General features: G+C 45.0%; 2 protein-coding genes across 2 annotated transcripts; both read left to right on the top strand.

The window, feature by feature from the left end:
- The first annotated feature begins 33,922 nt into the window (after positions 1-33,922).
- On the top strand, positions 33,923-38,904 carry LOC124651371 (calcium-transporting ATPase 10, plasma membrane-type-like). The gene is made up of 7 exons (XM_047190468.1): positions 33,923-34,245; positions 34,853-34,907; positions 35,039-36,990; positions 37,077-37,235; positions 37,415-37,586; positions 37,664-37,965; positions 38,319-38,904. The coding sequence occupies exons 1-7, from the start codon at positions 34,072-34,074 to the stop codon at positions 38,565-38,567; spliced, it is 3,063 nt and encodes a 1,020-aa protein (XP_047046424.1). The 5' UTR covers positions 33,923-34,071; the 3' UTR covers positions 38,568-38,904.
- A 30,891-nt stretch (positions 38,905-69,795) lies between these two features.
- Positions 69,796-71,184, top strand: LOC124651243 (myb-related protein Hv33-like). The gene is made up of 3 exons (XM_047190360.1): positions 69,796-69,949; positions 70,073-70,202; positions 70,434-71,184. Exons 1-3 carry the CDS (start codon positions 69,811-69,813, stop codon positions 71,077-71,079), a joined length of 915 nt encoding a protein of 304 aa, XP_047046316.1. The 5' UTR covers positions 69,796-69,810; the 3' UTR covers positions 71,080-71,184.
- The last annotated feature ends 905 nt before the right edge of the window (positions 71,185-72,089 follow it).

Below are 72,089 nucleotides of genomic sequence, written 5' to 3' on the forward strand. Positions count from 1 at the left end.
CGAGGGGCCCACACCATAGGGCCGCGCGGCCAGGGCAGGGGCCGCGCCGCCCTAGGGTTTGGCCGCCTCGTGGCCCCACTTCATCTCCTCTTCGGTCTTCTGGAAGCTTCGTGGCAAAATAGGACCCTGGGCGTTGATTTCGTCCAATTCCGAGAATATTTCGTTACTAGGATTTCGAAACCAAAAACAGCAGAAAACAGCAATCGGCACTTCGGCATCTTGTTAATAGGTTAGTTCCGTAAAATGCACGAATATGACATAAAGTGTGCATAAAACATGTAGATATCATCAATAATGTGGCATGGAACACAAGAAATTATCGATACGTCGGAGACGTATCAGCATCCCCAAGCTTAGTTCTGCTCATCCCGAGCAGGTCAAACGATAACAAAGATAATTTCTGGAGTGACATGCCATCATAACCTTGATCATACTATTTGTAAAGCATATGTAGTGAATGCAGCGATCAAAACAATGTATATGACATGAGTAAACAAGTGAATCATATAGCAAAGACTTTTCATGAATAGTACTTCAAGACAAGCATCAATAAGTCTTGCATAAGAGTTAACTCATAAGGCAATAATTCAAAGTAAAAGCATTGAAGCAACACAAAGGAAGATTAAGTTTCAGCGGTTGCTTTCAACTTATAACATGTATATCTCATGGATATTGTCAACATAGAGTAATATAATAAGTGCAATATGCAAGTATGTAGGAATCAATGCACAGTTCACACAAGTGTTTGCTTCTTGAGGTGGAGAGAAATAGGTAAACTGACTCAGCAATAAAAGTAAAAGAATGGTCCTCCATAGAGGAAAAGCATCGATTGCTATATTTGTGCTAGAGCTTTGATTTTGAAAACATGAAACAATTTTGTCAACGGTAGTAATAAAGCATATGTATCATGTAAATTATATCTTACAAGTTGCAAGCCTCATGCATAGTATACTAATAGTGCCCGCACCTTGTCCTAATTAGCTTGGACTACCTGGATCATCGCAATGCACATGTTTTAACCAAGTGTCACAAAGGGGTACCTCTATGCCGCTCGTACAAAGGTCTAAGGAGAAAGCTCGCATTGGATTTCTCGCTATTGATTATTCTCAACTTAGACATCCATACCGGGACAACATAGACAACGGATAATGGACTCCTCTTTTATGCATAAGCATGTAACAACAATTAATAATTTTCTCATATGAGATTGAGGATATTGTCCAAAACTGAAACTTCCACCATGAATCATGGCTTTAGTTAGCGGCCCAATGTTCTTCTCTAACAATATGCATGCTTAACCATAAGGTGGTAGATCTCTCTTACTTCGTACAAGACGAACATGCATAGCAACTCACATGAAATTCAACAAAGAGTAGTTGATGGCGTCCCCAAGTGAACATGGTTATCGCACAACAAGCAACTTAATAAGAGATAAAGTGCATAAGTACATATTCAATACCACAATAGTTTTTAAGCTATTTGTCCCATGAGCTATATATTGCAAAGGTGAATGATGGAATTTTAAAGGTAGCACTCAAGCAATTTACTTTGGAATGGCGGAGAAATACCATGTAGTAGGTAGGTATGGTGGACACAAATGGCATAGTGGTTGGCTCAAGGATTTTGGATGCATGAGAAGTATTCCCTCTCGATACAAGGTTTAGGCTAGCAAGGCTATTTGAAACAAACACAAGGATGAACTGGTGCAGCAAAACTCACATAAAAGACATATTGAAAACATTATAAGACTCTACACCGTCTTCCTTGTTGTTCAAACTCAATACTAGAAATTATCTAGACCTTAGAGAGACCAAATATGCAAACCAAATTTTAGCATGCTCTATGTATTTCTTCATTAATGGGTGCAAAGTATATGATGCAAGAGCTTAAACATGAGCACAAAAATTGCCAAGTATCACATTATCCAAGACATTATAGCAATTTACTACATGTATCATTTTCCAATTCCAACCATATAACAATTTAACGAAGAAGAAACTTCGCCATGAATACTATGAGTAGAGCCTAAGGACATACTTGTCCATATGCTACAGCGGAGCGTGTCTCTCTCCCATAAAGTGAATGCTAGGATCCATTTTATTCAAAAAAAACAAAAAAAAAACAAAACGACGCTCCAAGAAAAGCACATAAGATGTGATGGAATAAAAATATAGTTTCAGGGGAGGAACCTGATAATGTTGTCGATGAAGAAGGGGATGCCTTGGGCATCCCCAAGCTTAGACGCTTGAGTCTTCTCAGAATATGCAGGGGTGAACCACCGGGGCATCCCCAAGCTTAGAGCTTTCAATCTCCTTGATCATATTGTATCATCTCCCCCTCTTGATCCTTGAAAACTTCCTCCACACCAAACTTAGAACAACTCATTAGAGGGTTAGTGCACAATCAAAATATACATGTTCAGAGGTGACATAATCATTCTTAACACTTCTGGACATTGCACAAAGCTACTGAAAGTCAATGGAATCGAAATATCCATTGAACATAACAAAACTGGCAATGCGAAATAAAAGGCGGAATCTGTCAAAAACAGAACAGTTCGTATTGACGAATTTTATCGAGGCACCAGACTTGCTCAAATGAAAATGCTCAAATTGAATGAAAGTTGCGTACATATCTGAGGATCACTCACGTAAATTTGCATAATTTTCTTAGTTACCTACAGAGAAAACAGCCCAGATTCGTGACAGCAAAGAAATCTGTTTCTGCGCAGTAATCCAAATCTAGTATGAACTTTACTATCAACGACTTTACTTGGCACAACAAAACACTAAACTAAGATAAGGAGAGGTTGCTACAGTAGTAAACAACTTCCAAGACACAAAATAAAAACAAAGTACTGTAGTAAAAACCATGGGTTGTCTCCCATAAGCGCTTTTCTTAACGCCTTTCAGCCTAGGCGCGAAAGTGTGTATCAAGTATTATCAAGAGACGAAGTGTCAACATCATAATTTGTTCTAATAATAGAATCAAAAGGTAACTTCATTCTCTTTCTAGGGAAGTGTTCCATACCTTTCTTGAGAGGAAATTGATATTTTATATTACCTTCCTTCATATCAATGATAGCACCAACAGTTCGTAGAAAAGGTCTTCCCAATATAATGGGACAAGATGCATTGCATTCAATATCCAAGACAACAAAATCAATGGGGACAAGGTTATTGTTAACGGTAATGCGAACATTATCAACTTTCCCCAAAGGTTTCTTTGTAGAATGACCAGCAAGATTAACATCCAAATAACAATTTTTCAGCGGTGCCAAGTCAAGCATATTATAAATTTTCTTAGGCATAACAGAAATACTTGCACCAAGATCACATAAGGCATTACAATCAAAATCATTAACCTTCATCTTAATGATGGGCTCCCAACCATCCTCTAGCTTTCTAGGAATAGAGGCTTCGCGTTCTAGTTTCTCTTCTCTAGCTTTTATGAGAGCATTTGTAATATGTTTTGTGAAAGCCAAATTTATAGCACTAGCATTAGGACTTTTAGCAAGTTTTTGCAAGAACTTTATAACTTCAGAGATGTGGCAATCATCAAAATTCAAACCATTATAATCTAAAGCAATGGGATCATCATCCCCAATGTTGGAAAAAATTTCAGCAGTTTTATCACAGGCAGTTTCAGCAGTTTTAGCAGTTTCAGGCAATTTCTCGCGCTTTGCATTAGAAATGGAAACATTGCTAACACCAATTCTTTTATTATTAATAGTAGGAGGTGCAGCAACATGTGAAGAATCAACATTACTTGTGGTGGTAATAGTCCAAACTTTAGCTACATTCTTCTCTTTAGCTAGTTTTTCATTTTCTTCTCTATCCCACCTAGCACGCAGTTCAGCCATTAATCTTATATTCTCATTAATTCTAACTTGGATGGCATTTGCTGTAGTAACAATTTTATTTTCAATATCCCTATTAGGCATAACTTTCGATATCAAAAGATCAACATCAGAGGCAAGACTATCAACTTTAGAAGCAAGTATATCAATTTTCCCAAGCTTTTCTTCAACAGATTTGTTAAAGGCAGTTTGTGTACTAATAAATTCTTTAAGCATGGCTTCAAGTCCAGGGGGTGTGTTCCTATTATTGTTGTAAGAATTCCCATAAGAATTACCATAGCCGTTGCCATTATTATAAGGATATGGCCTATAGTTGTTACTAGAATTGTTCCGGTAAGCATTGTTGTTGAAATTATTATTTTTAATGAAGTTTACATCAACATGTTCTTCTTGGGCAACCAATGAAGCTAACGGAACATTATTAGGATCAACATTAGTCCTATCATTCACAAGCATAGACATAATAGCATCAATCTTATCACTCAAGGAAGAGGTTTCTTCGACAGAATTTACCTTCTTACCTTGTGGAGCTCTTTCCGTGTGCCATTCGGAGTAATTGATCATCATATTATCAAGAAGCTTTGTTGCTTCACCAAGAGTGATGGACATAAAGGTACCTCCAGCAGCTGAATCCAATAAATTCCGCGAAGAAAAATTTAGTCCTGCATAGAAGGTTTGGATGATCATCCAAGTAGTCGATCCATGGGTTGGGCAATTTTTAACCGAGAGATTTCATTCTTTCCCATGCTTGTGCAACATGCTCAGTATCTAATTGTTTAAAATTCATTATGCTACTCCTCAAAGATATAATTTTAGCAGGGGGATAATATCTACCAATAAAAGCATCCTTGCATTTAGTCCATGAATCAATACTATTCTTAGGCAGAGATAGCAACCAATCTTTAGCTCTTCCTCTTAATGAGAAAGGGAACAATTTTAATTTTATAATGTCACCATCTACATCTTTATACTTTTGCATTTCACATAGTTCAACAAAATTATTAAGATGGGCAGCAAGCATCATCAGAACTAACACCAGAAAATTGCTCTCGATAACAAGATTTAGTAAAGCGAGGTTTAATTTCAAAGAATTCTCGTTGTAGTAGCAGGTGGAGCAATAGGTGTGCATAAGAAATCATTATTATTTGTGGTTGTGAAGTCACACAACTTAGTATTTTCAGGGGTGGCCATTTTAGCAGTAGTAAATAAAGCAAACTAGATAAAGTAAATGCAAGTAACTAATTTTTTTTGTGTTTTTGATATAGCAAACAAGATAGCAATTAAAGTAAAACTAGCAACTAATTTTTTTGTGTTTTGATTTAGTGCAGCAAACAAAGTAGTAAATAAAACTAAGCAAGACAAAAACAAAGTAAAGAGATTGGGATGTGGAGACTCCCCTTGCAGCGTGTCTTGATCTCCCCGGCAACGGCGCCGTAAAAAGAGCTTGATACGCGTACAAGCACGCGTCCGTTGGGAACCCCAAGAGGAAGGTGTGATGCGTACAGCGGCAAGTTTTCCCTCAGTATGAAACCAAGGTTTATCGAACCAGTAGGAGCCAAGAAGCACGTTGAAGGTTGATGGCGGCGGGATGTAGTGCGGCGCAACACCGGAGATTCCGGCGCCAACGTGGAACCCGCACAACACAACCAAAGTACTTTGCCCCAACGAAACAGTGAGGTTGTCAATCTCACCGGCTTGCTGTAACAAAGGATTAGATGTATAGTGTGGATGATGATTGTTTGTAGAAAACAGTAGAACAAGTATTGCAAGTAGATTGTATTTCGAGTATAGAGAATTGGACCGGGGTCCACAGTTCACTAGAGGTGTCTCTCCCATAAGATAAACAGCATGTTGGGTGAACAAATTACAGTTGGGCAATTGACAAATAAAGAGGGCATGACCATGCACATACATATTATGATGAGTATTGTGAGATTTAATTGGGCATTACGACAAAGTACATAGACTGCTATCCAGCATGCATCTATGCCTAAAAAGTCCACCTTCAGGTTATCATCCGAACCCCTCCAGTATTAAGTTGCTAACAACAGACAATTGCATTAAGTATTGCGCGTAATGTAATCAGTAACTACGTCCTCGAACATAGCACCAATGTTTTATCCCTAGTGGAAACAGCACATCCATAATCTTAGAGATTTCTGTCACTTCCCGCATTCACGGAGACATGAACCCACTATCGAGCATAAATACTCCCTCTTGGAGTTACAAGCATCTACTTGGCCAGAGCATCTACTAGTAACGGAGAGCATGCAAGATCATAAACAACACATAGACATAACTTTGATAATCAACATAACAAGTATTCTCTATTCATCGGATCCCAACAAACGCAACATATAGAATTACAGATAGATGATCTTGATCATGTTAGGCAGCTCACAAGACCCGACAATTAAGCACAATGGGGAGAATACAACCATCTAGCTACTGCTATGGACCCATAGTCCAGGGGTAGACTACTCACACATCACTCCGGAGGCGACCATGGCGGCGTAGAGTCCTCCGGGAGATGATTCCCCTCTCCGGCAGGGTGCCGGAGGCGATCTCCTGAATCCCCCGAGATGGGATTGGCGGCGGTGTTGTCTCAGTAAGGTTTTCCGTATCGTGGCTCTCGGTACTGGGGGTTTCGCGACGGAGGCTTTAAGTAGGCGGAAGGGCAGGTCAGGGGGCCACACGAGGGGCCCACACCATAGGGCCGCGCGGCCGAGGCGGGGCCGCGCCGCCCTAGGGTTTGGCCGCCTCGTGGCCCCACTTCGTCTCCTCTTCGGTCTTCCGGAAGCTTCGTGGCAAAATAGGACCCCGGGCGTTGATTTCGTCCAATTCCGAGAATATTTCATTACTAGGATTTCGAAACCAAAAACAGTAGAAAACAGACAATCGGCACTTCGGCATCTTGTTAATAGGTTAGTTCCAGAAAATGCACGAATATGACATAAAGTGTGCATAAAACATGTAGATATCATCAATAATGTGGCATGGAACACAAGAAATTATCGATACGTCGGAGACGTATCATATGTCATTTAAGAAAGTCTAGCAGTTCATGATCTCTCATGATTAGCTCCAATTTATTAATATGAGTAGCATGTCATAAATATTTGCTTGCATTGCTTTATTCATAGATAGATATGACATTGTGGTATCCTCCTCTGAATAATTCATTTGAATCAACTTGGCACATGCTCACGCATGCATATGACTGAACAAAAGTCAATTAAGCCTCGATGATTTACTTTGCCTCAGAGTTCTTGTATCACTTTTATGCCTCCATTAATTTATTTTGCCGCAAGCATGATTATGACGGTTACTGCTCTCTTGATTGTCGCCTCCCAGTCTATTGCTAGCCTTCACTTGTACTGAGCAGGAACGCTGCTCGTGCTTCCAAACCCCTGAAAACCAAGTTATTCCAGAGTGTACACCATAAATACCTATGCATGGCATTTCAAACCATTCCAAGTAAATTCTCATGTGCTACCTTTAAAACCTTCAAAATGCTTCTCAATTTGTGTTTATGTTTTATAGCTCATGAGGAAGTATGTGGTGTTTATCTTTCAATCTTGTCATTTACTCCGGACGGACTTTCACAATGGACTAGTGGCACATCCGCTTATCCAATAATTTTGCAAGAAGAGCTGGCAACGGGGTTCCCAGCCCCAATTAATTAACTTTCATAAATTTACAAATAGACACTCCTCCATGGTATGTGATTGTTGGTCGGCACCCGAGGATTCGGTTAGCCATGGCTTGAGAAAGCAAAGGTGGGGAGGAGTGTCATCTAAATAAAACTAAAATAAAAAGGCACTCCTTCATGGTATGAGATTGTTGGCAGGCACCCGAGGATTCGGTTAGCCATGGTTTGTGAAAGCAAGGTTGGAAGGAGTGCCACCCAAAAATAAAATTTCATGGGAGCCGCTCTTGGAAGTCCGGTTGATGAGGTAGTTAGAGTACCCACTACCATTCGTTGACAACAACAAACACCTCTCAAAACCATTTTACTTCTGTCTTTAGAAAAATGAAAAGCTCTAGCACATGTTAATCCCTGCTTCCCTCTGCGAAGGGTCAATCTTTTACTTTTACATTGAGTCTCCATCCTTTCTTTGAGTACTTTCTTGAGAGCACAACTGTCATTCTTAGTATAATATGCTTGTCCCAAAATATGATTAATTTGTGGTATAACTTTGATGCTTTTATCTTTGATAATCTCTACTTCTAGTCTTTCCATGAACTTCGAAGGTGCCCGGGCATTTATGTTTTGCTGTACAAATACGGGCAAGCGAGATACCACTTTATCATATCCTTTTATGAACATTGCAATCCTGCTGATAGACATGATTCATGATGCTTTTTATTAATTTGGTGGTACCTTTTCCATGATTGATATAGCTATTAGATGATTTTATTTGCATGTATCTTATTATGAATTGCTTAAGTACTTGCCATATCATGAGAATATTTACACCATATGAGCAAATGTGTTCGTGAAAGTTCTTTTATCGCACTCAGTTGTTAAATGAATTGCTTGAGGACAAGCAATAAGCTAAGCTTGGGGGGAGTTGATACGTCCAAAACGTATCTACTTTCCCGAACACTTTTGCTATTGTTTTGCCTCTAATTTGTGTATTTTGGATACAACTAACACAGACTAACGTTGTTTTCAGCAGAATTGCTCTGGTGTCTCGTTTTTGTGCAGAATCCAACTTTCAGGAAAATCCTCAGAATTTATGCGAAAAGTCCTATTTTCCCAGAATATTGACGGAGCCAGAAGGGCAAGCCAGGTGGGGGCTCGAGGCCCCCACACACTAGGCCGGCGCGGCCCAGGAGGGGGCGCGCCGCCCTATTGTGTGGCCGCCTCGGCTGGCCCCCGACGCCCTCCTTTGGACTACTTAACGCCTTCGACCTAAAAACGCACGGGGGATAGTCGAAGTCGCCAGAAACCATCCAGTACGCCGCCACCATCGCGAAACTCCGTCTCGGGGCCAGAAACTCCGTTCTGGCACCTCGCCGGGACGGGGAATTGGAGGAGATCATCGCCATCATCACCACCGACGCCTCTCCATCGACCAGCCATGTTTCCCCCATCCATGTGTGAGTAATTCCCCCGCTGTAGGCTGAAGGGGATGGTAGGGATTGGATGAGATTGGTCATGTAATAGCATAAGATTGTTAGGGCATAGTGCCTAGTATCCGTTGTTGGTACTTTTATGATATTGTTGCAACTTGTTATGCTTAATGCTTGTCACTAGGGCCCGAGTGCCATGATCTCAGATCTGAACATGTTATTGATTCATGAAGATATTTGTTGTTTATGATCTTACCTGCAAGTTGTATACACATGTTGCTGTCCGGAACCCGAGCCCCAAAGTGACAGAAATTGGGACAACCGGAGGGGAGGGCGGTGATATGAGGATCACATGTGTTCACGGAGTGTTAATGCTTTGCTCCGGTACTCTATTAAAAGGAGTACCTTAATATCCAGTAGATTCCCTAGAGGCCCGGCTGCCACCGGCTGGTAGGACAAAAGATGTTGTGCAAGTTTCTCATTGCGAGCACGTACGACTATATATGGAACACATGCCTATTGATTGATTAGTACTTGGATACCGTTTTATTATTATCCGCAAATGCCCCGCTTTGATTGTTACATGAGTTTCTCTCATCCATGCAACGCTCGTTCATCCATCCCTGTGCCTACGGTATTTTAATCCTCGCTGTTTACTATAATCACTACTGCTGTCTTTGTTACTCTGCTCGCTGTTATTTCACTACTCGCTACTGCTATAAAACTGTTACTACTGATAAACTCTTGCGAGCAAGTCTATTTCCAGGTGCAGCTGAATTGACAACTCCGCTGTTAAGGCTTTCAAGTATTCTTTGTCTCCCCTTGTGTCGAATCAATAAATTGGGTTTTACTTCCCGCGAAGACTGTTGCGATCCCCTATACTTGTGGGTCATCACACTTCTTTGCCTTGAGCTTGTCTACCGAATGGTCTTGATCTCCTCGCATGTTTGTTCTAGACTTCTTGGTGGAGGAGATCTTGATGACGTCGTTGTTGGAGGAAAGCTTGGAGAGCCCTTTGGAGAGAGGTCTAAACTCGCTCTTGCAAACGAGCTTTCCATCATGTTCATCTCTTCTCTCATAGATACATTCCGCAACAAGATGCCTTTTGTCACCACAATTGTAGCAAGATGATCTTGAGCTTCGTCTCTTGATTCCATCCCAATAACTATGTTCGAGGAAGAGCATGTCAAGTTTGTCCCAAGCTTCCTTGGCGGTCTTGAGCGAGCAGATATGAGCGCGATCCTTGGGAGTAATGGCCAAGTGGATCATGTTGATGGCGATAGCGTTGAGTTGGTTGTCCACCACTTCCCTTCTTGTCAAGTTCATTCGGTCTCGTGGTGAATAGCCTTCCTCAATGATACGCCAAAGCTCGGTAGAAGCACTGCGCACATAAGAACGCATTAAGAATTTCCAATCACCAAACCGATTATAATCAAGTAGTAGTGGTGGAGAACCATGAGGCAAAATGCATGGCATGGGTATTGGGACATTTAAGGCATGATCACTTGGTGAGAACACGGCATGAATATCTATTAATTGTCCCGCAGCCGGAGATACATCCTTCCCTTTTGATGGGGTGTCAACATTCTCAAGACCCTTTTTCCGATGTGAATTTGTTGATTGCTCAACAACCTCAACACAAGGAAAAGTGTTAACTTGTGGTGGGGGAGCATTGACACCACTCTTAAAATCTATGATGGGGTTTGGTTTTGGAGTAATCAACTCCATCATCATAGCCTTCAAGTGGGATACAATGGATGACTCCAATTTCTTGAGGTCATCCAAAGTAGCGGGAGTATTATCGGCACTTGATGATGGAGATGATTGCTCACGGGGAAGGACTCCATTCACAACCACCTCTTGTTCGGCCATTACTTAGGCGGTTAAGCCCGAGCAAGAAACCTTGCTCTGATACCAATTGAATGGATCGTAGCGAACAAGAGGGGGGGGGGGGGTGAATGGGCGCTACGTCAAGTTTTAATCTTTTTCAATTTTTAGTGCAACGGAAGATAAATATGATAGCTTTAGCGATGGTGGTGTTCCTACAATGATCCTAGACAAGCACAACAAGCAAAGGAACAATCACAAGATAGTAAGAGTAAGGAGCGGGACAACCGGAGGGCGCGGAGACGAGGCGAGGTTTGTTTCCCGCAGCTTCCTCCCACAAAAGGGAGTACGTCTGCGTTGAGGAGGTGCTAGCCTCACACAAGAGACTAGACGGCCACACCACGAAGGAAGGCCTCACCTTCTTCCTCGAGAGAGCTCCACAAAGGTGCTCCCCTTCTCCACTAAGGCACCGGTCGAGGCGGTGATTCCTTCACAAGGTTGGGGCGAGCTCCACACCACAAGGAGGCTCCCAACAACCCATGGAGCTAGTACAACACCAAGCTAGCCTCCATGGATGCACTTCTTCCAAGATTCCACAATAGGAACTCTACCACCAAGATCCACTAAGGACTACCACGAATTGGTGAAATTTCTCTCGGTAGAACGATAGATCGGGGTCTCCTCCACCACTCCTCAAAGTATGGGCAGGATTGATTGGGTAGGGAGAGAGATCCACTAAGTTTGAGCTCAGCAACAATGGAGGAGAGGGAGAGAGAAGAGCTAAGGCTGGCTGGAGAAGAAGGGGCCTTTATATAGGTCCCTCCAAATCCAACCGTTACCTGTTGTTTTTGCCTAAGCGGTACTACCGCTTCTGGAAGCGGTACTACCGCTCTGAGTTCGAATCCCCACTGAACTTGTCCACGTGGACACATTGCGGTACTACCGCTTGCGGTACCGCTCGAGGTACCGCAACGTGGTCCGGAGCTTATCGGACTCGAAGCGGTACCGAAGCGGTACCACATCGGTACGACCGTAACGCGTTACGGTACTTGAGCGGTACCGTGGGCGGTACTACCGCTCTCAAGCGGTACTACCGCTCATGGTACCGTAAAGGTACCGTAACGGGTTCTGTGGGACATTTCCATATGCAATCCTCAGAGCGGTATCTCGGGCGGTACCAGTAGGGTAGCGGTACTACCGCTGCTGGTACCGGTAGTACCGCTATGGCTAAAACAGCTTTTTCCTCTTTTCCTCTCCTACCATGTTACCTCACGACACACACACAAAACCAGAAAACCTAAGATCTACGCTTCAGTCTTCCGATCATAGTGTGTTCAGCGAGGGCACCGTACACCTACAAATCCATCAAAGATAATCTTTGTGCACGGTTAGAATTGTTCGAGTGTTGTTATCAAACACACAAAACAAGGGTCATAGATCTTGCTCTTACAAAAGAGATGCATATGACATTTATTTATATTTTATTTAATGAAGGTATGTCAAGAGAGTACATTAAACAAGGCGAAGTCACCACGCAGCACCTACAAATCCAACAGTTGGGAAGATCATATCACCAATGCCTTATGTCCTAAAAACATAAACAACGCCACACCAGTTAGGTATCGGGGGTATCACCGAGTCACCCCTATAGCGAACCGAGAGAACACATCTGGTCCAAAAGACCATCGGTGAGAACCTCATGCACACGCTTTAGAAGCCGTCACCACCGTCGAACGGATGAGCCATCTTCAAGGCGAAGATCCACATAGTCCTGTAGAGGCATGCCGCCACGGCGACGCCAGACAGCGCACCCGCCCATGCGCGCGTCCATCACGCCATGTCCGTCCACGAGACCACGCTGCCGAGACCACTATTGTCAACACGGTAGATGCAACACCGCTCCACCTCTTTCGTCCGTCATCCACACTTGCTATAAAAACGATGCCCCTAGGAGGGAAAGCAACACCAAAAGTGTCGCCATCGTCCGATCCAAGAGACCCAGATCTAGGGTTTCCCTGGAGCAGCCCAAGCGAGTAAACGTTGGCTGCAAAGACAATTTCTTTGAGACATAAAAACGCAAAAACACCGCCATGATCGGAGTCCTAGCACTATTTTCACTGGCAGCCACGCTTCACATCTAGCACCCGGAACTAGATGTGGGATCTCGAGATCTGCCACAACTAGCCGTGAACCGGATGACGTGGGCATTACCCTTCGGGTACCGACACTGCCCTATCCTGTACGGCCCAACTGGAGGCCCATGAAGATACCCAATGGCAAGGTGGGCCACTAGGACGGTGCTGGAGAAGATTCCTTGAAGAACAAGACGGAGAGGAGCTGAATAAGGAAGGTTTAGAGCTAGGTCTTTTGTAAACCTAATCGTACCCGGATAGATCTCTTGAGACCTGGCCTCCTATATAAGGGCCAGGAGAGAGGCTGCCGAGGGACACAGAATCAATCTTAGCAACTATAGACACCATAAGTCTAGAGCTAGGTCGCCGTAACACTTAGCCTCTCGACGAGATCACAGCCGAAATCTTCGGCACCCCATTGTAACCCAATATTTTCATAATCAAGATCAGACAGATAGGGCGTAAGGGTTTTACCTCATCGAGGGCCCCGAACCTGGGTAAATTGCTCTCCCCACTTGTCTGTTAACCGATGTCTCGTGTCAGCCTACAGGATTCCATCAACCCTAAGCCCCAATCGCAGGGCATTGCTGAGGAGTACCCTCGACAATTGGCGCCGTCTGTGGGAAACCTGTCGGCACAAGATCCGTCATCGGCAGATCCAGTCATGTCGTCGGCAGCTTCGTCGACGCCATCATCGTCATCATCGCCAATCTTAGGAAGCCCAATTCGATTCGGCTCCTATGAGTTCACCCCGCACAGCGACTCTTCTCGCTCGACTTTCTCAGATCTACAAGGAAACATGGAGATGACGTTCGGCAGCGTCCACTACAACGTCAATGCGGAAGGAGTCCTTCGACTGCTAGAACCGTATGCCCCCAGATCAGCAAGGAAATCACCATTACCGGCCGCGGGGCCAAGCATGTCGTCATCAGTCGACCTTTCGGCTGGCCTAACGGACTCGACAAACTCATCCTCGCCAACGACCCCTCGGTCGACGTCTTCGATGTCAGTTGGATCCGATAACCCCGTATCTTCAGAGATGACCTCGTACTACTGCTTGAACTGCGACACCAGGGACGGGCTGGGATCGAGCGACACACCGTTCATCTGCAGCGCCCAGTATTCATCAGGAGAGGACAGTGTCGACAGCGTTGTCAGGGAAGTCACCTGGAGAACGGCGCGCCACCAAGTTTATGCTGCCAACAACACAGGAAACACAAGGAACGGGGGATGCGGGGATCACACCCCTCGCTCTAGCAGGCGACGTAGCTTCGAAAACAGTGCTAGCAACAATAATAGTGATTACACCATCGCGGAGGAAGAATGGGTAGCTGATGTCTATGCACGCTTCTATTCCTGTAGACAGTGTTGGGCCTCCAAGAGCAGAGGTTTGTAGAACAGCAGCAAGTTTCCCTTAAGTGAATCACCCAAGGTTTATCGAACTCAGGGAGGTAGAGGTCAAAGATATTCCTCTCAAGCAATCCTGCAATTAAGATACAAGAAGTCTCTTGTGTCCCCAACACACCTAATACACTTGTCAGATGTATAGGTGCACTAGTTCGGCGAAGAGATATTAAAACGCAGGTGGTATAGATGGTGGTAAACAGTAATTGCGATCTGAAGTAAATATTGCAGGAAGTAAAGATGCAGTAAAACAAGTAAATAAGCGATGTTTGCAGTATTTGGAAACAAGGCCTAGGGATCCTACTTTCACTAGTGGCCACTCTCAACATTGCAATCATAATTGAATATAAATATAAGCACTTCATCATACTACTCTCCTGTTGGATAAAGAACTCAAATTCATTGGGCAAGTGTGCAAAAGCACACCTCAAAGGCGTATTCCCAAGTACTAATAAACACCCCACACCGTCACCGTGAGCATTCATAGGAGGTACTAACACACCACAATTCATAAGGGAGTTACACACGGCGCACACACTGTCACCATTACACCGAGGTCACAGTAACTCCAAAGTTCACATAATAACACACTTGAATAGCATATGACATCTAGATTGCAAAGCCTATGATCACATAGATGAACAAATAAGTGCTACTCTCAAACACTCTCTTGTTGGATAACAAACACCATTCATTGTGTAGGGCTACAAGAGCTCCCTCAAACCGGAGTAAACAAGCTCCACAACATCCGGAGTTCATATTAAAGTAACCTCTAGAGTGCATAATAGACCGTTGCAATTTAGACCGAGTACTAACATAGCGTACACACTGTCACCAATAGCTATGAAAGGGGGAATAGATCACATCAATACTATCATAGTAATAGTTAACTTCATAATCTACAAGAGATTACAATCATAACCTACGCCAAGTACTACATGATGCACACACTCGTCAACTTTACATCATGGAGGAGGAATAGACTACTTTAATAACATCACTAGAGTAGCACATAGATTAATAGTGATACAAAGCTCATGATCACATAAAGATCACACCATGGGAGAGAGAGATGAACCACATAGCTACCGGTAGAGCCCTCAGCCTCGGGGAGAACTACTCCCTCCTCATCATGGGAGACAACGAACGACGATGAAGATGGCGGTGGTGTCGATGGAGATGACTCCGGGGGCAATTCCCCGTCCCGGCGGCGTGCCGGAACAGAGATTCTGTCCCCCGAAACTTGTCTTCGCGATGGCGGCGGCTACGGAACTCTTCGTGGAATATGACTTGTTGATGTAGGGTTTTCGCGACGGGGAGAATATATAGGCGGAAGGGCGGCCTCGGAAGGGTCCCGAGGGGCCCACCCCATATCTGGGCGCGGCCAGGGGTCCACCCGCGCCCCCCTATGGTGTGGGAGCCCCTTGGCCCCCCTCTGGCCCCTCTCTGGCTCTCCGGGTCCGTCTAGTCAAAGTATTGACTTCTGTCTTCGTTGGGTCCAATTCCGAGAATATTTCCTGTGTAGGATTTCTGAAACCAAAAACAGCAGCAAACAGGAACTGGCACTTCGGCATCTTGTTAATAGGTTAGTTCCAAAAAATGCATAAAAACATTATAAAGTATGACTAAAACATGTTGGTATTGTCCTAAAACTAGCATGGAACATAAGAAATTATAGATACGTTGGAGACGTATCAGTAGCCGCCAGGGCAGCCGTACTTAACAACACACCGCTTCCCGCCGGAACTTCGGTTGGAACCCTCAATGCCTATCGCTCAATATTGGAAAAGAATCGGGAACGACTATTGATGCGTGTAGTTGACACGTCCGTTGGGAACCCCAAGAGGAAGGTGTGATGCGCACAGTAGCAAGTTTCCCACAGTAAGAAACCAAGGTTTAATCGAACCAGTAGGAGTCAAGAAGCACGTTGAAGGTTGATGGTGGCGGAATGTAGTGCGGCGCAACACCAGGGATTCCGGCGCCAACGTGGAACCTGCACAACACAACCAAAGTACTTTGCCCCAACGTAACAGCGAGGTTGTCAATCTCACCGGCTTGCTCGTGAACAAAGGATTAACCGTATTGTGTGGAAGATGATTGTTTGCGAAGAACAAGTAAAGAACAAGTATTGCGATAGATTGTATTTCAGATGTAAAGAATAGACCGGGGTCCACAGTTCACTAGCGGTGTCTCTCCCATAAGATAAACAGCATGTTGGGTGAACGAATTACAGTTGGGCAATTGACAAATAAAGAAGGCATAATAATGCACATACATATATCATGATGAGTACTATGAGATTTAATCAGGGCATTACGACAAAGTACATAGACCGCCATCCAGCATGCATCTATGCCTAAAAAGTCCACTTTCAGGTTATCATCCAAACCCCTTCCGGTATTAAGTTGCAAGCAACAGACAATTGCATTAAGTATGGTGCGTAATGTAATCAACACAAATATCCTTAGACAAAGCATCGATGTTTTATCCCTAGTGGCAACAGCACATCCACAACCTTAGAACTTTCTGGCACTGTCCCAGATTTAATGGAGGCATGAACCCACTATCGAGCATAAATACTCCCTCTTGGTGTCATAAGTATCAACTTGGCCAGAGCCTCTACTAGCAACGGAGAGCATGCAAGAACATAAAAAACTCATATATGATAGATTGATAATCAACTTGACATAGTATTCAATATCCATCGGATCCCAACAAACACAACATGTAGGATTACAAAGAAACGATCTTGATCATGATAGGAAGCTCACAAGATCGAGCACGATAGCACAATTAGGAGAAGACGACCATCTAGCTACTGCTATGGACCCATGGTCCAGGGGTGAACTACTCACACATCAATCCGGAGGCGATCATGGCGATGAAGAGTCCTCCGGGAGATGATTCCCCTCTCCGGCAGGGTGCCGGAGGCGATCTCCTGAATCCCCCGAGATGGGATTGGCGGTGGCGGCGTCTCTGGAAGGTTTTCCGTATCGTGGCTCTCGGTACTGGGGGTTTCGCGACGGAGGCTTTAAGTAGGCGGAAGGGCAGGTCAGGGGGCGTCACGAGGGACCCACACAACAGGCCGGCGCGGCCAAGGCCCAGGCCGCGCCGCCCTAGCGTGTGGCCGCCTCGTGGCCCCACTTCTTATCATCTTCGGTCTTCTGGAAGCTTCGTGTGAAAATAGGACCCTGGGCGTTGATTTCGTCCAATTCCGAGAATATTTCCTTACTAGGATTTCTGAAACCAAAAACAGCAGAAAACAGCAACTGGCTCTTCGGCATCTCGTCAATAGGTTAGTGCCGGAAAATGCGTAATAACGACATATAATGTATATAAAACATGTGAGTATCATCATAAAAGTAGCATGGAACATAAGAAATTATAGATACGTTTGGGACGTATCAAGCATCCCCAAGCTTAGTTCCTACTCGCCCTCGAGTAGGTAAACGATAACAAAGATAATTTCTGAAGTGACATGCTATCATAATCTTGATCAATACTATTGTAAAGCACATGAGATGAATGCAGCGATTCGAAGCAATGATGAAGATAATGAGTAAAAAAATGAATCATATAGCAAAGACTTTTCATGAATAATACTTTCAAGACAAGCATCGATAAGACTTGCATAACAGTTAACTCATAAGCAATAAATTCTTAGTAGAAAGCTTTGAAACAACACAAAGGAAGATATAAGTTTCAGCGGTTGCTTTCAACTTCAACATGTATATCTCATGGATAATTGTCAACACAAAGTAATATAACAAGTGCAATAGGTAAACATGTAAGAATCAATGCACACAGTTTACACAAGTGTTTGCTTCTAAGATAGAGAGAATAGGCAAACTGACTCAACAATAAAGTAGAAGAAAGGCCCTTCGCAGAGGGAAGCATGGATTACTATATTTGTGCTAGAGCTTTCATTTTGAAAACAAGAAACAATTTTGTCAACGGTAGTAATAAATCATATGAGTTATGTATAAGATATCTTATAAGTTGCAAGCCTCATGCATAGTATACTAATAGTGCCCGCACCTTGTCCTAATTAGCTTGGATTAACACGGATTATCATTGCATAACATATGTTTCAACCAAGTGTCACAAAGGGGTACCTCTATGCCGCTTGTACAAGGGTCTAAGGAGAAGGTTCGCATTGGATTTCTCGCTTTTGATCATTCTCAACTTAGACACCCATACCGGGACAACATAGACAACAGATAATGGACTCCTCTTTTAATGCTTAAGCATTCAACAACAGTTAATATTTCTCATAAGAGATTGAGGTTTTATGTCCAAACTGAAACTTCCACCATGATTCATGGCTTTAGTTAGCGGCCCAATGTTCTTCTCTAACAATATGCATACTCAAACCATTTGATCATGAAAATCTCCCTTACTTCAGACAAGACGAACATGCATAGCAACTCACATGATATTCAACAAAGGTAAAAGTTGATGGCGTCCCCAGAAAACATGGTTACCGCTCAACAAGCAACTTACTAAGAAATAAGACACATAAGTACATATTCTTCACCACGATAGTTTTTAAGCTATTTTGTCCCATGAGCTATATATTGTAAAGGCAAAGAATAGAAATTTTAAAGGTAGCACTCAAGTAATGTACTTTGGAATGGCGGGGAAATACCATGTGTTAGGTAGGTATGGTGGACACAAATGGCATGGTTATTGGCTCAAGGATTTGGATGCACGAGAAGAATCCCTCTCAATACAAGGCTAGGCTAGCAAGGTTGTTTGAAGCAAACTCAAGTATAAATGGTGCAGCAAGACTCACATATAAACATATTGTAAGCATTATAAGACTTTACATCGTCTCCTTGTTGTTCAAACACCTTAACCAGAAAATATCTAGACTTAGAGAGAACAATCATGCAAACCAAATTTTAACATGCTCTATGTAGTTATTCATTAATGGGTACAAGGTACATGATGCAAGAGCTTAAACAAGATCTATATGAGCACAACAATTGCCAAGTATCACATTATTCAAGACATTATACCATTTACCACATGCGGCATTTTCCGTTTCCAACCATATATCAATGAATGAGGTAGTTCAACTTTCGCAATGAACATTAAAGATAAAGCTAAGAACACATGTGTTCATACGAAACAGCGGAGCATAATATCTCCAATATAAAGAATGCTAGGATCCGACTTTATTCAAACAAAACAAAAACTAAAGCAAACAGACGCTCCAAGCAAAGCACATAAGATGTGACTGAATAAAAATATAGTTTCATTAGAGGAACCTGATAATGTTGTCGATGAAGAAGGGGATGCCTTGGGCATCCCCAAGCTTAGACGTTGGGTCTTCTTGAAATATGCAGGGATGAATCACGGGGGCATCCCCAAGCTTTGACTTTTCACTCTTCTTGATCATATTGTATCATCCTCCTCTCTTGATCCTTGAAAACTTCCTCCACACCAAACTCGAAACAAACTCATTAGAGGGTCAGTGCATAATTCATATATTCAGAGGTGAAATAATCATTCTTAATACTTCTGAACATTGCACAAAGCTACTGAAAGTTAATGGAACAAAGAAATCCATCAAACATAGCAAAACAGGCAATGCGAAATAAAAGGCAGAATCTATCAAAACGAACGATCCGTAAAGACGAATTTTAAAATGGCACCAGACTTGCTCAGATGAAAATGCCCAAATTGAATGAAAGTTGCGTACATATCTGAGGATCACGCACGTAAATTGGAAGATTTTTATGAGTTACCCACAGAGAATTCTGCCCAGATTCGATATAGCAAGAAATCTATTCCTGCGCAGTAATCCAAATCTAGTATTGGCTTTACTATCAAAGACTTTACTTGGCACAACAATGCAATAAAATAAAGATAAGGAGAGGTTGCTACAGTAGTAACAACTTCCAAGACTCAAATATAAAACAAAAGTACTTTAGTAAAATAAACACATGGGTTATCTCCCAAGAAGTGCTTTCTTTATAGCCATTAAGATGGGCTCAGCAATTTTAATGATGCTCACATAAGAAATAAGAATTGAAGCAAAAGAGAGCATCAAGAAGCAAATTCAAAACACATTTAAGCCTAACCCACTTCCTATGAAAAGGAATCTTGTACACAAATAAATTCATGAAGCATAATGCAACAAGCATAGAAAGATAAAACAAGTGTAACTTCAAGATTTTCAGCAAAAAGAGAGGTGCTTTAGTAACATGAAAATTTCTACAACCATATTTTTCTCTCTCATAAAGATTTTTAGTAGCATCATGAACAAACTCAACAATATAACTATCAAATGAAACATTCTTATCATGAGCTATATGCATAAAATTATTACTCTCCACATAAGCATAATCAATTTTATTAGTTGTAGTGGGAGCAAATTCAACAAAGTAGCTATCATTATTATTCTCATCAAGTGTAGGAGGCATAGTATAATCATAATAAAATTTACTCTCCATAGTAGGCGGCACCAAAATACCACTATCATTATAATCATCATAAATAGGAGGCGAAGTATCATCAAAGAAAATTTTCTCCTCAATGCTTGGGGGACTAAAAATATCATGCTCCTCAAAACCAGCTTCCCCAAGCTTAGAATTTTCTATAGCATTAGCAACAATGGTGTTCAAAGTATTCATACTAATAACATTGCCATTAGCGCGCATATAAAGTTCCATAGGTTTTTTAATTTTCTCTTCGAACACCTCATGTCCTAACTCAAGATAAATACTATAAAGATCTCTAATATTTTTGTTGTTTTCCATTAAGTCTAACTAGTGAAATCACTCAACTTAGTGTTCTCAGGAGTATTCATTTTAGCAGTAGTAAATAAAGCAAACTAAATAAAGTAAACGCAAGTAACTAATTTTTTGTGTTTTTAATATAGAGAACGCAAACAAGATAGTAAATAAAGTAAAGCTAGCAACTAATTTTTTTGTGTTATGTTTTAGTGCAGCAAACAAAGTAGTAAATAAAATAAAGCAAGACAAAAACAAAGTAAAGAGATTGGAAGTGGAGACTCCCTTTGCAGCGTGTCTTGATCTCCCCGGCAACGGCGCCAAAAATTTGCTGCTGGCGTGCAGTTGACGTGGGAGATAGAAATATTTGTGGTGTAACTTTTCTTCAGGTCCCCGGCAACGGCGCCAGAAATTTGCTTGATGCGTGTAGTTGACACGTCCGTTGGGAACCCCAAGAGGAAGGTGTGATGCGCACAGTAGCAAGTTTCCCTCAGTAAGAAACCAAGGTTTAATCGAACCAGTAGGAGTCAAGAAGCACGTTGAAGGTTGATGGTGGCGGAATGTAGTGCGGCGCAACACCAGGGATTCCGGCGCCAACGTGGAACCTGCACAACACAACCAAAGTACTTTGCCCCAACGTAACAGCGAGGTTGTCAATCTCACCGACTTGCTTGTGAACAAAGGATTAACCGTATTGTGTGGAAGATGATTGTTTGCGAAGAACAGTAAAGAACAAGTATTGCGATGGATTGTATTTCAGATGTAAAGAATAGACCGGGGTCCACAGGTCACTAGCGGTGTCTCTCCCATAAGATAAATAGCATGTTGGGTGAACGAATTACAGTTGGGCAATTGACAAATAAAGAAGGCATAACAATGCACATACATATATCATGATGAGTACTATGAGATTTAATCGGGGCATTACGACAAAGTACATAGACCGCCATCCGGCATGCATCTATGCCTAAAAAGTCCACTTTCGGGTTATCATCCGAACCCCTTCCGGTATTAAGTTGCAAGCAACAGGACAATTGCATTAAGTATGGTGCGTAATGTAATCAACACAAATATCCTTAGACAAAGCATCGATGTTTTATCCCTAGTGGCAACGAGCACATCCACAACCTTAGAACTTTACTGTCACTGTCCCAGATTTAATGGAGGCATGAACCCACTATCGAGCATAAATACTCCCTCTTGGAGTCACAAGTATCAACTTGGCCAGAGCCTCTACTAGCAACGGAGAGCATGCAAGAACATAAACAACTCATATATGATAGATTGATAATCAACTTGACATAGTATTCAATATCCATCGGATCCCAACAAACACAACATGTAGGATTACAAAGAAACGATCTTGATCATGATAGGCAGCTCACAAGATCGAGCATGATAGCACAATTAGGAGAAGACGACCATCTAGCTACTGCTATGGACCCATGGTCCAGGGGTGAACTACTCACACATCAATCCGGAGGCAATCATGGCGATGAAGAGTCCTCCGGGAGATGATTCCCTCTTCGGCGAGGGTGCCGGAGGTGATCTCCTGAATCCCCGAGATGGGATTGGCGGCGGCGGCGTCTGCGGAAGGTTTTCCGTATCGTGGCTCTCGGTACTGGGGGTTTCGCGACGGAGGCTTTAAGTAGGCGGAAGGGCAGGTCAGGGGGCGTCACGAGGGACCCACACAACAGGCCGGCGCGGCCAAGGCCCAGGCCACGCCGCCATAGCGTGTGGCCGCCTCGTGGCCCCACTTCTTATCCTCTTCGGTCTTCTGGAAGCTTCGTGTGAAAATAGGACCCTGGGCGTTGATTTCGTCCAATTCCGAGAATATTTCCTTACTAGGATTTCTGAAACCAAAAACAGCAGAAAACAACAACTGGCTCTTCGGCATCTCGTCAATAGGTTAGTGCCGGAAAATGCGTAATAACGACATATAATGTATATAAAACATGTGAGTATCATCATAAAAGTAGCATGGAACATAAGAAATTATAGATACGTTTGGGACATATCAACTATCGAATGAGCAAGCCACCCTCGAGAGACGTCTACTCGCGGCAGAACAATCCAGCGAACGGCGAAGGGGCTCGCGAGGAAGCGCTTCCCGAAGCAGCCAAGGCGCGGGGAAGCACCGATCAAGGCTATCCAGACTCTCAGAAAACGATGCTAGGGAAATAACATCAAACCTATCCAAGTCCTTCATGATCACGGACACTGCAGGGATGCTAAGGCCAAAAACCATCGAAGGAGCAATCGCCAACCTCACGGCGTACCTCATCAACCAATGACCCGAAGGCTCTATGGCTCAAGCCCATCGGGGCGCCCTGGAAAGCCTCGCAATCCTGGGAGACAACCTGGTCCCACGAAAGGAAAAAACCACGCTCCAAGCTAGCGGCTCAAAACATCGCTCAAGGGATGCCCGAGACGAGATTACCCAGAGCAGAATCGACAGAGCCAGGCGACGGCGAGCCGCGAGGGGGGAAGACGCCAGCGACGCCTCGGAAGAAAGCCATGGATACGACGACGAGTTAAGGGGGGCTGACTGCTTGAGCTACAAGATCCGTGAAACAATGCCACCCAAGAAGTTCAAACCTAACCCTACTGACGCCGCTAAGTATGACAGGCAGCAGGAGCCAAGGTCATGGATAGACGATTACCTGCAAACTGTGATCCTACACAAAGGAAATCAGATAGCAGCGATGCAGTGCCTGCAGCTTTACCTGAAAGATTCGGCACGGGCTTGGCTGAGAGGCCTGCCGAAGGGATCCATCAAATCATGGGACGACCTGGTGGACGCTTTTGTCGCTAACTTCCAAGCGACGCACAAGAGGCCTGTTGGGATCAAGGAGTTACGGCATTGCCAGCAGAAGCAGAAGGAGTCGATGCGTGCATACATCGGAAGATTCACCAAACTCCTGAACGCTGCCGAAGATGTTTCCGACGACAGAGCAATCGATGCCTTCAGCGACGGCATCCGACGTGAAACCTACATAGAGGAACTTGGGCGAAAGAAGCCGAAAACCATAACCAAGTTAATGGAAATCGCCAACAGTTGGGCTGATGGCGAAGACAACGTACGGAGACCATGACAACATAGCGACGACGAAGACGACGATCAGGCGAAGAACGATTCGGGTGGTCGCAGGGATCACCGCAAGAAAAGGAAAGACCGCAGTTACGACGACATCAACTTGGTAGCCGCCGGATATTCCGATCGACAAGATGATCGGTATGATGACAGGCGAGATGATCGACAGGACGACAATCGGAGCAATTCTGGCAACCGCGGCAACTGCAAACCACGACCTCAGAGGACCCCCGAGTTACCCTTCGCTGAGCAGATAAATGCTCCTTGTTACCTGCATGCGTACATCGATTCTAAAGACAATAAAAAGAAGTAAAGTCATCTGCTCAGAGATTGTCGACAGTTCATCGAGATGCAGAAGCTCATCCAGCAGCAGCAGCCACCACCACCACCGCCTCCACCTCAGCACCAGGTCCAGCAAGTTCAGCCTCACAACAACAACGAGTCCTTTCCGCCACCACGTGGGCAGATGAGCATGATTCACAGAACTGGTGTTTCGAGAAGGGAGATGAAGAAGCTCACCCAAGAAATCAACCTGGCGGAAAGTATCATGGCTAATATCCCTGAATACATCGACTGGTCATCTCAGAGCATTACGTTCAACAGAGCAGATCACCCGATGACAATTCCAAAGCCAGGACATGTTGCGTTAGTGGTTGAGGCGCAAATTGGAGGATTTAAGATGAGCAAAGTTTTCATGGATGGTGGAAGCGGACTAAACCTGATATTCCTCGACACGATCAAAAGTATGGGAATTACAATGAGGATGCTAGAAGAGACAGATACTTGTTTTCATGGGATCCTCCCCACCTCACCGGCGTACTCTATTAGCAAAGTTTATCTGAACGTTGTCTTTGGTAAACCCGACAACTTCAGGAAGGAAAAAATCAAGTTCGAGGTGGTAAATTGGGAATCACAGTACCACGCTATACTCGGACGATCAGCTTATGCCATGTTCATGGCTGTGCCGCACTACGCATACCTCAAGCTGAAAATGCCTGGGAACAACGGGACAAACATCACAGTCTATGGAAGTTTTTCACGCTCGGATAATTGTGATCGCGATTTTCAGAGGATCGCTGCAAAGTTTGGGCTCATGCAGGAAGCTGTTGATCTCCCCTCAAAATCGTCGGCACACGATAGTAAGGAAGATGAACGCGTCAGAAAGATGAAGAAGAAGCCATCCGATCTTGCCCTAGAAGATTCGACAGTGAAAACTTCGGCAGCTGATGGCACAACAGTCATAGAAGAAAACAAAACACTGGCAATCACCGCCGGGACACCTGGCGAAATCAATGACGCTTCCAAAATCGCTGACGTGACAGACAAGCTAGAAGATAAGAAGAACCCTCCTCTTGCTTAAGCGGACGGATAGTATTTAGTTTTCTCTTTTCAACAGGGCCTTTTTTCGCCCCTTAGTTTCTTGCTTACTTTATTAACGAGAACTTAAGTTTTGTTTCCTTAAAAGCATTGCAGTACTTCGGAACACCCGAACCACATCATTATGAACCTTGTTTGCGTATTTCGGCGAACATTGGTGCGATGAAGAACACGTCCAAAGACTGCATTCCAAAAAAGCCTCTGAAATTACGAGTGCTAAAAGATGCAAAATCAACGGGGACCCTGCTCTTTTCCTTTGCTATAGATGCATCAAAGAGTGCCGCAAATAACAAGGATCAAGAAGCACGTATATTAACGACCCACGTTCGGTACTTTACTTATGGAAGTATCAAAGAACGACGGAGTCATCGGCAGAACTAGTGCTACCGATATATTCGGGAGCTGTTGTCAGGTCATACATCGGTTGAAAGCAAAGTTGCAGATACAACGGGTTTAGCAAGACCCGCAACACGAGCTGATCACTCAAATAATTTGCTGACCAACGAACACACATGCGCTTCAACGAGTAATTAAGATTTGCTCCCTCAAAATGTGCCAACGGCATTAACATGGTAAAAGTGCATGTCTATGCACCTACCGATAAAAATAGTTTAAGCCTAACAATCCAAACACTCGGATGTAGTAAGTAATCAAGTATTCTATTTACAATATGGACACGATTCTGAATTATCCTTGTGGAGTTTCTTTTTCTTCAGATGCCTTCGAGGTCTCTTCAAGCCTGTTAACAATTATATTGGAAGGCAGTCCCACCTTCGGGTACAGCGGCTCCAAATCGCCCACCGCATTGGCAATTGCTAGCAGGTTTGCCGAAGGATAACGCACGAGGACGAGGGCAAGTGTAAATCTAGCTCCTGCAAAAAGTTAAGCTCGGACCAAGTCTCGGATCTTCTTGGTGTTACTAAATTCTGACATCAAAGTCAACAGCGTGGGAGGGACCGCGTTCAAGGGAACATCGTCTTCCATATTACTCTCAGCCCTTTGTAGCACTTGTCGAAGAAGCGATGGACCTGCTGGACCCGATCTTGGAACTTCGCGACAGCCGAAGCCTTCGATTGCTCTTTCCAGAAAACCTCATCCGATGATGATAGCTGAGTCAATGTGTTCACACGCTCGTGAATCCGCTTGTTCTCCTCAGCAGGGTTCAGAGCTATGACTAGCAAAGGAAACAAGGGAAGTTAAGACGATGCATTTCGTAGAAAAACAAGGAGCAAAAGGGCAAGGGGGCTTACAGTTCAAACTTTCTGTGGCCCTATGTAATTCAGTAAGAGCATAGCGCTCTACGTCAGTTGCAATCTCGCTCTTCTTTTTGATAATAGCAGTCAAGCATAAGTACTGCGCATATCCTTTTCCATTTGTGTGATCCGATCCTTCATCCGCTGGAGTCGATCGCTCTCAGAGACAGCACCCGAAGAATCATCAACAAATGCAGGCACAGGGAAAACCTGCAAAACATTGTTAAAGGGCATGATGTATCGTATGGATTCAGCACTGGAAATTACTCCCATCGGGAGCGTGCAAGTAAAAATGTCATAACAAGAGTGCACTGGCAACATTGCCAGCTTGGAATTTATTACAACCACACAAGTCTTTTGGCAGGACATTGTTTTAATCAAACCGAGTTACAAGAATCAGGGGGCCTGGGTCTGGTTTGACAAGCTTGGACCAGCTGGTGATTTCTTTGCTGAAACCAGCTCAAGAAGCTGGTGAGCACACTTGAGAGCCGAGGTCTTAAAGACACTCAGGTCGACAAATTGCCCATCTTGCTCTTTCGGCAGCTCTTTGGACATCTCTTCAATATTGGCTTTGAAGCCATGACCCATCATGAGTTGAAAGGCTAGGAGGGCGCCATAGGTACGCGAAGTACGTTTGAATACCTCGATAGCCTCCTTGGTGTTGACGGCGAAAGCGCCGATCAGCTGCCCCAAAGTCTTGTCTTGATTAATCTTGGGGAAGATCATCGAGTGCATCCGCGTCATGGCTCCCTTTCCCTTCTGGAGGAGGTCCTGCATGAGCCGATGAGAAGCAAGAGTCATCGACAGAGCGTTCGCCGGGGAATTGTCCGGAAGCTTATCCAGAGCTTCGACAGGGATATCGGCAGCCTTTGTGAAGAACGAAATAAGAGGAGTTCATTAACAAAGGATTGAATTCGCAAAGCAACAAGAAAGCAGAAAGGGAATTACTGAGCAAAGCTAAGGAAGATTGGCGAAGAAGATCATCCTTCTCAATCGCCCAAGCTTCAGTGGCCAGCCTGGATGCCTCTTCGTCCTTCAGCCTCTTCTTCAGCCCCTCGAGCTCCTCCTTCAGAGAGTCGACTTCCTGGCGAGCTTCGGCAGCTATTTTTATTGCGCCCTCCAACTTCGAGGAAGAAGACTTGACCTCCTTTTGAAGTTGAGCCTTGTCAACTTCCAGGGAAGTGTATTGGGAGGCGAAAGTCTCTAAAGAAGATATGACAGCTCGCAAATCCTTAAGAAAAGGGAAAACAGATATTTGATGAGGGATTGTTAATCAAGGTCCATTAAGGAAAGCTTGCGTTGCAACAGGAAAAGACTTACAGGTTTCCCTGGAGAAGGAGTTGCGGCAGCGGCAGTCGAAGGAATATCCTTCCCCTTGGAAAGGGGGGAAGCAGTCGATATCTGGGCCGCGGGGGCTGCAGCACGGGCCGAAGCCTCGGAAGCTGCAGGATTCGGCAGAACAGCGCCAGCTTTGGCCTTCTTGGATGGAGGCTCGATGAAACCTTCGTCGCTGCGAAAAAGAAAATTGGCAAAGTCAAGAAGAGAATGTGAATGGTAAGGACAGAATACAAATTCTGGGAAAAAAAGAAGCAAGGACTTACAGATCGAAAAGATCATCTTCGTCGGCAAAGCCGCCGGATGGTCTCTTCACAGGCGAAGCTTTGGCCTCCTCCACAACTGCATCAACAAAGGCAGCATGATCAGTGTCGTCGTCACGCATTGACCCCGCTGTGTCGCTAATATCGTTGGCTAGGGATGGAGGATTGATAAAGTCAGCTTCAGAGTTCATCGGATCATCGCGTTCATCCTTTGGGCTTGCGTTCTCTTCAGTATGAAATCCTACAGGGGCTGAGTAATCTCTTCCCTCAGAAGTATTGTTCGGCAGGTCTCGCAAGTTTTCAGGAGCTATGGGGATCTGTCGAAGTAAAACAAGTAAGAACAATGACAGTCACATTAAGGGAAACAACGCAATAAGAGTATGGAGAGAAAAATTTACCTCCATTGGCGGATGGTCAGCATCAAATGATGGATGGGAAGATATCAGCGGGATTGAATCTTCCTGGCTGAAGAGAGTGAGGCGCCGAACTTCATCAAGCAGTTCCTTTTCTGATAATTCGGCGATATTTATCCTAGTCTCGTCCTTGGGACCCAAATATAACCACATCGGATGAGCCCTAACCATGATTGGCTGAACTCGACGCTTCAGGAACACAGCGGCTACCTCTATACCTATCATGGTCTGGCCATCGGCTTCTTTGATCCGAAGAAATCTATCAAATAACTTGTCGACTGCTGGCTTTTCGTCGGGGGAAAGGGTATTCTTCCAAGATTGCTTAGGCTCGGCTTCGAGAACATCGGAGAAGCGAGGAAGCTGGGATTCGATTGTTGAAGAGTCCCTAATGTAGAACCACTTCAGTCTCCACCCTTGCACATATTCTCTCATCGGAAAGTTGAAGTAATTAACTTCTTTGCGAGCGACAAACCCAACTCCCCCAATGACAAAGTATCCGCCGCTAGTGTTGTATCTTTTTACGAAGAAATTTTTCTTCCACAACCCAAACTGGGGCTCAATGCCCAAAAACGCTTCACAAAGGGTGATAAAAATAGCAAGGTGAAGGATTGAGTTGGGGGTCAGCTGCCATAGTTGGATCTCGTAAATTCGAAGAAGGTGATGAATGAATTTGTGGGCAGGGAGCGAGAGACCTCTTTACAAGAACGACAAGAACATCACGGTAAAACCAGCGGGAGGATTGGGCCGTGAAATCGCACCTGGGAGAATGACATTCCCCTCGTCGGAAGAAATTAATCCAAGGCTCCGAGCCTTCTTTTCATCACGCTTTGTGGTGGTAGACGCCGGCCAATCACCAGGGTTGGGCCCAGCCGTGGAGCTTGACGGCGCTGGCGGCGCCGGAGCTGGAGGAGGAGCATCTGGAGCGCCTCTCTTCGACGGATTTGGAGAAGCTTTGGCGGCGGCGCCGCTACTCACAGCACTGGTGGCGACGGTGGAGTTCTTCTTCTTCACCATTATTGGATCTGGAGAAGATCTGGAAGCGGCGGTGGCAGCGCAGCGGTTATGAGTGAAGAAGATGGAAGAAGGAGAAGAGGACGCAAGGATAAAGTATGGAAAAGGGAGAGCTTGCTCCGAAAGATTATAAAGCGCAAGGAAACCTGAGGAATGAGTGGGCACGTGTCATTGTTTCCAATTCATTAAGAGCGCCCTCTTTTCATTATTGATCGCAGAAATCGAGGAGACACCTTCATAATTGTACGCGAGTAGCGGTCATTTCTTAAAATAGAACCACGCAGAAGTAGGATGGGCCCAACGGGTCGTGTCCTATCAGTCAGAATTGCAGCAGTGATTGCGTCATCAATGACGTCGTGAAACCCGCCGGAAGCATCCAAAGGAAAACCAAAATCATCGGGTGGTCAACATGAGTCTACGCACGGATTGCAAGCATCCGCACCTAGACTCGGGGGCTACTCCCATCGGGAGCGCTGGACACGCACCCGATAAACATGAACTCGAAGATTTTCCTGAGAAGAAAGGCGTGAAGAAACATTTGAAGAAAAGGACAGAATGCTTAGCTCGAGTCTGCACCCGGTCACAAGCGCCCGTTCCCAGACTCGGGGGCTACTCCCATCGGGAGCGCTGGACGCGCACCCGATAAAACTTTTTTGCACTCCAGGATCATGCCCGGGGACTTGATTCTGTGTAGGGTAACGTTGTTTTGCCATCGGTAGTTAACCAGCAAAGCTGGACACGTTACTCAATATCCTTTACGTGTTAAAACCTTACTGAAAAATACAAGCCCCGGTACAAGTGTATCAGATGACCTATGAAGACTTGCAGAAAACTTCAGGAGAAGAAGACGTTCGAGTGGTACAACTTGAGTCTACGCACGGATTGCAAGCATCCGTACCTAGACTCGGGGGCTACTCCCATCGGGAGCGCTGGACGCGCACCCGATAGAAGAAGATAATGTTGTTACAAGATGGACAAGAACAATCAAGGGAGAAGAACAGTCAGTGGAGGCATGCTTTAGTCTCTACCTGAAATATCTTCGGCTAGACAATCGGGGACTACTGACATGGGCATTACCCTTCGGGTAAACGATATTGCCCTATCCTGTACGGCCCAACTGGAGGCCCATGAAGATACCCGATGGCAAGGTGGGCCACTAGGACGGTGCTGGAGAAGATTCCTTGAAGAACAAGACGGAGAGGAGCCGAATAAGGAAGGTTTAGAGCTAGGTCTTTTGTAAACCTAGTCGTACCCGGACAGAGCTCTTGAGACCTGGCCTCCTATATAAGGGCCAGAAGAGGGGCTGCCGAGGGACACAGAATCAATCTTAGCAACTATAGCCACCATAAGTCTAGAGCTAGGTCGCCGTAACACTTAGCCTCTCGACGAGATCACAGCCGAAATCTTCGGCACCCCATTGTAACCCAATATTTTCATAATCAAGATCAGACAGGCAGGACGTAAGGGTTTTACCTCATCGAGGGCCCCGAACCTGGGTAAATTGCTCTCCCCGCTTGTCTGTTAACCGATGTCTCGTGTCAGCCTACAGGATTCCATCAACCCTAAGCCCCAATCGGAGGGCATTGCCGAGGAGTACCCTCGACATCGGACGATCAACTTCGTTAGGACGTCGCCGCCGCCATGCCCGGGGCCGCCGCCCGATGCCCATATGACGCGGGAACACCGCTAAGAGCCGTTTCCACACACAATCTGGAATAGGTGCAGCCCAACAGGAGCAACTACATGTCGCCATGGCCCTCCAGGCCCAAACGGGCCAAGATCCAGCCTCAACGCTGCGCTGCTGCCCACTACCGTGCCGCCTGCATCCCATCAAGCAAGGTAGCACTCTGGCTCCCTTGCCGACCATGCAGCATCGCCACCTTGCTAGCACATAGCCGAAAGAGTTAGAACGGGCGTCTCCATCTCACCCTAGGACCGCGGCCATAGGAAGTCCCGCCTCCATTCGACGCCTCCGGCGGATGCAAGGGGAGGGGCCGAGAGCACGCCGGTGTCGATTGCCCCAGTGCGGCTAGGCGCAGCCACGCATGAGCCGTTCCCTCCATTTGGAAACTATGATATTGCAAAATTTAATACGGTATCATATATAGATGAGATCGTTTGGGTACAAGAAAGCTCTACATATTTACGAGGACTGGACAAATTTCACGATAGTACTACTCACTCCGTCTCATGAAACATGACATGTTTCACGGGACGATAAAAGGAGTATTATATACTTGTTCACGAAGTAAAAGTGCCATCCGCTGCTTTCATGCTCTGATTGCATAGTTTTCACGGGGTTATGATCGATATGGTGCAAACCTATCAGTCCATCCACGTATAAGAACATGACACTTTTCGGTTGGCGTGAATGATTGGTGACAAGTTTGAGGTTTTCACGTGGCCGGCATGTGCAAACAACGCGTTCGACGAGAGAGAGAGAGAGACCGACACACTCGAAAAGATAAAAGAAAGCACCTGGCCTTGCTGACACGATCGAGCGAGGCGTCATTGATGGGGAGAAACGACCACCGCGCTTGTTTAATCACAGGTACCGTAGGATCAGTGCAGTTCCAAAACGACAACTTTTTCGTAATCGCCCGTCGCGTCACGGAGATTGGGGCGTTAAACACGTAGATTGAGAGAGACCATGAGGGCTCACGAGGCAACGGCTCCACCCAAGTAAGTGTGTTTCTCACTGAGGTCCAGATCTTAATCATGCAGAAGTTCGTTCGTTCCACGGCGCGCGTGCAAATCGTGTACCCCAGTTTATGTTCCTCCTCCGTCTTTTTGTTCCGGAACAAGAGAATCTGCACGTAGCAGATTCCTTTTGTCTTCTCATGATCCAGGGACGTGAACGGTGGTTGTGCTCTTGCAAAGATACCCATATGCTTCTCTTTTCTCACGACTTTATTCTTGTTTTGCGCGGATAAAAATAGAGCTGAAAGTTTTTGACTTTTTCGCCTATTCCGCGGAAAGAAATGAAATTTGAATGAAGATGCGGAAAAGAAATTTTGCAAAATAGAAACAAAATAATTTTAGCCTAAATGGAAATGAAACAATGTTTTTCGGTGAAACAGACCGTTTCCAGCTAGTATAGTATTTGCGCTCTACAGTTGATTGGCCTGGTCCCAAAAAAAAAAAAAAACCCAACCCCAACTTTTAAAGCGGCTCGAACCAAAATCAGCGACCATGTAATCCCTTCATGCATTGGATGAGGCTTCCACATCCGAACCTTTCCCCCATTTCATAGTAGTAAATTGAGCACCATGCCAGAATTAGGGAAAAATTTTGTTGGTTTGCTTGAATGCTTAAGATATTTTCCCATGATTCAAGGGTTCTCGTTTGGTTCCGACGAACATCCACTTAGCTCCGTGCATAGTATTCCGTATGTATCTATTTTCCATAGTATCCGTTTTTGATTTTTTTTTGGGTATTTCTGTATTTATTTTTGCTTCTGTGAAAAATATGAAAATAGTCACCACTCAAGGCTGTCTGTCTCCGCTTCTTCATCGTCCCTATTGTTTCCAACCCATTTTTCTTTTCATATATGCTCTTGGGTTGTGAGTGATTTGCAAAAGTAAAAGTTGAGGCAGCCGTGGAACCCTAGAACTATCAATAAGCAAGAAGAGATGGACCCGTTTGTTCTCTCCTTCTTTCTGCACATTGTTTTTTTCTTTCTTGCAAATTATGAGACATAGGTTTCCCCTTTTTAGAACTTTGTAATGCGTATATCATGACCTTTTTTTTTTGCGAAAATATATCATGACCTTTTTCCAATGGGTATGTGTCCCTCTACGCGTTGTACCCACTAGTATCTCCCAAGATATTTTTGTTGTTCCTGCTTTATCATATACTCCCTCCGTTCCTTTTAATTGACTCAAATTTAGTACAAAGTTGTACTAAATCTGAGTCAATTAAAAAAGAACAGAGGGAGTACTAGTTTTTTCAATCTCCATGACATGTTTATTGGGACAAGTGTGCGAAGAAAAAGCACTAGTGACATCCACAAAAAGAGGGAAATAAATTGTACAGTACTCTAGTCGTCCGGAGACCAAGACCAGAGCGCGCGCTGCTCTGCTTCTTCAGTGACTGACTCCAGTGAGGAGGTTGAGGACTTGAGGCTACTGCGACTTCGGAAGCAACCGCGCCATCTGATTGGTCGCCAGCCACACCCACACTCCCCATCCCTCCATCGTCCTCCTCACAAGCGCGTCAACCCACGCGCGGCGGCCGGGGCCGGGATTCGACCGGAGCGAGGAATCCGCCGGCCGGAGCAGCAGGATGGAGAGCTACCTGGAGAACTTCGGGGACGTCAAGGGCAAGAACTCCTCCGACGAGGCGCTCCGGCGCTGGCGCAAGCTCTGCAGCGTCGTCAAGAACCCCAAGCGCCGCTTCCGCTTCACCGCCAACCTCGACAAGCGCGGCGAGGCGCAGGCCATCAAGCACGCCAACCACGTACGCGCGTCCCCCTCTCCCCTCTTTCCGCTACCTCTCGCTCCCTGCTGCTTGATCCTCCTCCGCGCGCGCGCCCTCAGTCTGCTGGGTTTCCCGCCGGGATCTGCGATCCGGAGCTCGGTTGGGTCTGCTCCGGTGCGCGGAGCTCGTTCGGTGCTATGCCGGCGGCTGAGATCGCCCGCCGCCGCATCCTGCCGCTAGATTCAGCTCTGGACACTGGGATCCATCAGGACGCGCGGCTGCTAGTAAGCCTAGCTAGAAGCTAGGGTTGGTGTCCGCTGCGCTTGTGCAAATTCAGCACCAAACTAGTTTTAGCACCACCAATTCCAACCTCGGTTGAGCAGAGCCATTCTTGGATGGTGGGGCTTGGGAGATTGGGAGTGGCTGTTTCGGAATCATACCCTTTTAGATTTATTATCACAACGGTGTTGCTCCATCTTACTTGTTTTATGTATATAGTTTGCACTGCCGCGCAGCTTCCCAATTCGGTCACTGAGTAAATATGGAAATCTGGTTGCCGATGTTTCTGCCCTCATACTGCACACTAGCTTTATTTCTGAGCCTATTGTAAGAGGTTACTGAAATCCATACTGTGGGTGTGTCACAGGAGAAGTTGCGGGTTGCTGTCTTGGTGTCCAAAGCTGCGCTCCAGTTTATACATGGTAATAACTAACTGATTGCTCCCTCGAAAAAAAATAACTAACTGTTTGCATAAATCCATCTTTTTCGCTAGCTTTTATCATTTCCTATGAAGTAACTATCTAAGCTGCCGCTGACAAAAACATATGCCCAGGCCTCAAACTCCGAAGCGAGTATGTCGTCCCTGAAGAAGTCAAGGCTGCAGGGTTTCAGATTTGCGCGGATGAGCTCGGGTCCATCGTCGAGGGCCATGACAGCAAGAAGCTGATCACCCACGGCGGAGTTGCGGGAATAGCGGACAAGCTTGCGACGTCCCCGACCGATGGGCTCAGTACAGACGAGGACAGCATGAGGCGCAGGCAGGACATATATGGAATCAACAAATTCACAGAGAGCGAGATCCGCAGCTTCTGGGTCTTTGTATGGGAAGCGCTTCAGGATACAACTCTCATAATTCTGGCTGTATGCGCCTTTGTATCGTTGGTTGTCGGCATAGTGATGGAAGGGTGGCCCAAAGGAGCTCATGATGGTCTGGGAATTGTTGCGAGTATCCTCTTGGTCGTGTTTGTTACCGCCACGAGTGACTATCGGCAGTCGCTGCAATTCAAGGACCTGGATAAGGAGAAAAGGAAAATTCAGGTGCAAGTTACAAGGAAAGGTTTCAGGCAAAGAATATCGATATATGATCTTCTTCCTGGAGACGTCGTCAATCTGGCAATCGGAGATCAGGTTCCTGCTGATGGGCTCTTCATTTCTGGGTTTTCTCTGTTGATTAATGAGTCCAGCCTAACTGGCGAGAGTGAACCTGTTATTGTAAACGAAGATAACCCTTTTCTTTTGTCGGGTACCAAAGTCCAAGATGGGTCCTGCAAGATGCTTGTTACAACAGTTGGCATGCGAACCCAATGGGGAAAACTAATGGCTACTCTCAGCGAAGGAGGTGACGATGAAACCCCACTGCAGGTCAAGCTTAATGGAGTGGCAACTATCATTGGTCAGATTGGACTATTTTTCGCCGTCATAACTTTCATCGTCCTGTCTCAAGGGTTAATCGGCCAAAAATATCACGATGGGAAGCTTTTAAGCTGGTCAGGGGATAATGCACTGGCGATGTTGGAGCATTTTGCAATAGCAGTTACCATTGTTGTTGTTGCTGTTCCTGAGGGTTTGCCCTTGGCAGTCACACTGAGCCTTGCATTTGCAATGAAGAAAATGATGAATGACAAGGCACTGGTTCGCAACTTAGCTGCTTGTGAAACTATGGGCTCAGCTACTACCATCTGCAGCGATAAGACAGGAACACTCACAACCAATCATATGACTGTTGTCAAGACCTGCATTTGTGGAAATATCAGAGAGGTTAACAATCCTCAGAATGCGTCTAAGTTGTGTTCACAACTTCCAGAAAATGTTGTCAAAACTCTTCTGGAGTCTATATTTAATAATACAGGTGGTGAGGTTGTTATTAACCAAGATGGGAAATACCAGATCCTGGGTACCCCAACAGAGACAGCTATATTGGAGTTTGCAATGTCAATAGGTGGAAATTTTAAGGCAAAACGTGCTGAAACTAAGATTGCGAAAGTGGAGCCTTTTAATTCCACAAAAAAGAGGATGTGTGTCCTTCTTCAGCTTTCTGAAGGAGGATACCGTGCTCATTGTAAAGGCGCTTCAGAAATAGTATTGGCTGCGTGTGATAAGTTCATAGACGAGACAGGTGGTGTTGCTCCTCTGGATAAAGCAACTGCCGACAAGCTCAATGGTATTATTGATAGTTTTGCTAGTGAAGCTCTTAGGACACTGTGCCTTGCTTACAGGGAAATGGAAGATGGCTTTTCCATTGAAGAACAATTACCATTGCAAGGGTACACATGCATTGCTATTGTAGGTATTAAAGATCCTGTTCGCCCAGGTGTGAGAGAGTCTGTTGCAATTTGCCGATCTGCTGGAGTTATGGTGAGAATGGTCACAGGTGACAACATTAATACAGCAAAGGCAATTGCTCGTGAATGTGGTATACTCACTGAAGATGGTCTGGCTATTGAAGGACCAGAGTTCAGGGAGAAAAGCCTCGAGGAACTCCTTGAACTGATTCCAAAAATCCAGGTTTGATGTGTGTTTAGTATCTCTTAACCTCTAAAAGTGCTGAACATCTGCCTACAAGTCTCATCTCGTGATTGTGTGTTTTAAAGGTAATGGCCCGATCATCACCACTGGACAAGCATACACTTGTAAAGCATTTACGCACAACATTCAACGAAGTTGTTGCTGTTACTGGTGATGGCACAAACGATGCTCCTGCTCTGCATGAAGCAGATATTGGACTTGCAATGGGCATTGCTGGGACTGAGGTGAGAATCCTTAGTCGTTACAGAGAGAGCACACCAGTTAGTGCTATTAATCAGCTAGAATATATATCATGATGTGTCTTTATATGCATTTCTGCAATTTCTTAAGCATTGCTGGATCTAAAAATGCTAATTCTGTATTGTATCCTGCTATTCACTAAACCTAATACACACTCATTCAGGTGGCGAAAGAGAGTGCTGATGTCATTATTCTGGACGACAACTTCTCCACAATTGTAACAGTTGCTAGATGGGGACGCTCTGTTTACGTCAATATTCAAAAGTTTGTGCAGTTTCAGCTGACTGTGAATGTTGTTGCTTTGCTAGTCAACTTCTCCTCTGCTTGTTTTACAGGTAAACCCCCTGACCTTGATTCTGTAAACATCAGATACCATACGCCCCTATCTGATTATTTACACTTGCAATGACAGGAAATGCACCACTGACAGCTGTTCAACTTCTTTGGGTCAACATGATTATGGACACACTTGGCGCGCTCGCATTAGCCACCGAACCACCTAATGATGACTTGATGAAGAGAGAGCCAGTAGGAAGAACAGGGAAGTTTATCACAAATGTAATGTGGAGGAACATTTTTGGGCAGTCTATCTACCAATTTTTTGTTATGTGGTATCTCCAGACGCAAGGGAAAAACTTTTTTGGGCTCGGAGACTCTGATTCTGATAATATCGTGCTAAATACAATTATTTTCAACTCATTCGTCTTCTGCCAGGTATGTATACTGGTGCAAATCCTCTGTTTTCCACTTGTGATCTGTTTACTAGGACCTGGCGATACCTGATATGGAGCGAACCATTTCATGCAGTCCCCATGTTTTCTATTGCAATCTGTGATTACTTTGGAAAACCACATGCCAGAACTTTAAAGAATATAATGCAATAGCCCAGTGTTCCGATATAGTTCGGTAACTAAACACAGGTGGTAGAGGGTTAATATGAATTTGGTGGAAACAATATGTGTAGTGCCGCATGCAGATCTGTGGTGTCAAAAGTTCTTAAATGAGATTGCACATTCTTTTGTAGTGTCGAACCTGATCTGTCACTGATTTGTCATGCGCTATTTCAGCTGTTCAATGAGATAAGCTCGAGGGAGATGGAGAAGCTCAACGTGCTCAAGGGCATGCTGAATAATTACGTCTTCATGTGTGTCCTCAGCAGCACAGCCATCTTCCAGTTCATCATGGTCCAGTTCCTGGGTGAGTTTGCCAACACTACGCCTCTCACCGGCCGCCAGTGGCTTGCCAGCGTCCTCCTTGGCCTCGTTGGGATGCCCATCGCCGTTGTTGTGAAGCTCATTCCTGTTGGGTCCTCATGATGAAGACGGTCTCCGCAAAATGAAGCACGGGCTCAGAATCGACCAATTTCCTATTGTGTGGAGATGAACCCTCCTCCATGCAGTCTTTGGGGATGCATGGAGAGCAGGCCTGGGAAGAGCTGCACCAGACAAATTTTGTAGCATATCAATTTGGGAGATTTGCACCGTACTGTGTAAGGAACATTTGCGGTTGGTGCTGGGTCTCAGGGTCTGCTCGTTAGTGCAGCAGAATTGTAAGATTTGTGTCTGTTTTGGGGTTCAGACCAGAAAGAATATATATTATGTGGATCGATGAACAGATAAACCTGATCGTTTCAAACCATTTCTTCCTTGCTTATCTGCCATAGCCAAAAGAACGTGTTCCTGCGGGAGTTGAAGTCACTTGCGAAATTCTGGCGTTCCAAATGCCTAGCGTTTCTAGTAACATGACAAGCTATAATCTTTTGTTGATAAACGGGATTCTAACGCCTAGCGTTTCTACTTTGGAATGAAATAATTCGTTACGTTCGTTATGCTACATCTCAGATTTTATTATCGTTCCACAACCCATGTGGAATGGTAAACGTATTGCCATCATTTGGACTATCACACATCGTCGCCCGCTTCTATATGTCATAGTTCAATTGTTGTGGTTCGGACAAACAAATTTTTCGATAGCAAGGTGATTGTAGTATAATTGATACATTTTCTTAGCTCCACAGTGGTTAGACCCGAGATCATTACAAATTGAATATAGCCAACCTTACAACTAGGTACAGCCAAATTAAGTTCGTTCATTTTATAATACAACTCGATCAATTAGTCTAGATCGTCTGAGCTTTTGATTTGTTTGCAATCTAGCATATTCCATGAAATATCCAATCTTAGTATTGTGCTTGGTTGTAATTTTTCTATCTCAAGAAATGTTTGACTGGCACAGATTCTAAAATGATCAACTTACATAATTTTTGAACCGGGCGGGTCCAGCTTACATCGTGCTACCAAGTACTCCTAAGTAATTCCTATTAGAGCTGCATCAACCCAAAGATAATTAGCCACATGATGATTATCTATTGAGCCGGCCGGCACAAGAACCGAAGCAAGGCAGAAGAAGCGTGATGCTGCCGAGACAAGCATGGTTCTGACGGAGTAGGGTTGCATGCATGCTGTCGCCGATCTCGAGGTTGACCAGCCACGCAGCCAGCTAGGAAGCAGCTCCATCGATCCGACTCATGATGCAAAAACAAGTTCAACGAACAACCAAATGGCAAACACACACACATGCCTAGCCATGTAGTACTGCAGTAGTACATCACTCACTACAGCGTCCGTTTGCGTTCTGCGCGGACCGGAAATGTGTCTGCATCTGCTCCAGCGGGGCGACGCATCATGTCCGGGGCGTCCGCAGCGACGCAAACATGGTGTAAATATGTGGCACGTTTGCATCTCCGCGGACGCTGCGCGGTCGCGCCTAGCGTCCGCTCGCTTCCCCCACGGGCCCGCCTGGCAGCGACCCTGGCTCAATCGGCCTCGAATTAAAGCACAGCAAGCGCGCCGATGTCAACCGCGCCGATCAACCCGCCAACCGCCGAAATGGAGCGCCGAACAGCCGCGGAAGAGCAACCGTAGGCATCTGCGTTAAACGCGCCGCCATTAATCCCCGCAGAATATAACCCCTGCGCCTGCTGTAATTCACGTCGAACCGCCTGCCAATCTTCTTCTTCTTCTCCAACACCGGCTAGCCAGGCGCCATGAGCTACTCGTCCTTGCCGTCGGACTCGGAGAGCGAGGGCAAGCCACCGGGATGGAGGCATTGGTGGGAAACGCCTGCGACGCCCAGCGACCCTGGCTCCACGCCGAGGGAGGTCGACGAGGACGGAGGCGCCGTTGCCAGCGACGGCCAGGAGGAGGAGGAGGAGGACGGAGGCACTGTTGGCAGCGACGGCGAGGAGGAGGAGGAGGAGGAGGAGGAGGACTCCGACGCCAAGTTCGCCCGGCTGGAGGCGCTGGAGGCGGCGGACGAGAAGGCGGCGGCAAGGAAGGAGGCCAAGGCCCGGGCAAGGGCGTAGGCGCGGGCGCAGGTGACGCGTCGTCGTCCGTTCACCGGCGACGACGACGAAGACGCCACTTCGTCCAACTGGAACTCCTCCACGGACGCGTCGTCCGGCAGTTCCTCTTCCGAGGAGGAGGTGACAAGCAAGAGGCGCGTCCGTGAGGACGACGAGGCAGGGCCTTCTAACAAGAAGGCCAAGAACTAGCTTATAGTTTCTTTGTTTTTAAATTTGTTCTCTAGTTTGTATGTTAAATATGTTTGAACTTGTTCGATTCGAGTAATCAGTACTAGTTGTTTTCGCGTTTGAACTTGCTCATTCATACAAATTAGGGAGTTCTTCAACAAAAGGAAAAGAAGGAGCAGGGAAACAAAACAGTGGGATGTCCAAAATACGTCGGACCGCTGGGGGTGGCCCCCGACATAAACGGACAATTCGCGCCTCGCGGTCATTTTCGCATCCACCAGACGACGCAAACGGACGCCCGCAGATAATTTAGGCGTCTGAAATGCATCGTCCCGTTGGAGATGCCCTAAGCACAGTCTGCTACATCTTCACACCATATTCTGCGACAACTTTTTAAGGATAGCTCATAGCTGTTGTTGTACCATTGTATTGTTTTAAAACAAATGTTGTACCATTGTAGGTCAGTGCTCCAAGTTCTACGAGCTAGTCGAAATACTAAGTATGTATACAACTAAATTATTAAAAAATAGAAAAAGATATGACCCTACCACAGTGACCAAATGTTCGTGGCGGCAGGAAACAACCACCACCTATGGTAACAACTAGACCGTGAAAGAGGTTCTCCAACAACAATATCTTCTGAAACGCAATTGGTTTGGAAGTAGTCAGTTTTCAATGAGACGATTAAACACTTGTTTGTTCTTTCAGTGCCGCTTTACTAGATCTATATAGTTATGCATCCAAGTAGCTTCTGATTTGTATCCCCCGACTAGTGTAGCCAATATCTTTGGTAATTGGCTTCATGATATTGATCACAGATTTAGAACGCTTATTAGGGTGGGAACGCTTACCGTTATATGGTCGTTATGGCTATGCAGAAATGATAAAATTTTTAATGATAAGAATTATTCTCTTACCGCTATTCTATGTTCGTGGTATGCGCTGCAAAGAGTGGAGAATCGCGATCTTTTTAAGGAGGTCTGTATACGGTTGGAGGATACGGCAAGGGATACTTTTTCCCTACATGGGTGACAGCATAATCTACGGATTGGACCACCACTTTCATCCTAGGCATTCTACAATTGCTCATGATTTATATGTAATCCGCCTTTTCGTTTTCACATTGAGATATTTGAGACTCTCGAATGACTGTGTGCATCATGGTTATGCAGAGGTCAGGTGTAATTGCTTATTAAAGTAATAAAGCACCCATTATAGAAAAAAAAGCAATGCACAAGCAACTTCGTTGCCTGATCTAACCACCACAATCACATCATAAATTTTCACACCGTAGAAAGTTTGAGCAATCTCTAGATAATGCCTTTAACAAAGAAAATGGTTTTACCAAATGAAGGTCATACCTTTCTAGAGAATCCCGCAGAAAAACCTTTTTAGAGGAAACAGACTCGGCCCATCCGGTCGCTCCCCGCGGGCGACGGGCGGGCGATTCCCCCAAACCCTAGCCCCAGCCCCCTCCTCCCCGCTCCCCCCGCCACCGCCGCCGGCGTCAGCCACCGGGCAAAGCCCAGGCGGTGCCGGCGGCGGCGGGCCCTTGGATCTTGCTCGGGTGGAGGTGGCGCAGGGCCTCTCCCTCGGGCGGTGGAGATCCTCTACGAGGAAGCGACGGCACCTTGCGCGGCGGGCCGGGGCGCCGCGGCGAGGCGTTTCCTCGAGGTTGAGGCGGCGGAGCTCGGCGGCGCGGTCGCCTCCTCGCGGGCGACGGCTGCGTTAGGTCGGCTTCTTCGGGATGCTCCGGCGGTCAAGGGCAGGGGCCCTTTGATTCGTGTGCGCGCCTTGGGGCGGCAGAAGGCGCCCTACGCGTCCGCTGATGGCATGGCAGGGCGGTCTTCTTCGTCTCCGGAAGGTGGCCAAGCTCCTCGTTGGCGCTCTGCTCTACGACAAGCTCGGCCCTGGCCATGGGATGGTGGCAGCGGGCCTAGATCTGGGTAGGTGGGCCTAGGTTTGGGCCGCTTCTGGATGTTCGCGGTAGGGGCCTGGACATCCAATTTCTCTCGCGGGTTTGCTCCGGCTCGGGAGAGATTGGGACCCGTGGCTAGTAGGATGGTGCGGCTATGGCATGGTGACGGCTCGCCGCCGCCATTGATGTTTTGACCCCCTCCAGCCACTTTGACAACCGTGGGGGCGGTTCGTCTCGGTTCTGCCCATCTGGGTTGGTATTGCGGGGTGTGGCCTGCAGAGACGCCAGCCGTTTCGAGTGTGTCCGCGAAAGCACCGCAAGGCTTAGGCCACTGCCGGCGACGACGACGTCTACGGATGCCATTTACCTCCTTGGAGGCGTGGCCACGACACACTTCCTGCTGCTGGTTGCCTCCCTTGGGCACTGTCTGCTGCCCTGTTGACTCGCGAGCTCTCCGAGATCCTCCTCGGATCCCCTTCTTGTCGATGCACTGCGTCTTGATGCGACCGGCTTCACATAGACGGTGTGCTCCAGGTTTGCGCGACCATTCTCGGGCCTAGGGTGGCTGTAGGAGTTGTGATCGGCGCAGGGGGACACTGGTGGTTTTCAATAGCTAGGTGATGTCCTGATGTCAGTTGCAAAGACAGAGGCTTTCCGTGGGGTGCAGTGGCGATGGACGAAAAAAATTTGAGGTCGGGCGAAATTTTAAACGTAAAAAATGACGCAAAATAATAAACTGTCTCAACATATTAATAAGCCTTATCCTTGTCCACACTATATTCCAACAAATCATATTGTTTATACCATTTTGGTAGAAAGAATCTCTTATCTCTATTTAAGGGGAAATTATGTTGAGATGGTTGTGTTGGACCATTCTTTAGATAAACAAATCTAACATCTTCTTTAACATTAGGACCAAATTCCTCAACTTGAATGCGAAGTTCAGGATCAAGTTTTATATACTCTATGAAATCATTTATACCTCCAGCTTCTAGAACCACATGCTCCGAAGTCCCCTGACTTCCTTCCACTTCTTGTTCTTGCTCTTGTTCTTGGTGTGCTACATCATTTGCACTTTCATGGGTGCTCGATTTAGAGCTATTTCCGATCTCTTCTTCCACTTGCTCTTCAGCTTGATTTGGCATAACATTTGCAGTTTCTTCGGGGGTGTTTGATTTATATTGGCTGCTACTAGCAATGGGCAAAAATATCTCTTCAAATCTGAAAAACACAAAATACATTAGTAGTTTTTCCATGTTACCGATCTTACAATTCATAAATTTAAACTTTATCCAATTAACAAAAAAAATCTACAATTGTACATCTCCCTTTAGCTGCAGTGTTCTTCTCTTTCTTGTCCATCTGGTAGATAACCTAGACCGGCGCCAGATGATCTGCACAGGGCTAGAGACGTGCTGGCGGGCAGGGAAATTTGGAGGGATCCGGTTCGGAGGAAGCCGCCAGGGCAGGACGTCGGGCGGCGGCACGGCGCAGTGAAAGACGACGAGGCCGGAATGCCGTATCCCGTCGCAGCGCCCGTACTCCCGCGATCGCGTCCAAGATGCACAGGCAGGCGGGCGCAGGTGGTTTTCTTGAAGCGAGCGATCACGACTCCATTCCGTATAGGTATACAATCCCTGCCCATCCCTTCAATCGTCCTAGGACCTGGCCAGGCCCATTCGGTATACACGCACATGCAGCCCAGCTAGCTACATAGCAGCACAGATAATCCATTCAGCCCATTTCCTATCGACAACAACATAGCAGCACTGGAAACGGACAGAATTTGCACAAAACTGATTGTATATCTATAGATGCACATATATATGCGATTTTTTGTAAAAAATCAAGGTAGGGCAGCTGCCATACCTTGCCCAAAGGGGAGCTTCGCCCCTGGTGGGGTGGGTGTTGAAGCCCATGCGAAAGCTTTGCACGGCCCCTCTGTGCCGATAGCGACGACGCTTGTGAGCGCCGTGTCCCTTCCTGGAGGCGCTGTCGTGAAGGTTTCCCCCTTTGAACTCTGGAGTCTCACCTGCTCTCTTGCGCAGTTAGCTAGCTCCCTTGGCGTCGGTGGTCTCCTGCTTGGCGGCCCAGTGTACTTCTTCAGTTTGGTGCAGTTCCTCGGAGCGGCGGCTCGGTGCGTGAAGTCTCCAGCCGAGCTGCCGGTGTTTAGCTAGGCCTTCGGCTCCTTTGTTTTTATCTTTGTTTAGGCTTTAGCTTAGCACATGTGCTTGTACCGCTAGCTGGCAACCCCAGTTTTTTCGTTTTCTTTTTCTGGTGTGGGTGTTCTTGTTGTACTCCTGGCCGTGATGGCTTTATTAATTCAAAGTCAGGCTCGTTCGAGCCTTCAGTTTAAAAGAGAATCCCGCAATTATCACCCACAACCAAATGAAGGTCATACCTCCCCGAAAACAGAGACTCAGTACGCAAAAAGCATCACCAAAACAAGAATCATCGGTCTTGCCACCACAACAACATCGCAGGCGTTAGAGCATCTCCACTCGTCCCCCCGACGAGGCCCCCGGCGAGCGTTTTTTCCATCCGGACGGCGTAATTCGGCCCAGTCGCGCCCCCGGTTCCTCGTTTTCGTCCGGATTTGGGCCTAAATCCATCCGGCGATCCCACGCCATCCCCGCCCCCGGGGAGCGCTCGGGGACTCCGGACGAAACGAAAGCGCGCGTGGCCCCAACTTGTCGGCGACAATGGCCTCCGATCTACGGCAAAACCCTCGTCTTCCCGATCTACGGCAAAACCCTCGTCTTCCCGATCTACGGCAATACCCTCGTCGAACGAAAGCTTTGAACTCTCAAGTGGTGCAACATAGATAGATTATATATATATTTCGAATATAATTCGAATAAACATAAAAATTACATATAAAAACTTTAAAACTAAACTACTACTTCTTCTTCTTAGAAGGCCCCGCCTCATCGGTCGTCGCGGCGACGCTTCCGGCTCGTCACCTCCTCGTCGGAGGAAGTTGAGTCCTCCTCGTCGTCGTCCTCATCGGCCTCTTCGTCCTCCTCCTCCCTGCTCCTCCTCCTCGCTCCTGCTCCTCGCTCCTCCTCCTCTTCCTCGGCCTCTTCCTCGGCCTCGCCGCACGGCCTCTTCGTCCTCCTCCTCGTCGTCCCACTCGTCCTCGCCGGCCGGCGGGGGGAATCGTCGGCCGCTGGACGATGCAGCTGGATCCCACCAATGGCGCCATCCAGGCGGCTTCCCCTCGCCGTCGGTGTCCGATGGCCAAGAGATATCGCTCATGGTTGACGGAGATGGTTGACGGAGGATGGTGACGAGAGAACGATGAATGGCGTCGCCCGTCGAAAACCGTATATGTAGGTCTCTCGACGAAAGAGAGCGGCGGTTGCTCTTCCGCGGAGTTCGTGCTCCATTACGGCGGTTCTCGCATCGAGGCCACTTCGACCGTTCCCGACGAGTCGTTTCGGCTCTCCGAGTCCACCTCGCGACGGTTCAATGCGTCGAGGGAACTCCGACGATTGCCCTTCCCGGTGACTCGCGCCGTCGCTATGCATGCGGTGGGTGCGCGTCCATGGGCTCGCGGCTGGAAAAATGGGCCTCCCCAGGCCAAAAACTACATCCATCCGGCGCTAAATTTCGCCGGATTTGGGCGTGGGGAGCCCAAACGAGTGGGGATGCTCTTACCTATCGATTTTAAACTTCGAGCCACGACTCTAAAGGTTGTGGCTACGTGATGGTATCTATTAAAAGCCGGTAGGGATAATGTGTCAGGATAGTCTACCTATGACGCTTTTTTTTGGCCCGGCACATATGATCCGCTACGTGATCTAGTTAGCGCATCTAGACAATGCGTCCCGGTAGATCAAAAAGGGTACAAAATTTAGTGTTGTGTTCAGAGAAGGTGTGAAACAATCAGTTGTCGTGTTAGGTACACCTTTCAGCGGCTCTAAAGTTAATCGCAATTAGTGCTAAAAATTAGTTTATACATTCCATTCAAATCATAATTTCCATTTTATTATGATATAAATAACATTTATTAAAATATATAAATCATTGAATTACAATGCAACCACTTTTAATGAGATTCATTTAGATCTCATTAATCAAAGCATTGATAAGCACATTAGAAGCTTGAAAAGTAAAATATGACTTGTTATCTTCCAAAGATAGCTTTCGGTATGTTTTGGAGGGGAAACCTCATATCTACAGTTGATCACCAATATCTTCATTTAATGTTTGCAAGGTTGACATGCGGAGTGTCCGCTCCCGTGTACCCTAGGCGACACCGGGGCGAAACCCTAGCCGCTAAAAAGCAAAGACCGGTGGCCTCCCCTGCCACTGCTGCCGCCGGCCTGGGCCGCGGTGGTGGCGGGCCCCGGGGGATTGGACCGCGGCGAGGGATCGCTGGTGTTGCTGGAGACGGCGCCAGTGTCATCTGTGCGCGGAGGCTAGGGCGGCAATACCGACCGTGCGGCGGTGGCGGCGACGTCTTGGGCCTAGCGTCCACGCGAGGTGGAGTTCCTGCTCATGGCGATGGGGCGACCACTAGTAGGGAAACCGCTATAGGGGAACGCTCATTGGCATCACACCTGTCTAAACGCACGCACGCGACCGGTATTAGTAGTCGCGTGCCAAAAATAAGCACGCGACTGGTACGCGTGTAATAGCAGCGTAGAGGAGGGTAGCGCACGCGACTAGTATGTGGGACCCGGCTGTACTCGGGTCCATAAAGTACCCGCAACGCACGCTCACGTGGGCTGATACGTCCAAAACGTATCTACTTTCCCGAACATTTTTGCTGTTGTTTGCCCTCTATCTTGTGTGTTTTGAATACAACTAACGCGGACTAACGCTGTTTTCAGCAGAATTGCTCTGGTATCTCGTTTTTGTACAGAAATCTAACTTTCAGGAAAATTCCCGAAAAATATAGAAAAACCAATATTTCACCTGAAGACTTCCGGAGCCAGAAGACGGAGGGGGGCCACAAGGGGCCCACACCCACCCTTGGCGCGGGCCAGGCCTTGGCCGCGCCAAGGGGTGGTCTGGCCGCCTCAGCCACCCCTTCGACCTCTCCTTCGCACTATATAAGCCTCCTGACCTGAAAACCGAGGGGAGTTCGGCGTTTTTCCAGAAAGAGTTCCGCTGCTCCGCCGCCACCAGAAACCATAATCCGGGGATCAGAAACTCCGTTCTGGCACCCTGCCAGGACGGGGATTTGGAGGAGATCATCGCCATCGCCCTCACCGATGCCTCTCCATCAACCATCCATGATTCCCCCATCCATGTGTGAGTAATTTCCGATGTAGGATGTAGGGGATGGTAGGGATTGGATGAGATTGGTCATGTAATAGATATAAGATTGTTATGGGCATAGTGCCTAGTATTCGTTGTTAGTATTTTTGACATTGTTGCAACTTGCTATGCTTAATGCTTGTCACTTTGGGCCCGAGTGCCATGATCTCAGACCTGAACATGTTATTGATTCATGAGGATAATTATTGTTTTTGATTATATCTGCAAGTTGTATACACATATTGTTGTCTGGAACCCGAGGCCCCAAAATGACTTTAAATTGGGATAACCGGAGGGGATGGCTATGATGTGAGGATCACTTGTGTTCACGGAGTGTTAATGCTTTGCTCCGATACTCTATTAAAAGGAGTACCTTAATTACCAGTAGTTTCCCTAGAGGCCCTGCTGCAACGGTGTCGTTGCCTAATCGACGGTACCTCGGAGGAGGGATCCTCACGAGGGGGAGAAGAAGTAGGGGCCATAGGGCGGAGTGCACACGGGACGGTGGTACGCGAGTTACCCAGCTTCGGAACACCTGCACGATGACAGGGCCTACTTGCGCTTGTCCGGAATTATCCGGGCGCTTTCGCGTTGTTACAATGAGTTGTGGTTGTGCCTCTAGGGCTCCCGGGATCCGGCTTATAAAGGCGCACGGATCTAGGGTTTACATGGAGAGTCCTAGCCGGATTACAGATAGCCTAGCTACGGTACAATATCTTTCCGTGCACGTCACGGATCCGCCTTCCATACACGTCGTACTGGATCCGGGTTCCTCATGGGCCTCCGTGGATCCGGGTTACTCCTAATGTCGGTACGGATCCGGCTTACTGATCCTGGGCCGGACTTCTTCCTTCATGATCAACGAGCAATCGGGCCGCCCGATGGGCCACATGCCTCATCACCGTCCGTGGGCCACCCGGGCTTGCCGGATCTAGGCACTGTCGATGGTACACCCATGAAGTATACCCACAACAGTAGCCCCCAGAGTTCTCCGAGTTTCACCTGCAGTTTCCGCCTTGCTGGTCCATCATGATATCCGGCAAACGTTGGTAACGCGGAGAAACTTGAAGAGCTCCAACTTCGCATTTTCTTATTTTTCCAACTTATAGCCGGAAAATGCTCCCATCCTGCGGGACTTCATCCATCGACGTTCCAAAGAACATTTCCGGGTTACTCCCTGCTCGCGAATAAGAGCCAACTTATCTTCACGCAATTACCTGGAATCTTAAAAGACTCAAACGGTTCCGCCAATTCTGGCGCCATTTTCGCGCGATTTGTGCGGTAACTTATCTCTAGCCATTTTTACCGTTAGGGTTTGGGACACGTGTCACGCATCCAACGGCGCGACGCTTGCGTTCCGACCACAGGATGCGGAGCACGAATCTTATCCCTTCAGCCTATAAATATCCGCCGTCGAGGCCCCTTACCCTCATTCACCCCCCTTCTCACCTCTCTGTCGAGCGCCGCCGCGAGCCTCCTCTCCGCCGTGCCGGAACCCGCCGGAATAGTCGCCGGAGCATCACCGGAGCGAGCCCACCACCGCAGTGTTCTTCGTGTTCTTAACTCCGGCAAGCCACCGCGCGGAAAACTCGTCGCCGGCAGCTCCGACCACCGCATACGCCATTACGGTAAGTCTTCGAGCTTCACTTTCGCGCCGTAGTTGGTAGGGGTGAACCTGGGGAAGATGATGTGGGATCCGACTAAAGAAAGTTTCCGCCAAACCCTTTTTCTTCAGATGTCTTCAACGACTCCGCCTCCGATCTCGGAACCAATCATGGCAACCCCAATCTCCTCCGCCCCTCCTCCCTTCGTTCCAGTCAGGCTGGATCCTTCAAAGGATTCCGGCAAGGAGGCTGAGGGGACCTCTGCTCACCCGGAAGAGGTCACAAAAAAGTCGAAAGCTCGCAAGCGAGACTCTGAAGCTAAAGGAAAATGGTGGCCCTGTACCACCACCGAGATGGAACTGAAGAACCTCGAGGCGGAGGGCTTCCTGCAACCCGGAAGCTGGAGGTCAGTTCCAGATGAACCAGCTCCGGCTCCGAGGGACGACGAGATGGTGCTGACGAAGGCACTGGTGGAGCGCGGATTTTCATTTCCGCCTTCGGACTTCTTTCTGGAGATTCTGAAGACGTATGGACTCCAACCCCACAACATATCTCCGAACAGCGTGCTCGCCATTAGCAACCATGTCGCTCTCTGCGAAGGCCACCTCCGGGTAACTCCCGAGCTTCCCCTCTTCCAATACTATTTTTCTGTCAAGAAGGAGAAGATCCGCCAGACTTCCGAGTTGGCGACTTGCGGATCCGTTACCTTTATAATCCGCCCGGGCCGCGTCTACCCCCCCCCCCCCACCGACCGTCACGAATCCGCGAGATACTGGTCTGGGGGTTTCTTCTACTTGAAGGACGTCTCCGACCCCGCGAGTGATAAGAAGCTGCCGCCTTTCAAGAACTGCCCCGCCACCGAGCTTCCATCATGGACGCACTGCCCCCACTTCTCCGACTCGCCTCAGCTGACCCGCGCTGTCAGGCGGATCTGCAAGCTCACGGAGGAGGGGCTGACGGGGAAAGATTTAACCCTTTCCTGGTTCACCAAGTGGATCCAGCCGCTGCAACACAGGGACCGCCTGATGTTTGAATACTCAGGGCGCGACGATCCAATGCGCGCCACCAAAGACAATCTCTCCGCCGACGCCATCGACAAGAGGATCCGGGTCCTCATCAAAATCCCACGTGAACTCCATGTTCACGTATGCAACAAAGACATCCACACGAATGGATCCGGAACCGCGGTACATCGTCTTGACTTTGGTCTATTGTTTTACTTCAAACTTTTTTGTCTAAGTGTTTAACTTTGCATTAGCTCGAGGCGCTTGAGGAAAATGAACTCTGAACTCTCCTCCGAGTCCCATCCACCGGTAACGCGGATCCGGAAGCCGCATCGGAGGCGGAAGCTCCTGAAGCCCCACGTCCTGCGAAGAGGAAGAAGCCAGCCCCTTCCAGCCCCCATGCGAAACGCCCCCGCGAAGTGCTCAGCATTGCGGCTACCCGGAAAGCGGAGGCGGAAAAGAAGCGCCTCTCGCTGATTAATACCAGCAACAAGGGGCAGCCTGCCATCCAGCATTTCTTCAAGCCTTCCGGGTAAGCGTCTACTTCCGAGACCCAAGTTCTGGTTTCACGCTCGCTCTTATACTTTTATGTTTTTCCTGAAGTTCCGGAAGCCAGCCCCCCAAGGCCCCAAGGGTCCCGAAGAAGAGAGCCAAGCCATCTCCGGCTTCTTTTCCCATTACTCCTGAAGTTGAAGTTCCGCCCAAGGCTTCATCCACCTCCAAGCCGGATCCGAAAGACGTCATCGACCTTGATGACATTCCTGAGGATCCCGCTCACCATGGCGACTCCGCCAAGGGTACCTCCTCACCCTTTCCTCCGCCAGATCAGCCAAGCTCCGCTTTCGCGGGGCCCACTGGAGAAGAACAGGAGCAAAAGGCTAAGCTCCTCCAAGTTACCAACGCGACTCGAGTCAACCTCCAACCAACTCCGTCCCTTCAAAAGCTTACCCTTGCACAGCGTCACGCGGAAGTTTCCGCCATGCTGAACAAAGTGTGGGGAAAACCGGACGAGGAAGTGCGAGAACTCGCCGACCTGGAGGACAGCCTGAAGGATTTTTTCGCCAAGCACAAGGAAGTGCGGCAGGTAATACTAGCCCCCAAGCATTGGGTGATATAGTTCCGTGTAACATGTATTAGCCAATGCTTTTCCGAAAATGCACCCGTAGGCGGAAATTTGAAATTTTGTATCCCAAGACTGAAATCTTCGCCAGCCCCCCAGATTTTAATATCCGACTAACTCTCTGCTGCTTCACAGACCACGCAGAAACTGCACGAAGATCTTCGCGTGCATGTGCTGGAACAAATCGCGGAAATTGAGGGGCTGCGCCAGCACGCGGAAAATAGCAAAAAAGATATCCAGCTGCTTGAGACCCGCCTTCAAGGTACGAGATCCGGGTCTTCACTTCTTGTGCTGACATAATTGTTCAGGATGCATAATATGTGCAACTTTCTGCCTTCAGAAGAAACTGCCAAGCACTCCTCGTTCGATGAGCTTTCCGCCAAGGTCAAGGTGCTTGAAGCGGAGAACGAGTCCCTCAAAGCCTTCATTCAAGAATCCTCTAGTAAGGAGACTGAGGCGAGAAAAGAGCTCTCCGAGAAGCATGCCCGCGACCAGGCGGAGCTGATTGACAAACTGGAGAAAAGCCAGGGCCGCGTGCTCTCCGTGATATCCAAGAACAGAGTTCTGGAGGAGGAGGCGGAGGCCATTGACAAACTTATCTTCCGTAAGCATTTTTCCGTGTCGTTGCTCCGATCATCTTGTATGTTTTCTCTAACGGAACTGAACCTCTTTCTTCCACAGCAAGCCTTGGCTTTGAATGGTCAAAAGAGTCAAACCTTAAGAGGACGGAGGCATACGATGAAGCGCGGATTTCAATTGACGCGTTATTTGAAGCCTGTCGCGGAATCGCCACGGCTCTGTCTCTGAAGAAGGCCAGAACCACAGTCATCGATACGATGACCAAACTTATGCGACAGGTGCCGGATTTCATCAAGGACTGGCAAAAGTCTTCAGCACGCGGAGCCGTGGCGATGATGTGAGGATCACGTGTATTCACGGAGTGTTAATGCTTTGCTCCGGTACTCTATTAAAATGATTACCTTAATTACCAGTAGTTTCCCTAGAGGCCCTGCTGCAACGGGCTGGTAGGATAAAAGATGTCGTGTAAGTTTCTCATTACGAGTACGCACGACTAAATAGGAACACATGCCTATGGTTATATTATGCTAGGATGCTTATATCATTATTACTTGCAATGCCTATGTCTTGCTATTACATTGACTCTCTCATTCATGCAACGCCCGTTCATCCATCCCTATGCCTACAGTATTTTAATCCTGTTGTCTACTGCAATCATCGCTACTGCTGTTTTTATTTCGCTACTGCTGTTACTTCACTACTACCACTGCCATAAAACTGTTACTACTGATAAACTATTGCGAGCAAGTCTATTTTCAGGTGCAGGTGAATTGACAACTCACTTGTTAAAGCTTATAAAGATTCTTTGGCTTCCCTTGTGTCGAATCAATAAATTTGGGTTTTACTTCCCTCGAAGACTGTTGCGATCCCCTATACTTGTGGGTCATCAAGACTATTTTCTGGCGCCGTTGCTGGGGAGTATAGCTTTATTTACAAGCCCACTTGAAGGTGATATTGTTCGCTGCAATTTATTCATTATGGGGAAAGCTCCTGAATCGAAGTTCCCTATATTGACATCCACTACTAGAAGAGGTACAACTCTGAACACCTCTGTCGCTCTTGATTCGCCATCTATTTTGAGTAAGCTTCTTACTCCACCACATGCTACTGCTACTTCTGCTGAATCTTATAATGCTCCTGATGATTTGATGATGTCTCTACTGTGCTTGATAAGAGTGGTTCGCTAGGTTCTTTCCTAGATACTACAATTGCTAGAGCTAAACAAATTGAAAATGCTGAAAATACTGTTACACCTGTTAGTTCACCTCAAGCTAGGGGGAATCCTAGTGATGATCTTGATGAAACTTATATTGAACTTGATGATGAATTCATTGAAGAATGTCATGCTACTAGAGATGCAAGTGCTATGAGAAGTAGTCTTGCAAGACGAGCTGTTAGATATAATTTGTCTCCTGATGCTAAGTTTGCCACATCTCCCATAAATATTAGAGATAAGGATTATGATTTCTCTCTGGATTTGTCTTACATATCTATTGTTGAGAAAGAATCTTTCTGTGGTACTGAAAATGAAAGTGCTATGAAACATATGAATTAACTCTCTACTTTGAGTAATTTATTCTCCGATGATATTAAGATACGCACTTACTTTGTCACTAAAATTTTCCCTTTCTCTCTGAAAGGAGCAGCTAATATTTGGTATGATAATTTATCTCCTGGATCTATTGATAGTCCTATTGATTTGGTTAATGCCTTCTTTCAGAAATATTTCCCTGCTAGTGCTCAACATGCTGCTTTGTAGAAAATCTTTGACTTTTTGCAGGTAGAAGGAGAGAAATTGCCTGAATCATGGGCAATATTTTATTCTTTAATTAGAGCACAACCTAAACATCCATTAGCTAAAAATGAACTCCTTGATATATTTTATAATGGACTAACCGTTGAATCTAGGACATACCTGGATAGTTGTGCTGGTTGTGTTTTCAGGGAAAGAATTCCGGCTGAAGCTGAGGAATTATTGGCCAAAATAAGCAAGAATTATGATGATTGGACTACACCAGAGCCAATACCAACACCGAAGAAAAGGGGAATGATTGAATTAAATGATGAAGTGATGAGGCAAGCCAAGAAATCTCTTAAGGAGAAGGGTATTAAATCTGAAGATGTGAAGAATCTACCACCTATAGAAGAATTATGTAAGCCAATCCCTCGTTCTCCCACAATTGAGGTACACTCTCTCCAACGCTTTGATAATAGAGATATTCCCTACTCTAAACCTCCCGATCAATGCCTAGATGAATTTTACAATTATATTGTTAAGCAAGTTAATTTTAATAAGAGAGTGGAACATCACCTAATGGAAAATTCTAGAGCTATCAATAATTTGCATGATATTGTGGAAAGAACCTCTAATGATGTTAAAATGCTTGTTAAACATTTCCATATGGTTCAAACTCAAATTGATCATCTCACTAAAGTGTAAAAAGATTTGCTAGTTAATGCTTCTAGGGAAAAGCATGCTTATGAAATAAGAACTAGAAGTGGTGTTTCTACTCAGGATCCTCTATATCCTGAAGGACATCCAAAAAGAATTGAACAAGATTCTCAACAAGCCAATGATGCTAGGACTAAGTCTAATAAAAAGAAAAAGAAACATAAAACTGTTGTAGAATCCTCTGATCCTGCTAAAGATCCTAATAGTATATCTATTTCTAATGCTGAAACTGAAAGTGGTAATGATAAAAATGATGCTTCCGATAAATAAGAAATTGAAGAAGAACCTGAAAAGCATACTAAGAATATAAAATACACTAAGGAAGATTTCATTGCTACTAAACATGGTAGTGAAAGAGAACCTTGGGTACAAAAACCAATGTCTTTTCCTGATAAGAAACATAAATCGAAGGAGGAAGAACATTATAATAAGTTCCGTGAATGGATGAAACCTTTGGTTTTGCAAATTCCTTTGACTGATGCTATTAAATTGCCTCCTTATTCAAAGTATATGAAAGATATTGTCTCTAATAAGAGGAAGATTCCAAATGAGGAAATTTTCACTATGCTCGCTAATTACTCTTTTAATGGTAAGGTCCCAAAGAAGCTTGGTGATCCAGGTATACCCACTATTCCATGCTCCATCAAAAATAATTATGTTAGAACTGCTCTATGCGATTTAGGAGCAGGAGTTAGTGTTATGCCATTTTGTCTCTATAAGAGACTTGATCTAGAAATATTAATATCAACTGATATATCTTTGCAAATGGCTGATAAGTCTACTACTGTTCCTGTTGGTATATGTGAGGATATTCCTGTTCAAGTTGCTCATCATTGTATGATATTAACTGACTTTGTTGTGCTAGAAATGCCTGAAGATGATAATATGTATATTATTCTTGGGAGACCTTTTCTTAACACTGCAGGGGCTGTTATTGATTGCAACCAAGAAAAAGTAACTTTCAATATCGATGACAAAGAGCATATGGTTTATTTTCCCAAGAAGATCGATGTGAATTATGGTCTAAACTCAATTATTAATGTTGATACTATCCAAATTGGGGAATTTCATTTGCCTTTGCCCAAGCCAAAGAAAGAGAATAATATTTTCATGGTTGGAACTATTCCTATCGAGATTGAGGTAACATAATCATTGTGTGAAATGCAAAGTTTTGCTTCATATAAAAATTGTTTTGATAACAAGACTTGATCAACCTTGTTAGCAAAATAATTTTGAATGAATGAAACTATGTTTTCACCTATGTACCATTGATTGACTTTATACTAGAATGTCTTAGAGTTACTGTAGACTTGGTTTTGATTTAATATTTCTTCGTTCCATAATTGTTTTCCTGCGATAGAATTATTATTCAAATTCTGAAATTGGCCCAAAAATAAAGTTTTTCGAAAAATTCCAGAAAATGTATAGAAACTTTTTACGTGAGAAAAGAGGCAGAGAGGCACCTGGGGCAGCCCAGGGGTACCCACCAGCCGACCACACCATGTGGTGGCGCGGGGCACCCCTTGGTCGCGCCAAGGCCAGGTGTGGCCCCCCTGGCCCTCCACTTGCTCCCTCATCTGCCATTCTCTTCTCTCTCCCAAAAAACACTCCACCATTTTTCAAACCCATGCTCTTCCTGTTCTTCATCGCGAATTTTCGATCTCCTTTCTCAGCCCATATTTCCTGCTGAAATTTGAAGCATTTGCTCTCCGGTATGTGACTCCTCCGATTATCCAAGTAGAATTTTGATTGATGAAGTATATCTTGAATATTTTGCTGCTGTAGATGACATGATAAGTGAGCTTGCATGCTTGTATTATGATGGGATAAGTTTTTTTGATGCATGTTTAGTCCTCTTATGAGTTTCCATAGTGTTCTCCTTCATTTGTTCATCTTAAAATCATTTTTATGAGGTTTGTTTAAAATTTCAGAGATGGAAGGCAATGCATACCAACTTAATCAACATGAATTGGAGTTGAATGAAGTTATGAAGGTTCACCGGGAAGAAGAAGTTTTTCCTTCTCTTTATCCATGTGTGGCATTCATGAGTGTTGCAGGAATTCTACAAGATTTCCGGACTTTGGTTTCCAATGCAGGGTTGGAAAGTTTTGTTGATGGTGAACCATACCAACATGTTAAGCTAACTATGTCTGTGGTGCATGACTTCAGATTTAGTTGGAAATTGCCTAACCCTATGGTTCATTACAAAATATATAATATAGCTGTCAATTTGCCTCTCGATGATTTCTGTGCAGCTATCAGAGTGCCACAATGGGGGTCATGCAGAAAAACCAAGGAGCAACCCAAGCCATTGCTGGAACTCTATAAAGAAATTTGTCAGGGGAGGAGCTTCTCAGAGGAGGATGGTAAAATCCAATGCATTCAACTTCCCGCTATTCGGTATTTTGCTTATTTTATTACTAAGTGCGTTCTAGCTAGAAAGGATGCAAGCAAATTATCCTCTCATGATTTAGCCTTCCTAGCTGCTGCCTTGAAACAAGATAAAGAGTATAATTTGGGTGCTTTGATAGCTTCCCGTCTTACTACTAACCGTGAGAAAGGGGGAGTTTGTGGAGGCCTCATTGCCTCTCGTTTGTTAGCCTTTCACGGTCTAGCACCACATGCTTTAGACTTTCAATTTCCATTGGAGAGGCTTGATCTTAATTCAATGATGCAACATCAATTTATTTCTTACGAAGCTAACATGTACTACCTACCTTATGAAATTACCTTTTTCAAAAGAAAATCATTATCTCGGTGGGTAACTAAGACCGACCGCATAGTCAATTTCCCTGCGCCCCATTTGCTTAACCTTGATGCCAGGGAAGGATGATCACTCATGGAACAAGAGCTTGACACATACATAGCGGTACAGGAGCAACATGTATAGGACGATGGAGGGGAGGCCGAAGACAACTTCGTTCGGCCCTCCAACACTGCTGGGTTCCCATATCAGCAACCTGACTATGACTATGGGCCTTCAGTTTCTTCTTCCTCACGAAGGCCGGGGTATGATCATGCTAGGGATGACCCACCATCCTGGAGCCACTACTCACCATGGGGTTGATCTCCACTTAGGCCAAAAGCCTACGCTTGGGGGCAGGTATACCGACATCTCGCTCATCTACATATTATATTCCGTCGGAACTTTGTATATCCATGTTTTGCTTTCTTTTTGTTCTTGTTAGTTCATTTCTGTAATTTCTCTTTATTTGAATCTTGGGAGTTTTTACTACTGTAATAACCTCTCCTTAGCTTATTTATTTCGTTTTTATACCAAGGATAGCCTCTAATAGGAAGGAGGTAAGAATTTGGGGAGTTGCTGTCTAAAAATAGATTATGTGCTGTCACCATAAAAATTCGTATAAATAGCTAGAAATTTTGAGCTGCCAATTTTTGAGCATATGACCCAGGTTGTTATCTAACTTTCGTTAGTTGAGCACTTTTCGAGCTGAGCTACAGAACATTATCATAAAAATTGATCTTTCCGTGCTGTTCTGGGTTGGCAGATTTCTGCCACTTGTTGCATTTGCGTGTTTATATTAGTTTTCTTTCTTTTTGTTGTTCTTGCTTTTGTTTCTACTTTCCAAAACACAAAAATACCAAAAACATTTCTGTTGTTTCTCTTCATTTGCTTCTTAGTTTTCTTCATCTTCTCATTATGGTTTGCTATGCGAAAATCCAAAAAGATTTTGCTTTGTGTGTTGATTAAAAATCGAAAACCCAAAAATATTTGTTGTTCTTCTTCGGTTTTGTAAAGTTGCGGCAGGGTTCAACGGTCTTCCGTGACTTTATTGGAGCTTTGTTATCATTTCATATCATTAAAGTCATACAAGTGAAGAGCAATAATGGCGGTCATGACAATTCGAGTTGTGGTGAGAGGCTGGTATGAACTCTATTTGTTTTCATTTTTATACATATACTCATTTATGTGGACATGCTTATTTTGTTTGTGTAAGGTGTATGCTACTTGATGATGCTCAGTAGTTTATGCTCTCTCATGATTAGTTCCAATTTACTAATATTAGGTAACATGTCATATAGATGTTTGCTTGCATTGCTCTATTCATATAACGGTATGGCATTGTGGTATCCTCCTCTGAATGTTTCATTTGAATCGACTTGGCACATGCTCAAGCATGCATAAGACTAAAACAAAAGTCATTTAAGCATCGATGATTTATCTTGACTCGGAGTTCTTGTATTACTTTTATGCTTCCGTTAATTTTATCCGTCGCAAGCATGATTATGATAGTTACTGCTTTCTTGATTGTCGCTTCCCAGTCTATTGCTAGTCTTCACTTATACTGAGTATGAGCTCTACTCGTGCATCCAACTACTGAAAACCAAAGTGCCAATTGTATCCACCATACATACCTATATGTGGTATTTCGCTGCCAATCCAAAGTGAATTGCTTGTGTGCTACCTTTAAACCTTCAAAATTATTATCACTTGTTTTGTGTGATTTATAGCTCATGAGAAAGTAGTCTAAAAACTATTTGTGGTAAGTCTTATGTCTTATGCATTTCAGTTCTTATAAGTTGCTTGTTGTGTGATAACCATGCTGTCATGGGGAACACCATCAATGTGCCTTTGTTGAATATCGTGTGAATTACTATGCATGCTCATCTTGTTTGAAGTAAGGGAGATTTACCATGAGTTGCAAAGATTGGAGTATGCATATTGTTAGAGAGGAACATTGGGCCACCAACTAAAGCCATGTTCACATGGTGGACGTTTCAGTTGGACAAAAGTCCAAATATCTGTTTTCCTTGTCTTCCCGGTATGGATGTCCAAAAAGTTGAGATTTATCAAAATTGAGAAATCAAATGAGATTCATCTCCTAGGACCTTTGTGAGGAGGCAAGGAGGTACCCCTTTGTGACACTTGGTTGAAACATATGTATGCGATGAAAATCCATGGAAATCCAAGCTAATTAGGACAAGGTGTGAGCACTATTAGTATATTATGCATGAGGCGAGCAACTTATAGGAAGTGTTATGCATGAGCCATATTATTTATCACTACCGTTGACATGAGTTGCACTTCTCAAAAAATATATTTTCAACACTCCTATTGCATTCAAAATGAAAAGCTCTAGCACATGAGCAATCTTACTTCCCTCTGCGCAGGGCCAATCTTATACTTTTATGTTGAGTCACCATCCGTTCTTCGAGCACTTTCTTGAAAGCATAGTTGTCATTCTTAGTTTAATGTGCTTGTCCCGAAATAAGATTGATTGTGGTATAACTGTGATGCTTGAATCTTTCGATATTTTTACTTCTAGTCTTCTCTTGAACTTCAGAGGTGCCCCGGCATTTATGTTTTGCTCCACAAATAGGGCAAGCGAGATATCACTTTATCATATCATATTATGAACATTGCAATCCTACAGATACTTATGTTTCATGTTGCTTATTATTGTTGGAATCCTTTCATGACTTGCATAACTATTGAGTATCCTTAGTTGGATGCTTCTTATTATGAATTGCCTGAGCATTTGATCATGTAGTGAGAATATATACATCATATGAAGCAAATAGGTTCGTGAAAGTTTCTTTTATCGCACTCAGTTGTCACTGAATTGCTTGAGGACAAGCAATAAGCTAAGCTTGGGGGGAGTTGATACGTCCAAAACGTGTCTACTTTCCCGAATATTTTTGGTGTTGTTTGCCCTCTATCTTGTGTGTTTTGAATACAAATAACGCGGACTAATGTTGTTTTCAGCAAAATTGCTCTAGTGTCTCGTTTTTGTGCGAGAAATACAACTTTTAGGAAAATTCCAGAAATATAGAAAAAACTCGTATTTCACACGAAGACTCACGGAGCCGGAAGACGAGGCGGAGGGGGGCCACGAGGGGCCCACACATCTACCCTCTCGACCTCTCCTTCGCACTATATAAGCCTCCGACCTAAAAACCGAGGGGGTTCGACGTTTTTCCGAGAAGAGTTCCGGTTGCTCAGCGCCACCGAAACCCCAATCCGGGGACCGAAACTCCGTTACGGCACCTGCAGGGACGGGGATTTGGAGGAGATCATCGCCATCACTGACGCCTCTCCATCAACCATCTATGATTCCCCCATCCATGTGTGAGTAATTCCCCGCTGTAGGCTGTAGGGGATCCTAGGGATTTGATGAGATTGGTCATGTAATACCTATAAGATTGTTATGTGCATAGTGCCTAGTATCCATTGTTAGTATTTTTTACATTGTTGCAACTTGTTGTGCTTAATGCTTGTCACTTTGGGCCCGAGTGCCATGATCTCAGATCTGAACATGTTATTGATTCATGATGATAAATATTGTTTTTTTTTATCATATCTGCAAGTTGTATACACATATTGTTGTCCGAAACCCGAGGCCCCAAAGTGACAATAATTGGGATAACCGGAGGGGATGGCTATGATGTGAGGATCACGTGTGTTCACGTAGTGTTAATTTTTTGCTCCGGTACTCAAGGAAAAGGAGTACCTTAATTACCAGTAGTTTCCCTAGAGGCCCTGCTGCAACGGTCTGGTAGGACAAAAGATATCGTGCAAGTTTCTCATTGTGAGCACGCACGACTAAATAGGAACACACGCCCATGGTTATCTTATACTAGGATGCTTATACAATTATTACTTGTAATGCCTATGTCTTGATATTATATGGACTCTCTCATTCATGCAACGCCCGTTCATCCATCCCTGTGCCTACAATATTTTGATCGTGTTGTCTACTGCAATCACCGCTACTGCTGTTTTTATTTCTACTGATGTTACTTCACTAATAACACTGCTATGAAACTATTACTACTGATAACTGCTGCGAGCAAGTCTATTTTCAGGTGCAGGTGAATTGACAACTCATCTGTTAAAGCTTATAAATATTCTTTGGCTTCCCTTGTGTCGAATCAATAAATTTGGGTTTTACTTCCCTCGAAGACTGTTGCGATCCCCTATACTTGTGGGTCATCAGACATCAAGATAAGAGCAGTTCTGTTGTCATAGACTCACGAACATAGCCTTCAGATGCGTCATGATCACCACACGGGTGGCTATTTCTATGACCTCAGACCTCAGTGATCTGGCTGGGACATGTGCAGGAGCCTGGGCTGGTACACGAGCTGGTGCTGATGCAGGAGCCTGCTGGGTAGGTGCAGTAAACGGGTCCTTTATAGGAACCGGTGTTGATGCAGGAGCCTGCTGGGCAGGTGCAGTATGCGGGGCCTCTACATGAGCCGATGCTGATGCAGGAGCCTGCTGGGTAGATACAGTAAACGGGGTTGGTACAGAAACTGGTGCTGATACAGGAGACTGGGAAGCCGGTGCCGGTGCTGGTGTCGGTAGTGACATCTGTTCATGCTCCGTCAGGAAATCTGTAGCTTTGATCATGTTAAACCCAGCTAGAACTGAGAGAATGGTTTAGAACAATTGCTTGGAATGCAGTAATCAAAGGATATGGGTATAAGAAAAGTTACATATTATATATTTGGAAGTGTCTCCAACTCTGTAAGCAGTTACGTATATCTGCCCTTTTGAGTTTCTGATCCTCAGCCCGTCGCCCAGCTTCAGACCGTAGTCAAATGCGAACTTTCTCCAGTCATGTCCATACAAATATGTGACGACATGCGTCCTGTAGACATACACCTCATAGACTGTGGAGGAGTTTATCACTTTCTCATTGCCATGCATAGTAGGAGGAGACTTTTGCCAGATACTTCCAGCTATACAAACGGGAACAAGGCACAACATACTCACTGCTCCAGTAAAATATCATATCTTTGGATAACACTTCCATATACGTACTGAAGCTAACAAAGAACATGCAACTTGAAGGATGGTATAACAGAAAATAAATGGTAGAAAGAATTGCAGACTGGATTCTCAATATTGGCGATGGAACAGATACATCAGCAGAAGCTTAATATTTTATAAAAATAGCAAGTGTCATACTACTAAAAGAAAATGATAAAAAAATGTAATTGTAGAAAGTATCTATGAAAATTTGAAGGAGAGGTACTGCCAACGAGAATTATTACAACAAGAGTAAATGTCATGGCGAAGGAACGGAACAGTCCACTAGATAAAGGAATATTTAATGGATCAGCTAGAGGATGAACAGAAAAGTTACTTAAGTTGTGATATAGTATGCAAATCAATGACCCTAAATGGTGAAACAGATACGGTATACCCAATGGAATTTCTAAAATTGTTAAAGATACGTTCGTAATTTATACTTTCAATTTTTTAACAATACACAATGGTAATCATATATGATGTTCAAAGCTTCAGGACTCTATTATATTGTATAGTAGAGCTGCATGGGTCAACCGGAACATTTTTCATATTAATTTCATTAATTAGTTTTCCTTTCACAAGAATTGTAATTTAGAGATCAGGGATAATTTCACTGCGTGAAAGGGACAAATATATGAAATGGATGTCCACATGTGATTGTGCATTCATGTGATCTTAATGGTACATAGATAAATACTCATGTAGAAGCACATAAATTGTAAATAGGTAAATTTATGACAAAAAAATTACATTTCCATTTTATAAGATATACATCGGGGTAGTGGGGCCTAACACTACCGATGCAGATCCCAAGACGAAAAAGTGAAGGGGTTAGGAATACTAAGTTTTGTGACTAACAAAAACAACCTTAGGCCAATTTCTGAAATTGTACTTGCGGACCTCTAATAGAGGATGACTGTTATTAGCAATTTGGTATCTTAACATATGATATGAGCAAAAAACTAAATAGGCCTGGTAATGTTGTGACTGTAGAAATCATTTGCTTTCTAAGATATCTTGATGAGAAACTAATTATATGGTGCTAGAGGAAATGGAAAAAAAAATACGAGCTACATACACAAATGACCTATCATGAAACCTCCCTAATACTGGGACTCTCGGAGCACAACACTGATACTGAATCAAACAATTAATATGAGATGAAGAAGAGACAAGATAGAAACATGTGACATCAAAATAAAGTGTATTGGTACTTCCACTGCAGAATCGAAAGTACATAAAATGAAGGCTAATACCCATGCATAGCCACATCCTCGACGATTAAAACAGCAATATGCACCAAGACCTCTGTCGCAAAGCCTCTTGCTCCTGGTCAGCCAAAGTGCCTGACCCTCTTCAGCACGATCGAACGTCCGCTATGGTAATCCAATGATAGTCTCTCATGCTCCATTCGTAGATTTGTGGACGGGGAGACTGTGAGCGAGCTGATTTTGGTGGATCCAGATTTAGTGTATTCCTAGGAGCGAGAGGAAACTAGATTCAAGCGGTGGGAAAAAATTGGAACGGTGAGCAATGAAAAATAAATGGAGATTTCTCACAAAAGGGAGTTCAATAAAACAATATTATACTATTGTTTATTTCAAAAAGACATCTAATCACAAAGTAAGAAAACACTCAATAAATACCTCCACGAGACATGCAAACGCATGAAAATCAGGCAAAAAATAAAGTGACCTAATTCAAAACATCTAAAATAATATATAATTATTACAAGAAACTGGAGGAGTAACTTAGGCATATAAATTGGGTTAGATGTATTCAAAGATTTGCAAATAATCAAAAAATATTATATGGTTAAAAATGATCATCATATCAAACTCTATTAGAAATAAATGTAAGTGAAAATATTATGAAATTTAAAATGATATCCTAGGATTTAGAGAAATACCTACTTTTTATTAGCTCATTAAGAAATGGATTAATATAAGAAATTTAATAAACACTCAAGATGTGGCTCGCGCATGTGCGCGGGCCATTATGCTAGTTCTCCTAATGACATGATCTTGTTATTAACAACATCCAATGTTCATGATCAGGAAACCTTGATCATCAATTAATCAACAAGCTAGTTTAAATGAGAGGCTTACTAGGGACTATGGTTTGTTTACAAAACACACATGTGTCAATGTTTCCACTTAATACAATTATAGCATGGGATGTAAATATTTATCATGAACATTAATATATAACAATAACCACTTTAATATTGCTGAAGGACAAGGTAAGCATAACCTTGTTCATATGATTTTGAAGTCTTTCACATTATGGTTACCACATATTGCATACGATTCAACTGTCTTTTATCGATAGGTATAATTATCTTATCTGTTGCATGTTCCATCCTTGTAGCCTCAAATCTCTGATCCACAGCTCCTAGCATAACTAGGTTTGGCATGTGTGCATCGCTAGAGACTTTATATCTTTATGCTTAGCCATGCTTAGTTTGTTACGACTTTACTTCGGTCTTCGGAATATAGCCTTACAATAAAATGAAACTAGCATTACATGTTAACGTGGTAGGTATGGAGATGTTTGTTAAACATGACTAAAGGCTTAGACGAGAGGCCACCGTGGGATGTGGTGGGTTGTTTCGTTTCTGCCGACCCTAGGATCCGTGTTCTCGCCTCTTGAACCAAGACCGAGCGTACAAACACACGAGGCCCTATATTGGTACCCTCTCGACTCACTAACTTGCCTAGTTGATTCCATTTGTCACATAGTTCGAGCGTTATTTCGACATATGCATACGAAATGTTTGTAAAAAGGTGCATGGAATATACGTGACCGAGGTTGCTTGGGGTTAGAGTCCCCTGGTAAACCAACCTCGCCTGGCACCCGTTACGGTGAAACAATCCTTAACGCGTGACTTATGGTCTAGGCGACAGTAAGGTAAAGGTCGTGGTCAACGACCCTCTATCAGCTTTCCAAGGAAGAGAGCTAAAACGTTGGTGTTAAGAGTACGTTGACATGCGTGGGTACAGTTGTGCACCCCTGCAGGGTTATAATCTTTTAGAAAATCCATGTCCACGGTTATAGACGACTTGGGAATGGATTACGTGATCATAGACAACTTTAACCTGATCGTAAAACTTGGGAAACAACGTGTGTTTACGGATGCCTTCTTCGGGGTGTTGAGGGGGTCATCCGAGATGACTGGTTCGAGTTGATGATGATTCAGTGGACACCAAATGGTGATCAATAGAGATAGAGATATCGCTCTATTATCCCCTTTTAAAGCTTCTTAGTAGTCGAACTTCTCTCTCTCTTGTCTTACCAAGGAAAATTGGCTTTACGCAAAAGAAGCTCTACAGAAAGCCCGCATATCCGCTTTGCTAAAGGGTTGTATTAAGTCTTTGTAGAGTCCTTGTACTCAGTTTTTCACATTTCTGCTGCATATTAAGTTGCTACAGCTAAAGGTGTGGTTTCTACGTTAACATTGACGAGTAGTTTGGGGTTCCCAGGCAGCGACTCGAGACTTATGGATCGGGACGTCGCTTTATGTTATGGCCTCTTAGGCCCTTTGCTATCTTGTATGTAGCATAACATAATTTGATTTCCGTTGCTTGTTATAATGTTGGGTCAGTGACCTCTGCGTAATAATTTGGATCTTACTCTGCTAAGAGTTGTAATATATTGCTTTTGAGTCGTAAAGTCACTATTGTGTTACCGATTCTCTCACTGTAGGCTCTCGAGCTCTAGGTTAGGCTTATGTATGACGAAGATCTGGTATTTGTCTAACCCTGATCCCAGGGATGCCACATTCCCCTAATAATGTTTCATATTTCTGTCTATGTGACACGTTGAGAGTTGCCTATGTGGGTTGGAAAGATTTGATGCTCCAGGTTGCCTTTTTTCCAAAACAAAAACTCCTTAGAACATATTTTATTTTGCTTCCAGGAGTTCTTCCTAGGAGCATTTCTTTGGATCAAAATGAAAAATGGGGAACAATTTAGATCTTTTCACTAAGCAGGTGCAATCAAGAAATTTTAGTTCTCTCTCTATACTTCCCATGATTATTGCATATCTTTTGAGCGAAAAGATACAATAGATCTTGATATAGTTTTACACCAATTAATCGATCTTCTATGTTAAGAGAACCTTTTAGGTCTAAATATTGGAGTAATTTGTTGATATCCTCTTTTGTTCTTGTTCTATAATTCCTCCATGCATGTTCTCGGTAAAATTTGGGATCGAAAGACTTGAGAACTTATTGTATCCTTTCCTTATACGTGTTGCGTTGGTTTGAGTTGGAAGTGAAAGTTTAGGAGCTTGCAACTCTTGGGTTCTTAGAACCACGGTTGGAGTTGTCTCATAGCAAATTCATCATGGAAAGGGCTTCACGACCTCCAATTAGATTGTGGAGATTGACCATAGCAATTTGTAAAGGTTTTGTGTGTTGGCTTCAAGGGCGCTATTTAGTGGATCGAGGCACGTCTCTTTGTGGGAAACCCAAGGAGAATAATGTGAGTTTTTTTGTGTTGGTGTAGCGAGTGGTGTGTTCCGGAGACATATTGAGGCGAGGCATTTGTGGTGCTCGAGGAGTTTGCCGGTGCAAGAACATTGTGGCGCCTGGGTAGCATTGAGCCTTTACACCTCTCTAACGAATATTAGCTTCCTTTGAGAAATGAACTTTGGGGTACATCTTCGTCTCCACGTGTCCTGGTTGTCTCTTGTACGAGCTCCAGTACTAGCATATGTATCTTGTGTTAGACTTCATACTTGAAGTTATATATTTCTGTCGTATAGTTATTTACATCTTATTCAAGTATAACTTATCACTGTACTTATAGAGCCAAACATATTTAGGTTTTATTCTTGACAAAATAAATATTAGTTTATTGTCGTATTTGTTCAAGCCAAATCCATAATAGTTTTAAATTGCTTATTTGTTCCTATAAGCGACATCTAGGTCCTTTAACCTATGACTCAAGAAAATTAAAATTGCATTGGATAAGAGAGCCTATATATAGTTATACTAGTTGTGTGAAGGATCACCAAGCATCATCCACCTTTTCAATTTCCATGATCAAAATATGTTATCCAGAATAAAATGGTCATGACTTGATCATAGAGAACTAAAACATGCGACCCTTGCACAAAATTGGCTAGTTCCCTAATTCAGTTGTCACGAATCATCCAAAAGTCAGTATAGGGACACTTTATATACTTTAAATTTTGATTGCTTTGGGAGGTTTGGGGAACAAGTAGGAAACAACTTATTAAAAGCAATTGAATTTCACTACTTTCAAAACATCGTCTATTCACCCATCTCTAGTTGACACCGGTGATCTTTCTGCCTCACATGTCGCCATAGGGAGGAACACATGCCCTCGACTTGGTCCTACAAATTTATTCTCGTGTGATGATGAGCTATGCTCTTCTCGAAGTTATCAATATAATATAATTGTGTTACTCACATATAGCCAAGTGATGACACATAAAGGAGAAGTTTTTTTGGTATTATTTCTTTGATTCAAATATAGTTATTTTAGTATATCAATACAAGGACCGACCAAGAGACTTATCACCTTTAATTTCATGTGGAGTTAAAGGGCAGCATAAAAAATGCAAAGAATATGTGGAAAACATGTTTTCACACCCTTGGTTGGATGTGCCAATTCAACTTTATACTCCTTTATTATTGGTCCAACTATCCTGATGATTTGATAGAACCTTTTTTTTAGATAGGAATTTGGAAAAGCTCGTAATGATAATTGTTGTAGGAGAGAATTATAATGATCCTCCTCAAAACATTCAAATTTTCATTTGTTACAAGTCCCATTACGCTAACAATGAATCATTTATACATGTCCTATCCAATGAAAAAATTAAGGAAGGGGAAAAACATTGTTGAACATGCCATGTGGGCCAACATGGAGTATATCGGCCCTGATCTTCAAAACCAAGATCACCTTCAGATGCTCATGACAGAGAGGCGGGTCAAATACAAGACTCACAATAATTAATTACACATGATTATGAGTCCTCCGAAATATGTGGGCCTAGCGGGTCCGGAAGACTAATGAGCCCGTCCACATGGTCATGGAGTGATCACGCACCTTACATGCTTGTAGTGACGACATCTCATTCTGAGACCTATAAACGGGGGATTGAATTTTGGTACCGTGTCCCACTGCAAGGTCATAGGATCCAGACGATTTTATCGTGTGACATCTGATGGTGTGCATTCTCTATGACTCGATTACATCTTCACATAGTTTTTTTGAGAGTTTAGTTGTACTTGGTATCTAATTGAATATTAATATATTTTATATTACATAGAAAATGGTATATATGTTATCAATTACCTATTCTCTCATCTAGATATTGGTTTACTTCTGTAAATACATATATTGATAGAATGACATGCATATTTATTGACAATATTTATTCTTTATTTATTGGTGTAACTAGATTTCTAGCATTATCATCAATTAGTAACTGAAAGCGCATTTGGTGAAACTTGTCTTGGAAAATACTAACTGATACGATATATAGGTCATATTTTCGAATAATATGAACATGAAATTCTAGAGTCTCCTAGTGCGGTCCACCCTCTAACACTAAGATTACACGCCAAAACCACATGCGTATGTACAATGGCCAGTGTCATATACAACCCTCCAACTAACGAAGTCGAAGAATTGAAGGGAAAGGAGAGAAAAGGGCAAGGAGGTTACCAACAATAATGATAAAAGGGTAAGCACCTTTATACAGTACATAGACAGATGACAACGATGATGGCGAGGGTGAGGGCGAGGATGATGATAATGCTATGCATGGGGTCGCCCCCACATGCAGCTAGCTAGCTTGCTGCGTTTGTTGCCATGAGAGATTATTGTACTTGATCGCCTCTTCCCCGCACCTCAAGCTACCTTACCTTAAATCCACACCACAACCCCTCAACCCACGCCCCATCCATTAGGCCACGGGGGCCTCGCCTATCATCCGTTGCTTCAACCCCACTTTACTACAGTTCAAAAAAAAAAAACCCCACTTTACTATTGCCTCCGCCTTTTCTTGCACAGTGCTCTCTCTTCCTTTCCTTGAGCGAGCAAGCCTCCCTCCACTTTAAATTGCTGTTAATCTCTAGCTTAAGGCTCAAGCATAGTTGGACGGAACTGCTAGCTTCTGGCAGTCTCAGATAACCGTCGCTTTTATATCACCTGTGCCATGCCGTCTCACCATCATTGTTGCCATCACCAGCCGCTACCTCCGCGCTCGCGCCTGTAGCCCTCACTCACGCAGACGCAGGGATCCATCCATCCATCCACGAGCGCGATGGGACGCGAGGCGGCGGCGTGCTCCTCCAAGCCCAAGCTGCGGAGGGGGCTGTGGTCGCCGGAGGAGGACGAGAAACTCTACAACCACATCATCCGCTACGGCGTCGGCTGCTGGAGCTCCGTCCCAAAGCTCGCCGGTATGTTTTTACGTATATATGAGCAGTCACTCAGTCAGAGCTAGCTAGGAGCTAACTTGTCTGTGTTTATCTCTTCCTTGTGCTAGTAATAAGTAAGTAAAATGTGATTATTTCTGTGTTCAGGTTTGGAGAGATGTGGCAAGAGCTGCAGGCTCAGATGGATCAACTACCTGAGGCCTGATCTCAAGAGAGGCAGCTTCTCCCAGCAGGAGGAGGACCTCATTGTCAGCCTTCACAAGATCCTTGGCAACAGGTGTGAATAACTAACTAATCTTAACAGCTACGACCTCCTAGCTACTTACCCTTAGCTTCACATGAACTGTGCGGCGACCGACAACCCCAGCAGACATGCATCTGACACTAGGAATATATGTTCAATTTTACTGTTCTCTGATTTTGATCGGAGTTAAGCAGCTGGCTGGCTATTGCATACAGAAACAAGTGGACTGGCCTGAATTGTTGTATGTCGTATATATGTGGCCAGGTGGTCCCAGATAGCGTCGCAGCTGCCAGGCCGGACAGACAACGAGATCAAGAACTTTTGGAACTCGTGCATCAAGAAGAAGCTCCGGCAGCGGGGCATCGACCCCACCACCCACAAGCCGCTCAACGACGCCGAGCCGCACGACGAGTGCAAGCAGCAGCTGCTGGGTGCGGAGGACGAACACTGCTTTGGAGGCGCCGCTGGCAGCGACATCGACCCCCTGGCGCCGCCGCACTCCCCTGTCGACTGCAGCTTCGACCCCATGTCCGTGACCAACGTCCCGGCAATGCAGGCTTCCTACGGCTCCTTCTGCGACTACGGCGGCGTCTCCTCCGACGCCGCCACGTACAGCGCCTACACCGGTGGCGGCGACAGCTCCAGCAACAGCAACGGCACCTGGGGGACCTGCGCCAATGTGGTGGAGCCGCTCGCGCACATGGACATCTTCCGCGACGCCGAGCCGTACCCGTTCCTCGACCCGGCCAAGTTCAGCCCCTGGCACCAGCACCAGGATCCCCACCAGCAGCACGGTGCCGGCGGCGCCTCCTCCGAGAGCTTCCCGATCCGGTCGCTGTCCCGAGACCTGCCGGAGTCGTGCTTCGAGCTCGCCCGCGGCGCCCTGGAGGACGAGTTCGACTTCCTCTAGCTCACTAGGGGATGATCCAGCTTCATGCACGTCTCCATCGATATTCGACAGCCACACACACATCTGGAGATACAAACTTCACTCCACCTGATCAATAGATCGGTCACCGTCGGCATCATGCGTGGCTTCGTCACAGATATGCATGCTTCGCGTATGCAGCTCTCGTTATTTTTCCAACACCCCCCTCTCCTGGAAGTACTTACTCCATTAAGTTGTTTATTAATTAGTTAACAGAATGGTATACTGTGATCATAATAAGGGTTATATATATACACACACACGGCCCCCAATTCATGGGGGTCATGCTTTTGTAAGGGAAGAACATGCTGTGTTCATGGAATGTTCAATTCGATGTCTAACTTTTGCGCCTTGCACTCCATGAATCTTGGAACTAGCGCAGTACTGCGCGCCGAATGTACATCCATGCATGCAACCAGTGGCCAGTTCACGGTCGACATAAAACTAACTTAATTTTCGGTGATTCAGTTTTATGTGTAATTTATATGTAATTGGGGGACAAAATATGCAATTATATCGGATTTGGTAGCTGAGAACTAACTTAGTTCTTATTTAAATCCTACACCATTTTACCCGCAAAAAAAAATCCTACACCATTTGATTGCATCACGATTCGTGTGTGTATGAGTTGTAAGATGGATTATAAGTGAGTTGTTTCGGTTGTAAGTGGGGGTTGGAACTAGATTTATTTAAGTTGCAATTGGGCCGGAATGCAACTGAGGAAAATAATCCGGATGTAGATTTGTTTTGTGATTCGTGCTAGTCATAAGTTACGGCATGGGTTGTAAAATTTGATGACTTCATCTAACTAAGAATTAAGTTACTTCTCCGTCGACTGACAATAAATCACACCCCAAAATTATGTACCCATGTGTAATTATCGAATTACAACGCAAATCTAATAGTCCGTCCATCCTACAAAAGATGTCTTAGATCTAAAATTTATCTAAATTTGATTGTATCTAAACCGGAGGGCGGAGTACCTAAAACTA

The sequence above is a fragment of the Lolium rigidum genome, chromosome 5 (genome assembly GCF_022539505.1).
Source record: "Lolium rigidum isolate FL_2022 chromosome 5, APGP_CSIRO_Lrig_0.1, whole genome shotgun sequence".
NCBI lineage: Eukaryota > Viridiplantae > Streptophyta > Magnoliopsida > Poales > Poaceae > Lolium > Lolium rigidum.

Coding starts and splice junctions, on each gene's coding strand:
- LOC124651371 (XM_047190468.1), top strand. CDS start 34,072: ATGGAGAGCTACCTGGAGAACTTCGGGGACGTCAAGGGCAAGAACTCC. Junction 37,236..37,414: donor TGGGCATTGCTGGGACTGAG/GTGAGAATCCTT, acceptor ACACTCATTCAG/GTGGCGAAAGAGAGTGCTGA. Junction 37,587..37,663: donor CTCCTCTGCTTGTTTTACAG/GTAAACCCCCTG, acceptor TTGCAATGACAG/GAAATGCACCACTGACAGCT.
- LOC124651243 (XM_047190360.1), top strand. CDS start 69,811: ATGGGACGCGAGGCGGCGGCGTGCTCCTCCAAGCCCAAGCTGCGGAGG. Junction 69,950..70,072: donor CTCCGTCCCAAAGCTCGCCG/GTATGTTTTTAC, acceptor TTCTGTGTTCAG/GTTTGGAGAGATGTGGCAAG. Junction 70,203..70,433: donor CACAAGATCCTTGGCAACAG/GTGTGAATAACT, acceptor ATATGTGGCCAG/GTGGTCCCAGATAGCGTCGC.